The following is a 72,089-nucleotide window of genomic DNA, read 5'->3' on the forward strand; positions in this document are numbered from 1 at the left end:
GTTTTTTCGTATTTCATTGGTTTCATGACATGCAATCGATGATTCCTCGTTGTTTTGGTAGTTACAGTGTAGTGTTCGGCTGACATTTATCAGCCGGACTTGTTTTTTATTTTTTTGCACAGTCGAAGAACAGTTCGGCTGAAAAATATGTTGTGTCTTGGAAATCGAATCAGCCGAACCTACATTATTCGGCTCATTTGGATAAATTTCGAATATGCCGAACTTTACTCTGTGTATGGCTAATAGCTTCCTATAAATTGTCCATTTATAGGTGATTTATCACATTGTTTAATAGAATCATATTTATTTATTTTGTAAAATTAATTAAGGTGACTTATGACATTGTTTTAGCACCCATCCGGGTAAATTCAAAGAGAAGCTTAAAAGGAGAACAATGGAAGTGACTCCTTCTAATTCTAAAACTCCCAAACCTCGAGGTGGTGCCACCAAGAACTTGCATGCAAGGAAAAGGGGAACTGACACGACTTCCGATTTTTCTGTAGAACAAGAGGATGACAATGATGAAGAGGAACAAGAATAAGAAGAAGAAGAACTTGAGAAAGGAAAGAAGAAAGTTGTTACATCAAGGGAGACAGGTAAGCACATTCCTCATACGGATAATGTGATACGTGCTCGCAAGGATGGTCTGCCCCATGGTCTCCCATAAGACGGTGAAAGAGTGTTGATTGGCTACATGGAGTCATGGACGAAGAGAATTTACGAGACTCCGTATCGCAGGGATACAGTCCGCGTACGTAGACACCAGAGTGCCGCATATTGGGATATTTTCAAAGAGGCTTCTGAGGTTGTGGCTTTAGTACAAGGCTCTGGTTTATGGCCTGCTATTTTCTATGCACAAGAGGAATTTGATGCAGTTACAAACTCAGCCTTTTGTGAGAGATTTTTTCCGGAGACTTACACATTTCATTTTCCCTTTGGCGAGATGTCAATTACTCCTGATGATGCACATAAGATTAGTGGTCTTAGAATGAAGGGGAAAAATGTGAAATTTGTGGTTTATGAAATGACTTGGGATGAGTTGTATGTACTGGCTGAGGAAACTCAGGTTGGCCAAACACAAGACAGAATTTGAGTTTTCCTGCCCTGCTAAAGAGGTGAAGTTTGTGGATTCTAGCACAAAGAAGTTGAAGAAAATCAAGTTCACCGCTTTGAAAAAGAATTTTGGAGACACAAATGAGAAAATTTCAAAGGGAGAGTTGGTTATGGATGAGGTCACATCTAGGCGCACTGCTACCGCATATTTGTTGTATACTTTAGGAAGTGTTATATTTCCTGATAACAGTGGGAACAAGGTTAATGCTCAATATCTTCAATTGTTAAGGGATTTGAAAAGCTGCCACAAGTACTCTTGGGGAACCGTGGCCCTTTCTTTCCTATTCGAGTAACTTGGAACTGCCTCTAGGTTAACAAGTACAAATGTTGGAGGTTATTTCACCATGTTTCATATAAGTTTACACACTGTAGTTCATTTTCATGACTAAAGTCGGCTCAATATTAGCTTTTATTTTATGCCGAACCTAATTTTAATAAGTTCGGCTATTACGATTTTAATTGTTTAAGCCCGAACCTAATAATGTGACATTGTATTTGATCAACTTATTTAGTTCGGCGTTAAACTGTGTTTTCCATATCAGCCGAACTTTCTTTTGTTTCCCAAAGTTGACATCCTCAATGATCCAATTCTACTGATTCTAATAAAAAATTTTTGGTTTTTTTCTTCATATTGTTGATGTAGGTATGGATATATGACCACTTCTCGGGAAAATGTATACATTCCCTACCTCGGGCAAATGGATTTTCAAGGAAAATAAGAAGTGGAATGAAAAGGAAATTTTGATAGCTTTGAGAGAAAAGTTTGACTCTTTGATTGTTGATAAGTTGTATTTCAACCATACAAAAAGGATGAAGAAGATGATGAAGTTGTTGAAGATGAAGATATGCCATTGGGGATGTACTACGGGCCTTTGTTTTATCCCGAAGGCTTTACATTGTTTGATCCCCGTCGAGTACTCCGTCAATATGGATTTATCCAAACGATTCCGGTGCTAGAGGAATCAAAGTTCAAGTTGTTGCCCAAGGGTTCTAAGGGAACTCAGAGTTCGGAAAGTTCATGGAATACCGAATATGATCCCGATCCTACCACTGATTGTTGGGATAAATTGGAAGAGAAGAAATTAAGTTGGGTTAACTTAGAAGAGTTGCATGACGATCCTTGTGAAGTTGACCTGGCTTATATAGATTGGTATAACCAAATTTCACATCTCTTAATCATTAATAGGGAAAGTCAAGCTTTGGTAGATGCTAAGAGGGGAAAGCAAAACAAAAGGAAGTGTATCCGAAGATGAGGAATAACTTAAAGGGCATTGTTGAAGATGTTGCAAAGGCTTACCGAACTATGGTATATTGAGTGCATAGTTTTAAAGTTTTTATCAATATTTATGTATATTGTAGATTATTTTTTGTAACTAAATTTTATTAGGTGGCCGGGGGTAAAGACGTGTTGAAGATGATGAAGAAGAAACTTGATTGCAATGCAGAGATGGAGGTTGAAGAACAAGAATATCTTTACAACCATTGGGATGGAGTAATCAACAAAGGTGAAGGTGCGAGCGGAAGTGGTGGAAAAAGAGGTGGTGGAAGTAGCAAACGCGGTCGTGGTCAATGAATACATATGTTCAAATTGAAGTACACTAGGTTTTTATTGTTTGGTTTTTAAGTAATGCTTGAATTTAGCACAATGTTATTACTTGAAGAAAACAGTTTTGTGCTTTTGATACAATGTTACGATGTTTAAGTAAAATGTTATGCTTTTATGTTTAAGTGAAATGCTATGCTTTGAGTACAATGGTGATATATAAGATACAATATAAGGTTCGGCTTATAAATTCGAAACACGTACTCGCCGAACCTACTTGCTGATATTCCTTAATACTCCAAGTAAAAAGGTCGGCTTATAAGTGTTTAATCCCTCAAGTAATTTTCTTGAAAAAGAGGCCAAAAGTCTAAAGGACATAATGGAGGTATTAGGCAACCGGGTCTAAGCTTAAGACCAATATAATGGCAGTCTTGAACAAATGCAATAACAAGTCTTTTATCTTTTACACTCTCATGGCAAGGTTTTATTGGAAGTGCGTAGGTGAAACAACTTCCATCCCTCGCAAAAGAATGAACAACGCAATTAAAGGTCTCCGCGATTAAAAACCCACATATCGGCATTTGCATCCAATGGTCACAAGTGATGACGGCATCCACATGTAAATGTTGTTCAAAACTAATGAATTCTCGTGCGACCCCGTGGTCTCTTCCACCTCGTATCATTGACTTGTAGAAATCCTTGTTTCGGCATAGTGTTTGTAACATTCTTTGACGAATATAATTTACTTCGTCCCCTTGGACAACCGGATGGTTCCCATCTTTAAAAAGTCCTAGTTGTTCCGCGGCGACATGGAAACCACAATTGCCATCCCCTTCGACGTCTTCCATGGATATAATATATTCGTGAATAGCTCCGGGTAGGTTGTGTAAGTAGTTTTTGTAAATCATATTACTAGGTCGCAAATACTTACCCAAACTATCTCTTTTAGGACCTTTCATTTTTCCTTCTGCATATATGGTTTTCTTCTCCTTTTGCTTGGGCACCAGAGTACTCGTTGTTGTTTCCATTTGTTGAGATGGAAACATCTTACCCTTAAGCTTGACGTCTCTTTGCAATGGGGGAGGACATAGAGGACCGTTATTCTTAACTTCTTTGTTACTTGTTTCACCTTTATCCTTGCTCGGTCGACCACATTTCTTTGATAGTTTCACTTCATCCATGTTGTCTAACTTCTCTATTTCCTTTTTCTCTTCTTCGTACTCTGCATCATGGTACTCGACCCCGGATGGATCCCTTGTGGTAGGACCACTTGTTTTGGAAAGAGCATACTCTTTTGCTCTTTGCACTTTTCGGGTTTCTTTCGAGGGTGGCCTACCTTTTTGTGACCCCTTTTCCGGTTCTTTTATACCTTGTTGGGTGTGAGGATAGAGGATTGGCATCATGTTGTGCCATAAGATTTTTTTTTGAGCTTGGAACATCCCACGCTACATTTCAGCCAACTTTTTCCCATAAGGTGTGTCCCAAATCTCTACATCATCGTCCTCGTCGGGCATAGGATCACAACTCAATTGTTTCCAATGAGGATCAATATCCTCAAAAGGTACAATACAATCCTTGTACCGAAGTAGATCATGCCGACACGGAAGTGTCATGCTTTCCCTCATTTTACAAACACACTCTTCTTGGGAGTTAGCATCCATTTTGTCCATCAAATCCACTTCCTTCATTAGAAGTTCAAGGAACAATGAGAGACCCTATGGGTCAGTCCCCCAAGCCACTTATCATCCGGGTAATCATCATACTTCATCATTAGACTCTTTTCGAATAACGTTTTAGTTCTTATAACATCACTCATGAAATAGTCTTCCATTGCGTCAAACACCGTGACGAACGTGTCCACGCACCCAAATAGATTCCTCTTCAAACGATAGTAAGACGACTCTACCATACTTGTAGCTTGGTTGTCGAAGTGCTTCGGGTGGTTTTTAAATGAACTAACAAATCTATGTTTGTTGGTATCCAAGAATTTCTTGCGTAAATATATAATGATTTCTGGGTATTTGACGCCCGAATTCGCAATGAGTTTTGCAACATTTTCTTCATACACTTCTTCAGCGATTGACCATTTTAAAGCATCCCAATCGTTGGAGAAACATGCCCACATCCTTTCATTAGCCTCATATGCTTTCTTGAATTGTTTCTTCTTCACTTCTGGTTCTCCATCCGGTAATTTAGCAATCACCTCTAGCTATTTCAACTTGAGCGGTTGAATTATCGGTTGGCATTTTTTCCTAACTTTATTCCATACATGAAAGGTACAAAGAAAGTTTTGCGCGTTCGGAAATACCTTCCTTATAGCAAACATCAATGATGCCTCTTGGTCGGTTAGCATGACCTTTGGAAGAGCATCCTCCCGGAAGATTAACTTCACTTGTTCAAATGCCCAAACATAGCGTTCTTTCAACTCATCTTTCAAAAAACAAAAATCAACGGTGAAAGGTGACTTGGTTGACGTATGACCAACAACGTTCATCAAGGGCATCTCATACTTATTGGTGTTGTAAGTGCAATCCAATATGATAACTTGTGGGAAGCATAACGCCAACTTTACGCATTCCGCATGGGCAATAAAAAGGTGCGTCACATGGCCGAATTCATCCAATTTCTTTTGGAAAGCTGTTCTTCTTTTGCGCCAACCACAATAATTGTTGCATCACCAACCTACCTTGCAAATCCTTTCTTCTCAAAGTACTTCTCGCGTTATAGATTTGTTGCAACATAGTCTTGTTATTCTTATCATCCGCCTTCAACTTGCTAAGAATTTTAGATGGTGGCATACCTGCTCGTGTCATTTTATCTACCTTCGCATATTTATGAGCTTTGAGTCTTCTGGCTCTAAATGTACATGAAGATCCTTTGGACGTGGGTGGTTATGACGGCAATCCATATCTTTATTCAATGTAAAAACTCTTTCATTTATGTTCCAATTGAAGAAGATCTTGAAGGGACAATTTATCTTCCTTGTTTTAGTCTTATATTTTTTCCCGATTTTCCGAATGTACACCTCACCTTTTTTTTCTTGATTACTTTGTTCCCGCCTCTCTCACAAATCATCTCAACCATCTCCTTTCGGCTTTGTCTACGTGTAACTAGGATGAAATTTATTTTCAATCCATGTTCCTCAGCCCATTGAACAACTTCATCTCGAGTTTTCCACGTCTACATATCCACAAGTACAAAAGTTAAGTTTTATTAGTGATTTTGAATACAACATACTTGAAAATTAATAAAAACATAAATTAGATTACCTACCAAGTCAGTTTGGAAGTGATAATTAATATCTTCATGAATGACATCAACAGCCGGTGGTTGATCCTCCATAGTTTCCATTTTAGGAACAATCTACAACAATATCACTTAGGTTTTGGGTTAGGTTCGGCTCATTCGTTTTTGACTTTTAAAGACGAACTACTTGTCATATATGGATTCGGATTATTGGGCACTAATATTATAAGCCGAACCATCAGACTGGATCACATGTGAGCCGAACATTACACTGTAACTCACAATTTTTTTTGTATATGGTTCGGCTTATATTAGCACATCCTATTCAAGCCGAACCGTGGAAATTATTTGGCGCGAAAATAATTGAATTACAGTTCAGCTTATAAATATTTCAATCGCACAAACCGAACTGTTCTTATTTACCAAGGTTCGACATACAAATTATCTGCCGAACCTAACTCTGTTGCGCCGAACTACATACAAAAATCAAAGCTTTTGGTGAAATCAAGCTACAAAACGGACCTTAAACAACGTCTACAACCATACCTATGTATTATTAGTATTGGGTTCCTCATCCATATACTCATCTTCGGGATTTGGCTCCAAAAAGTCATCATCTTGAGCTTGAGAAAAAACTTGAGTTTGAGATTGAGTTTGGGCAAAATCAATTTCATAATCCAACAAATAAGCCATCTCCGGATCTCCATCGTAATTAATATATATTTTCTTCGGTTTACGTGATGAAGATTCACCTTCCTCACTCGAATTTGGATCACACATCTATTAACAATCACAAATATCTCAAAAAAAATAATGTTTTTTTCTCTACTCCTCCTCCTCCTCTTCTTCTTCTTCTTTTTCTAAAATAACTCACTATCTCTCTTTAAAAAGAAAATTATTATCCTAAATTAACACTAACCTAACTACAATCATTAACAACTAATTAATAGAATTAACACTAATTTAACACTAATCATTCAAGGGTATTTTCGCATTTATGAAAATAGGTTGGATAAGGAATACCCTAAAAACACTATTTCCAACCCTGTTTTTGTCTTATTCAAGAGGCCCCAAAATTTTCAGGGTTCAAAGAATGATAAATATCTAGGAACTAATTCTAAAATGAGGGTTCAAGAGGCCCTAATTTTAAAATTCTTAAAGTTAGGAAAATTTCCAAAAATGATAAATATCAAGGAACTCCTTTGTTTTTTGATAGAAATAAAATCAATAACTTTGAACCTTTATTAAATAAATACTATGATGCACTGCAAGGTTGGATTAGAAAGATGTTTAATCATGCTGGTCGTACAGTCCTTATTAAAAATGTACTTAGTGCTTATCCTAACCACCAAATGCAGTGTCTTTATTTTCCTAAAAAAACTCTTGATAACTTAGACAAAGTCCAAAGGGACTTCTGGTGGCAAAAAAAGAATAAAAAGAAGTGTTATTACCCTAAAGCTTGGCTTAGCATTACTAAGGACATTCGTCCAGGGGGGGCTGGGAATTAGAATACCCCATAAACATAATCTTGCTTTGATTACATTAGAATACCCCATAAACATAATCTTTCTTTGATTACCAAACTGGCTTGGAGATTAATACATAATCAAGAGCAATTGTGGGTTAAAATATTAAAGCATAAATACTTTAGAAAGCATAATAATCCTTTAAGAAAAACTAGGAAATATAAAAGTTCTTGGATTTGGTCAAGTATTAGGAAAGGTTTAGAAATCATTAAATCTAATAGTGTTTGGCAAGTTAATAATGGAATAGACATTAACATATGGACTGACCTTTGGTTGCCAAATCAAACTGCTCCTCTTATCCCTATTGCTACTGATAATAATATGCCTAAAACTGTCGTTGAGCTGATTAGTAGATAAGTAACTTGGAACATGAATATGATATCTAAGTATATTCATCCTTCTTTTCATAATGTTGTTTATGCTATTACTATTAACCTCAATATGCAAGATAGGATTAGATGGAATTCAACTAAGGCTGGAGAACTAACTACTAAGTCGGCTTATAACTTTCTTACTAATCTGAATATTGATAAGAATGAAGCTAAATTTTGGAAAAAAATCTGGAATTTAAATATTACGCCCAAAGTTAATCTGTTATGTTGGAAAGTTGTTTTTGGTGCACTTGCTCTGGGTTGTAAAATGTTTAAATATATTAAAGATGCTAAGCCTTTTTGTTTGTTGTGTGATTCTAATGCTGCTGAAGATGAATTACATTTTTCTGTGTATTGTTCTTTTTCAAAAAAAAATCTGGGATGCTTTTGGTTTGAATGAAATTTATAAACTTCAGGGGAATTATGATATTTTGAAATGGTTTAAATATTTGATTAACAATAACTTCTTTAAAGATAAACTTGATAAAGTCTCTTATATCATTTGGTCTATTTGAAAGTTCAGGAATAGTGTGAACTTTGATAATGTTGTGCCGGTGCCTCAGAAGTTAATTGATTCTATTAAAACATCCTACCAGAACAATGTTCTTACTAGGGACAACCCTACTAGAATGAATTTTGTTTATGTCAGAAATCTGAGCAATGATGTTCATATGGAGAAAAGACATGATTATGACTGGTTCATTTACTTTGATGCATATTTCTTAGAAGCTGACTTTTCAATGGGATATGCAATTTCAATTTTGGACAAAATAGGAAACAGAAGGCAGTGTCGAGCTGGCAGAGATGGGCTTCCTGCCTATTAGATGCTGAAGCAAAAGAAGAAGTGGAAGCTCTCAGGTGGATGAAGGATTTAAATATCAATAATTGCTGCTTGATCAATGACTGTCAAACCTTAATGAAGATAATGAATGAAGAAGTTAACCCTGAAGACCAACCATGGAGGGCTCAAACAAGCATCAATAGATGCAAATTTCCCCTTAATACATGTAATTTGGTTTCCTTTCTGTATAAATTTAGGAAGTTTTTAGATTTCGAAGATAGGCTTGCTAAGGAAGTAAGATCTAGGAAGATCTCTTTTTTCTCCACTGAAAATATGAACACTTATGAAAGATCTATATTCCTAGAAAGGACTAATCTGCGATTAGATCTCATCTTATGTAATGTATACATCCTTTATAAATAAATAAAAAGTCTTCTTATCATAAAAAAAAGGGTTCAAAGGAAAAAAAAAAAAAAAAAAAACTATGGTGCTAGACCAGCCTGGGCTTGATCCGGCCTGGCCTGCATAAATATGCTAAAGCCTGCACTGATCCGTAATTAAAAGAGGTCCATATTGGCCTCAAATTTTCGGACTCTCAGCCTATCACGGTCAGGCCTTTGTTAGCCTGGGCATGTATAAGCCAACCAGGCAAGGCCTGTCACAGCATGTACAGTAGTCTGTTAGGGTATTTTCATGCTACACGTTAACTTATTGAGAGGAGTGCAACAGTAAACTTTTCAGCACCAAGTATCAAATCGTGCCACCAACTGATTTTTAAAAGCAAGGCTACTCTTGGCTGAAACTTTTCTTCCCTGGTGATACTCCTCCGTTATATATTGTTATGTTTAGTGGGATACCTTGTTTCAGTGGCAACCTCCCTGATTTTCTTGCTTGTACTTTCGGCTGGTTGTTCTAGTTTTCTTGACCAGTTGATCACTGTACTATTGTTGTATATGTTTACATATTGTATACAACTTTTTTAATAACACAACTCCTATTTGTACACAATCTCAGTCCCATCCGTTTCGACTTCTTTGGCTAGGTTATTCATGAGACTCGTTGGTAGGTTAGCACGGTAACCTGTTCAATTAATGTGGTAGTACGTTGTTGGAGCTTAGTTTGTTAAGCTTCCAACTAGTTAATGTAATTATCTTTATCTAATAATAAAAAAATTATAAGAAAAATAAAAAATAATTTGAGTCGAGCTAGCGTTACAGGTCGATTACCTTTCCACCCAGTAAATTCATTCGCACAATACTTCTCCTTTCATTGAAGGGTTGATTTCAAAAAGCACTATTTTCTCTGTTCGTACCCTCATAAAATGGCGCACAAATGTCCCTTAACTATGGCACGTACCAGGCGCACAAATGTCCCATAACTAATTAGTTTATTAAAGAAACCAAACATCCATGGATAATTAAAGAAGCCCAACTGTACTTATTAAGGAAGTCCAGTGGTTTACTAAAGAACGATTTTTTGGGATCATGGTTTTATTTTGGGTAAAGATATTAGAAGTAATTCTAGGTCACCCCATATCTAGTTATTTATTTAATACCTAATCTACCCTCTTAATTAATTTTAGGTTATGATTAGTGAATGATTTAGTTAAAAACAATTAGTGAGATTAAATTAAAAGATGGGTTTATTATTAGTTGAGTAGAATTACTGAGAGAGTAGAGTTAGAGAAGATGAAGGAGAAAAACATGGAAAATAATTTTTTTTTCCAATTCACTAAGTTTGAGTATTCAAATGATGAAAACTCATCTGATTCTTCATCTCCATCCTCTCCTAGAATATTTGTTAATCTTCAAAATGATCCGGATTTGAACTGGATTTTGAACAGTTCGGTTACTTTATATGAAGAACAAGTAACCGAACTCATCTGAAGCTGTAGTTCGGTTACTTTATATGAAGAACAAGTAACCGAACTCATCTGAAGATGTAGTTCGGTTGCCCCGTGAGATGAACAAGTAACCGAACTCATCTGAAAGTGTAGTTCGGTTACTTGTTCCAAACACGCAGGTTACCGAACTCTCTAATAATTTCTAGGAGTTACAGCGTTATTTTCGGTTGGTTCTCAACTAACCAAACTTTGGTGTACAAAGTTCGGTTGGTTCGCAAACTGCATGCACTTTTGATCTAACCGAACTTTACGTAATATAAGAGTATATAAATTTACAGAGTTCGGTTCTTTCGCAAACTTGAACCTAACAGCTAACCAACCGAACTCTGAGTTTGGTTTCTGCGATAAAATTGTGAAGTTACCGAACTTAACAAACAAAAGAAAATGTGAAGTTCCAGCGTCTATTGTCTAAGTTCGGTTACTTTGTAGTTTTAAAAATTTTTGCGAACAAACCGAACTCTATTGGCTAAGTTCGATTATTTTGGAACTCAACACAGTGGCCACAACAACACATTTCGGTTAGACTGGATTTGTTTTTTTTTTCGGGTTCTAAGGGTGGAGTTCGGTTACTTTGTAATTTTTTTTTTTTTTTGCGAAACAACCGAACAGAGAGTTCGGTGACTTAGTTTTAAATCCAATAGAACCGAACTGTTCTTCGTGTTCTTCATTTTCAAGAAGTTCGGTTAGTAAACTAGGATTTTTTGGAAAATCGGCCTAACCGAACATGGCTTTGTAACTCCTATTAAAACCCTATTTTGATGATTTATATTCGATTGAAGCAATCAAAATCAAATTAAAGCGAAGGTTTATGGAAAATACCTCCGGAGTGGTCCCATGGCAGAATCAGGTTGCGGCTGGCGTCTTTTATACTCGATAAAATTATTATGTAACCGAACTTAATTGTGATTGCATTGATGTTGTTACATTTCTTAAATAGGCGGTGGTGGTGGTGGTGAGAGGAAGTGGTGGTGGTAATCGGTGGTTGGTGGTGGTGATAATCGGAGGTGGTGGTAATCGGCGGCGGTGGGCGGCGGTGGTGGTGGTGGTGGTGGTAATCGGTGGTTGGTGGTGGTGATAATCGGCAGTGGTGGGCGGTGGTGGTGGGAGGAGGTGGTGGTTATATATATAGGTGGTTATTAGGTTGGTTTTAAATTAAATTAGGTTAAGGGTAGGTTAGTCATTTCAACGTTTTAGGACACCCCTTATCACTATAGGGAAGGTGGCCTAATAAAATCATGGTCCCCTAAAAAAACCATGATCCCTAAAAAATCATTCTTACTAAAGAAATAAATTATGGCTTATTGAGGAAGCCCAACTAGACTTATTTAGGAAGCTCGGTGTTTCATTATTTATTGAGGAAGCGCAACTGGACTTATTAAGGGAGACAGGTAGTTTATAAAATAAACGAATTCTTGCTTATTGAGGAAGCCTAACCGGATTTATTAAGGAAGCCCGGTGGCTTATTAAGAAAACCAATTTCTGGCTTGTTGAGGAAGCCCAACCGGACTTATTAAGGAAGCCCGGTGGCTTATTAAAAAAAGAACACATTTTGGCCCATTCTTTTTTGGAGGGGCCCATCATTTTATTTTTGATAAGTTATTCGAAGTAATTTAAGGACACCCCTTGTCCATATATTTAATTTAATACCAAAACTACCCTATTGATTATTTTTGTGTAACGATTAGTTAATGTAATTAATCATTGATGAAGATTAAATTAATAGATGATATATATTTTTTTTTTAAAAATAGAATTATTAAATGACTAAAGCAGTAGAAGAAGAAGAAAGAAAATATTTTGAGATGGGTGAAGGTTAATGTTATCCCGCACGGCAATGTGGCATAGGTTTATAAGCTAGCACGTTTTTCATCCGTTAGATCATAGATTATATCTGTCAAGATATATACGCGGCTGTTAGAAAAGGAAGTAATTGCAAAATAGTCCCTATAATGAAATGAAAATTTTATTTATTTTCACTTTGCTTTCTCTTTGGACTGTTCTTCCCTTACGGGCTCTTTTCTACCAATTATTCACCATTGTCACAAGATCTACACCCTCTATCGTTCTACTTAATAATTATTACCTACACCATTTATCACCTTCACCTGTCATCAACTCCACTCTAACTAAAAATAGAATGATCTCTAAGAGATTTTTTTACATTAAAACAGAAATCCTTGGTTTTGATCTCAACACATTCATCTCACATAAGCCTTTAACGTATATTTACATTTCATGCGAAGCTTGACTTTATTGCAGTAATTCATAATTCCATTCATACATAAATCCCAAAAGAAAATATTCTTGTATTGGATTATTGAGAAATCAACCTCCGTAAGTCTTATTTCTTCCATTCACCCGATAACACCAAGACTCGGTAAATTATCAACACCAATTAATAGATCATGGTCAATTACTTAAAACTACGTTTATGATCGATTTTACAAATCATCACGATTACTTTCCATGCAAACAAAGAAAACCATAGTTTCTCATGTTTTTCAGTAACAAAGAACCTTTTTTTTTTTGAAGCATGTATTTTATTAAATTAAACTGAGATTACACGTGGGAATGTTATGTCCTTAGAGTCTGCTATTACAATAGAACTTATAGGTATGGAAATTACATTATCTCACACTGTTGTTGCGAGCTTTCCTATAGAGTAATCATCTGCCGCTCGATTTGCCAGACCGTTCGCTGCTTGATTTCCTTCTCTGTAGACGGGTCTAATGGTATATTGCTGAATTTGGGTAAACCTATACTTGATTTCTGCGATCTGGTTAGAAATATACCATGGAGCTTCAGCGTCCGTGGTTAGAAATCTCGTTAAGTTCTCTGAGTCTGTTTCAAATTGAACTTTTGGCCATCCCCGTTCCATTGCCGTTCTTGATGCGATGAGCATGGCCCAAGTTTTCGCTGCAAGTGCAGTGGTGATACCCAGTGGTTGTGAGATTGCTAAGATTGTAGCGGCCTCCTCGTTTCGACATACAACACCGGCTCCCACTATTCCAGGATATCCCTTGCCGCTCCGTCCGTGTTAATTTTGATCCAATCTAAGTGGGGTTTGAGCCATCCCACAAAGATGGTTTTTGTTGATAGTGTCGTTTGCGCTGAGTTCGGATAAGGTTGCATCCCATGCAATACTGGAGGTAGGTGGTTTTGAGCCCAGATATATTCCTGTTGGAGTTTAATGGCCATCTGCGTTATATTCGTCGAATTTGGCAGTTGCTGGCGATAGACTACGTCGTTCCTAGCTATCCATAAGGACCAAAGAAGGAAGCAAAAGGATGTGGTGACTGGGGCATGAGATTTTGTTTTGAGGAGTAGGGAGACTGTCGTCTGATGGGGTAATGAGGTGGGTATATTATGAGTAGGGTTTTGGTTGTTAGTGAGATGAGCTAGTAGGAGGTTCCAAGAATCAATGGCTGTTTGACAATGAAGCAGAATGTGACTGGAAGTTTCAGGGCTAGAACTGCATTGAGGACATAGGTTGGAGTTGGTGAGTTGGATGCGGTTGAGAATGTTTAGGGTTGGTAAACCCTCATTAATTTCTTTCCACAAGAAAAGCTGTATTTTTGGGGGACACGGAAGTGTCCAAAGGAAGGTAGTTGGTGGAAGAGGGTTCTGATGGGTTTGTGCAGAGTCGTTGATGAGGCGGTTATATCCTGATGCCGTCGTATATTTTCCGTTTTTGGTAAAAGGCCAAATGATATTGTCGGGTTGGTTGTTCTGTGGGATGGGAATGCTGACGATTCGTTGAACTATGGGTTGGGGAAGTAGATTCAGCCTATCATGATTCCAGTTCCTTGTTGACGGGTCGATGATGTCAGCAACCGATTGAATGGGATAGCACAACACTGGGTTAATGTTGTTATTGAATTGTGGAATCCGGTTTGATTGAATAGGGGTGTTTACTCCGTCCCCAATTTGATGGAAGAGATGATTTTTAAAGGTTGGTATGAGCGATGCCAATTGTCTCCATTGTGGACTGGAGATGACGGGAGAGGAGGGATTTTTTCGAAAATGGGTGTATGTTTGAGGTATTTTGCATTATATAATGTGGCTAGAACAGAGGTAGGCTTTTCGTAAATGTTCCATATTCGTTTCATGAGAAGTTCTTTGTTGTGCTCCTTGCTGCTTTTGATGCCTAGCCCTCCCTGAACTTTGGGTTTATATAGCTTGTCCCTTCCTAGTGGGTGGAGCTTCTTGATGGAAGAGTCATGACCCCAGAAGAAATTTGTTGTAATACGATCTATTTTTTTGTGGATGTGTGAAGGAAGGGCTTGTGTCTGCATGAGGTGATTGACTGTAGGAGTAAGGGACGATTTTATGAGTGCGAATCTGCCAGCTTGGTTTAGGCACTTAGTATCTCCCATGTTTAAATTGTACTCCTAGGTAGGTGTGTGTGTGTGTGTGTGGGGGGGGGGGGGGGGGGGGGGGGGGGGGGTTTGATGTTGTTGACATATTGAAGGCTTGTTTTAGTTCATCTAGTTGGTGTGTTCTAGCTTCGGATGATGGATGATTGTGGATTTCTATGTGTTGATGTGTTGACCCGCCGAATTTCCATAAGCTTGTAGCAGATGTTTGGTGCCTTCCGGAGTTGCTTTATATGTTATTAATAAGTCATCTGCGTACATGTTTAAATTGTACTCCTAGGTAGGTGTGTGTGTGTGTGTGTGTGTGTGTGTGTGTGTGTGGGGGGGGGGGGGGGGGGGTTTGATGTTGTTGACATATTGAAGGCTTGTTTTAGTTCATCTAGTTGGTGGTGTTCTAGCTTCGGATGATGGATGATTGTGGATTTCTATGTGTTGATGTGTTGACCCGCCGAATTTCCATAAGCTTGTAGCAGATGTTTGGTGCCTTCCGGAGTTGCTTTATATGTTATTAATAAGTCATCTGCGTACATGAGATGTAGTATTGGCGGGGCCTTCTGGGAAATGCGGAGCCCTTCTATCTTTTCCTGGTTTTCAAGGATTCCCAAATTTGTGGATAGTATTTCCGCGCATATAATAAATATATAGGATGAGAGAGGATCTCCTTGCCTTATCCCCCTAGTTGGAGTGATGTACCCATGAGGAGTGTCGTTGATATTGATTGAGTAGGTTACTGTTGATACGCATAGCATAATATAATCTACGAAGGTAGATGCGAAGCCTAACCTGGCGAAAGCTTGTTTAATGAAACCCCAGTCCAATGAGTCGTAAGATTTTTGAATATCTAGTTTAAGAGATATTTTAGGATCCCTAGTGCGGTTTGAGGTTATGATGTAATGAAAAAGTTCGGCAGCGATGGCTATGTTGTCGTGAATGGATCTTTGTGGCACAAAGGCACTCTGATATGGACTTATCAAAAATGGGAGTATAGGTCTTATGCGATTCACCAGTATCTTTGAAATGATTTTATACGTGACATTACATAACCCTATTGTCCTAAATTGGGATGGTTTTGAGGGGTGATCAATCTTTGGGATTAACGTGAGATTAGTATGATTCATGAGAGGGTGAATACTAAGGGAAGTAAAGAAACTTCGAACCATCTCAATAAGCTGCGGTTGGGTTGTTTCCCAAAAAACTTTAAAAAACTTACTGGTATCTATCCGGTCCTGGGGCACGTTCCGATCCTATTGAGAAAAGCGCCTCTTTGATATCCTCGGGAGTCACTTCAGTTGTTAGCATATTACATTGTTGAGAGGTTAACCTTGGTGATACTGCTTCAAATAGGCTTTCGTCAATTACTGTATTGGGTGCAGTATACTGATCTGTGAAGTGCTCAATCATGAGATCGATAATTTCTGCCTTATCTGTAATCCAGTTGTTTTGATGATCCTGGAGTTGTTGTATGTTGTTACAGCTTCTATGAATTGTAGCCTTGGTATGAAAGAAATTTGTGTTGCGGTCTCTAGATTGAAGCCATTGGATTCTGGATCTCTGTTGCCAGTAAGTTGCATGACAATCAAGTAGATTTAGGTGTTCAATTCGAAGTTGCTTTTCTTGTTGAATCCAATTTTCCAGTTCAATACCAGTTTGCGTCGCAAATTGATGTTGGGCTGCTTTGATTTTCGCGGTCGATTTTTTAATCAATGTGGGAAGGTGACCGAAGTTGATCTTGTTCCATTCTGTTAAGGCTTCGCTGGTTGATATGAGTTTGAGCTGGAGGTTTAAGGGTGGATCCGAGTCATTTAGATTATCCCATACCGATTTAACTACTTGATGAAGCTGAGGATGAGATAGCCATAAGTGCTCAAATTTGTAATTCTTGTTTCCTTGCCAATATAAAGCTTTTGTCTGAAGTAGAATAGGAGCATGATCTGACGCTATTCGCGGAAGATGAGTGACTCCAGCGTGAGGGTTGGCAGTTCTCCAGTATTGTTTGCTATTTCTCGATCGAGTCTTTCCTGGATGTTGTCCTGGCCTTGTTGATTGTTCGTCCATATGAATGTATCCCCTCTGAAACCAAGATCAATGTATCCCGTATGATCCATTAAGTTGAGAAAAGGTTGCATTTGTGCATAAGTGACTGGCCTGCCTCCTTTTTTCTCTGATTGGTCCATCACTTCATAGAAGTCTCACAAGAGTATCCAAGGTGTCGAAGAGTTGGGAAAAATTGTTGGGAAGTCTTCCCAAAAGATTTTCCTTGGGTCTGGGTGTGGAGGGCCATACATACCTGTGAAAAGCCAAGGATGGGATGGAGCTGGAGGTGTGATGAGCACATGGATGTAGTTTTTGGACTTCAAGATGATTTGGACATTAACCTCGCTTTTCCATAATAGACACAAGCCCTCCCTTCTACCTAATTTAGGAACGGAGCAATGGTTTTGAAATTGTAGTGTTTGCGCGATGCGCAGCATTTGAATATCATTGGCTAATGTTTCCGAAAGGAACAAAATAGTTGGTTCATACATCAAGATAAGTCCGCGAAGGTGTTGAATTGTTGTTGGTTGGTTTAAACCCTGACAATTCCAAGCGAGAATAGTCATATTTGTGGGTTGAAATTGGATGGGAAATGGAGAATGAAGTTGGGTATTACTTGGTGTACATGAGAAGGTTTAAATGGTCGGTGAAAATTTTATTTTAGAATAGTTAGTTAAATTACGCTGGATATTATGGCTAGACTTTAGAAAAGTTAATATGGATAAAATTGAAAACAACTTTCTAATTTATAATTGGACTTTTGAAGAGATTAAAACAAATCACCGAATATGAACTATCAAAACTAAAGATCAGAATAGTGTGGATAGGAAAATTGGAATGCTGGAGTGTTTTACCTGCACCGAAAGCGAGACCTGGAGTAGTCGAGAATATGGGTATAAGAGGCATGTAAAAATCTGATGGATTAGACCAAAATAGAAATACCTCCCGACGAAGACGATTTTGAAACCAACCGCCTAGAAAAAAAGATAACTTTGTTCGAATATAAAAAGTATAAATTTAATTCCCTCAAGCACCGATAAAAAACTGAAAACCATTTTCTCTAGGAGGGTTTACCTTCGACAGAAGGAGTCCAAAAATTGAAAGAACCCGATAAAACTAGCCAAAATACGAGGTGGGTCTAAACCAAGGAGAAAACCAAGAAAAACCTTTCAAACTAATAGGCCCAAAAATCTTCTTTAAAACTTTTGTAAAAAAAAAAAGAGAGAGAATCTGCAGAAAACAAATATCGGAAAAGTGGTCAGAAGTTTAAATATGACCATACGAAATGTTGCTTATCACCGTTTATTTTGTAAGGGGCAACCTGAAATAAACCCAATTTTTGACTGCAGCTGTACCCACTACTTTATCCGGAAAGGTGAAGGATAATTACATCTATAATCTTAGCTGTCAAAAGTATAATCTTAGACGTTGAAATCCGCTAGCTTAGGACGTTGCTATGCGCTGTCGTGCGGGACATCACGACCCATGGGTGAATATGGAGAAAAAATATCTTTTGGGTACCGAGGTATGCTTGTAACTTAGTTAATGTTGTTATAAATGGCCTAAAATATCTTCAAAATGAAAACTGTAAAGAAAAATTTTCAACCAGGTCAACATGGTTCGGTTATATTAGATGAAGAACATGTAACCGAACTTTCTACAAATGCAGTTCGGTTTATAAATCCAAAATACACAGGTAACTGAACCAGAGCTTTAATGGAGTTTTTGTTTTTTCGGCTGGCTGATGAAAAATCAAATGTAACCGAACTACTATGCTTGAGTTTCCATAGTTTTGTTCGGTTCAGTCGACTCGACCACGTTGTAACCTAATTTTAAACAACAGAGTTCAGAGGGTTCGCAAAATCTGTACAAACCATTCATTCGGCCGAACCCTTAGTTTTTCCATGCACTAAACATCTATAGGTTTGTCATGATCGCAACGTTTTTAAAACATTGTCGAACTCTTCGTTCGGTTAGCATAAAAAATTGCGACTTAACCGAACTCATTATTTAGGTTTTCAGAGTAAAGTTTGGTTAGAATTTATTTTTTTGCGATTTAACTGAACTCAACATTTGGCTATACAAAGAAGAGTTCGGTTTTGAATTTTTTTTTGCGACTCAACCGAACCTAGGCGTTCGGTTAGAAACAGAAAAACATTTTTAGCCGAAGTGTCCTCCGTGTTCTTCATCTTTTTAAAGTTCGGTTGTAAAATTAGGGTTTTTTTTTTCAAATTATCCTAATCGAACTTACTACTGTAACCTCCATATTCAACCTATTTTGATGACTACTGCTCAAAACTTCAATCAAGAACGAATTAGAAGTAATGGGTTTGTGGGAAAATACTTATAGACGGGTTTGTTCACAAAAGATTGATCGACGATGAAAATTTAATGAATCAACGACGATGAAATTTGATAATTTTAATTAGGTTGAAGGGTAAAGTAGTCATCTCCACCTTTTAGGACACCCCTTATAACTATAGGGAAGGTGGCCTAATAAAATCATGGTCCGCCCAAAAAATACAGTTGTGCCCAAAAACTCGTTCTAAAAAAACCAGCTTTGGCTTATTATGGAAGCCCAGTTGAGATTATTGTGGAGGCCAAATGGTTTATTATGGAAACTAGTTTATGATAAATACAAATCTCAAAAGAGATAAACATGGATATTATGCGATAGCTATAAATCTTGAGAAGATAGACATGTATCTTTCAATATATATATAGATCTATGAAGATAGATCACACAGATCATATCTACTAACATAAATACAAATCTTGACAAGATAGACATGAATCTTTCAAGATGTGCACAAATTTATGAAGAGAACCATTGATCTTTCATAATATATACAAATATTGGGGAGCTAAGTACAAATGTAGGTAGTTTTTTTTTTAGATAACTACAAATTCTATGAGATAAAGATAAATCTAGGTGGTTATTTGAGCTACAAATCATGACATGTAGATTTGTTTTCTGCCTATAAATAGTGGTTAAATCCAATTCAAATGGTTTTGTTATAAACGTGTAATGATGTTAAGAATATCAAGGGTAAATCTCGTTTATTATTGGGAATTTGGGATGCCCTTGTGTTTATCCCTATAAATAGAGGCTCTAATGTTTGTCTAATATGCACATGAATATAAATTTCTGTCCTTCTTCCCCTCTACTTTGTGTCTCCCCTCTACCCTCTTCTTCTCTTTACTTTGTGTCTCCTTCTTTATTTACAAGACGTTATCATGAAGTGGCTTTAATCACTGAGTGCTAATTAAAGATTTTTTTTTCTTCTTTAAACCCTATTTTTTTTTAGTTTTATTCGTAATCCTCATACTATTATTGTTTGTCTTAATAGGCAAAATAAGATTATATATATGAGGTACAATTCATAATTAGTTTTTTTTTTCTTAAATTTTCTTTTAAGGAATATATACACTTGTAGGCCCTGTTTTGGACCCTCGTTTTCAAATCTATGCCTCTTTTTTTTATTTCTTACAAATTTAAGCCTATCAAACGGAGTCCATCCAAATATGTTACCTCAGTCAATTTTTCGTGTTGACTATCTCGCCAAAATCTCGTATAGAGATATCTCTTGAAGGTGTTAAGATTACTAAACTGCCCTTTCTGGAGAGTATCAATACCATAGTAAATCTCGTCCACGTGTGCCGATATGAAAGCCTAATCTAAAATAGATGAAATCTCGAAGATAATTGAACGGTTGCGATGCACATCCATAGCAATTAACGTCACACGTGTCTGTCTCAGAACCAGTAATCTGAGATATCCAGATCTCAGAGAAATTGGATGGTCTAGATGCTTAGATGGTTAGATGATAACCCATCTAATAGCAGAAAAGAGAGATCGATTTTCATTTTCTTCTTCCTTCTTCTCTCTGGTTCACCTAAATCAATTTTTTGATTGATTGTTAACGTAGAGTTTGAGATGATTTCAGAGAAAGATAGTGGTAGTTGTAGAAAACGTGGGGGATGTTGAAGACGAGCTGCAAAAGGGGTTTTGATTTTGGTTGCGAGCTGATAAATGGATGACTTGCAGTTGATTTGAGAGATGGTGAAGAAATACAAGCAGTTGATGGTGGATTTGAGTTGGGTTTTAGTCGAATTTGCAATCTGACTCTAGTTGGAGATGTTACAAAGAAATTAGGGTCATGTGGTTATCTGCATTTAAGATGAAATTGATGAGGAATTGAAATGATTTTTGGTGATGGGTTTGCTAATTGAGAGTTCGTATAAGAAATTCAAGGGTTGATTTGATGAGAAAATGGAGTTGTCGACAATGAATGAGAAAATCATCAAATCAACTTGAGTTACATCTGAGCTTGAGTTGCTGCCAGAAAATCAATGAACGAGACTGTTCTCTGTTGCTCTTGTTGGGTGAATTTAGCAAGGGGCAACAGAAGTAACTCAAGATTTTAGTGTTTGCTGTGACTAATTTGGTTGGATTTGAAGCTGTAAAGATCAGTTGAACGGATGAAGAACTGAAGTTGTTACTAACAATTCTCATGGGAATTTTGGAAGGGGTTTACTGCAGTGTTAGTGTGTTTGAATGATTATATGGTTGTGGTTTGTGATGAATGTGAAATTGCAGGTTGAAGGCGGCTCATACAACATCAAAAAGGGGATATCTTTTCATTACCAGATTTATTCACACCATGTGTTCGTTTAAGAGCTTGACCGACTAATGATTGAACCAAGCTTTGTGGTTCTTTTCCATGGATATTGGTGGATTGTTCTGCAGGGTTTGAACTTGATTTGTATGTATGGCAGATGGGTTTGAGGCGAATTTTGAAGCTCAAAAGGGAAGTCTGTAGATGTGGGTTACTACCAGGTTTAATGGTCGTGTATGGAGAGAATGGTTTTAGTGATGATGCTCAAAGGTAAGTATGTAGAATTTCGCTTGAACTGATGAAGATTTTGTTCCGTATCTTGCAAGAAGGAATCTATATAGTGTTATGAATGATGGGTAATGATGTGGTGACATTTTGAAGTGATTTGAGGTATTTTCATTTGAATGATGTGAATTTTGTAGGTGTGCACATAGTGCTTGATAATTTGTTGGATAAAATTGATTTTGGCTGCTTTTATCCTTTTAATGGTACTCTTTATGTTTAAAATCTGAGTTTTGTTAGAATTTGTGTTTCATTTGTTGAGGAAGACAGGAAGTAATGAAACAGGTTTGATGAAATAAGATTACTTTTTGTATGTAAAACAAAGCACTTCTATTCATGGAGTGCCACGTATGAAGTGCCATGTGGCTAAACCGATGACTTGTACAGTGTCGACGAGGCATTCAGATTCCACGTGTACAGAGTCAACCCGTCTAGTTGGGTTACAATTACCATTCAAAGGACTAATAAGTCTTTTTAGGTACACTTAACGGTGCTAACTTTCCGTCCACTGTTTTTGTTCAAATAACGCCTAGTTTTGTAAGAAAAAAAAGAGGCTTAGTTTTGTAAACCATAAAAAAAACAGGCCTAGATTTTCTGGCTAAATTGGGGCCTAAGCCACTTAATTGGGGCCTATAGCTACGTGACAAAGTAGGGTCATTAAGAAGTAATCCATAGAAACCCCTTACCAACTATTTTTTAATGGCTAATTTACTCTTAATTAATTAGTGTTAATTCGGGGATTAGTGGTAAAATATCGTGTTAGATCTGAAATTAAAGTGTGTTAATGAATCCCTTGAACTTGAAAAAATTTTAAAATTTGATTTTTTTTTTTGAAGAACACCAACTCAGAATCGGTTTATGTTCTTAGTGGTATCAATTGATTATCAAGAATCGGTTTATATAGGCATGAACATAAACCGATTGTGAGTAAATTTTTTCATTTTTATCTGTGATTATTTGTTGTTAAACATCAAATAAAATTAAAATTCATTCTATATCCGAGTTAAGAATGAGTATGACTTCATACTCAGTTTCAAATTGCTTAAGAAGTTGTACTCGTTTTCAATTCGAGTATAAAGTTATACTCGTTTTCAATTCGAGTATAAAGTTTCAAATTGGGTAAAAGCATATAGTTTTCATTTTCATTTTTAATCGAAATGAAATCGAGTAATGAAATCGAGTATGATTTCATACTCATTTTGTGATCGAGCATTAACTGGAAAAAAATGGGTTAACCAGAATCGGTTTACACGATACATATGTAAAAACCCGATTCCTGACATTGCACAACAGGAATCAGTTTATTCGAATGCTCATGTAATCCGATTCTAACAAAAAAAAAGATACAGAAAAATTGAGAACAACAATCGGTTTACTCGACACACATACAAAATCTGATTCTAACATTATACATCAACAATCGGTTTTTATAAGTGCTAATGTAATCCGATTCTGGTTCAAATTTCTCGAACCAGAAAACATATCAAGGACAATCGTTCTTTCTGGGCATGAACATAAACCGTTTTTATTTGCAATCGGATCACATATACATTAACGTTAACCGATTCTGATAAATCAGGAAAAATTTGATTTCAAAATTTTCAATTTTTGAGCAATTTTTGAGCAATTTTATGTTACTAAAACCTAGTTTATAGGATTGGGTTGAGAAGAAAAGAAGAAGAATCAGTTGAAGTGGAGATGGAAATGAATTTGATTTTGATTTTAGTTTTTAATTTTGTGATTTTAGTTTTATGATTTTGATTTTGATTTTAGTTTTATGATTTTGATTTTAGTTTTTAATTTTATGATTAGGATTTGATGCGGACAAATTAGTAGTATTAATATTTGATAGAGGATAAAATGGTAGTTTCATCAAACTTAGACATTCCTTATCATTCTTTATGGGGTGGATGAAAAAATCCATAGGCCCCAGTTAAATGGCATAGGCTTAAGGGTGCACACGGTACGGTTCGGCTCGGTTCTTGCCGAGGCCGAGTACCTGTACCTCCCTAACCTCGGTTCCAAAATTTTGGACCGGTACCTGTACCTTGTACATCGGTTCCGGTACCATTAGGTACACGTCGGTACCAGATACGGTTCCGGTACTAATCTCGGTTCCAGACCAAAAAAATCATCGTAGTATCAATTGAGAAAGAGGCGATGAGACTTGATATGTGAATTGGATGAGTACTTGAACAGATTCTTTCTGAGGAATACTTGGTCTAAAATTGAAGATATGCTTCGTATTCTAATCAATATGGAAGCGAATATTTCCGATCAAAACAAAATATGAAAATAATTTTGAAAACATAATTAGTATCCTAAATGATCAAAAATTCCATCAGCTAAAAAGAGGAAGCAGCAGAAGTAGTAATAATGGAGTTGTAGTTAGAGATGTGGGTAGAGAAGTTCATGATCTGAAAGCTGGAGTACCAAATAAGCCCGCAACAAAATGGACATCCTCCCCTGATCCTCCAAGTGTGAGTTCTGTGAAAGCCAATGAGAAAATAAAGAAGAAAATGGGGAACCCTAGCAAAGTTTTTTTATATACCCCACTCTAGATCTAATAGCTATTAGTAGTCTACTACCCCTAAATCCAATGGTTATAATACATTCGGTACATTCGGTCCGGGACGGTACGGGATTAAGGAAGGACCGTGTACCTGTACCTGCTTAGCCCCGGTTCCTATTTTTTGGACCGGTACCTGTACCCCCTTTCTCGGTTCGGTACCAAAACAGGTACGGTTCCACCGGTTCCGGGACGGTCCGTCGGTCCGGCTCGGTTCCTGTGCACCCTTACATAGGCTCCAGTTTAGTCGGGCTAAATTTGTAAAAAGCCTTTTTTTTTAATTTATCAAGTGATCGGGAATCATGAGTAGTACATAACCAGTTAATGTATTTTACTCATGATAATCATATTGATTTTTTATTATTTTTTCGGGATGAAAGTTCAATCTGATCAGTACTTATGCTTTCATAGATTTGTCTAATCCGAGAGTTATTGGGTACAAAATTAGAATACCGAAGAACTTTATGCCGTAATTAAACAGTGTGATCCTAGAACTGATTAATTGTTTTCCGGAAATGCTATTCCACACTCTCAATAGCACTCTACTCACAGCACGGGCTGACGTGGTCAGTGGTTGTGGAAGCCCACGTGATACCTAAAGCTTAAAATTAAACGTGTGCACTTTCTCACCCTTCGGTCTTCATTCTCTGCAACAACTAAAAATAATTCATCTCTCTTCATTTGTCTTCATTTTTGATCTCCACTTGAAAATTGAAATTCGGGACTAGAGTGCTATTGAGAGCCTAGTTAGTAATTCGGGATTCGAGAAACCTACGGAACGTGCATACGTACGAGTATTATATGAATCCGTGAAAGTTAAATTCGTTCAAAAGTTCGGTCAACGGTTCGTGATACGGAAATAATTCGGAACCGCATACGTACGTGTATAATTCGCTTTTGGGATATACTAATACGGCGCTCAAAATTCGGCTATATTAAATTATATGAAAAGAGTTCTGGCGTGTAGGGTGGCATAGAAAATATGATTAAATTAACTAATATAGGAAGTTTTGTTAGATGTTACAGCCTGGTTTAATGGTTGGAGTCTAGTATATGACCTGCTGTGCGAGGGTTCGACACTCCTCACGCTCATATTTTTGCAAAACTTTCACAAAAGAGGGAAATCATGGATAGGCTTGGCCCAACTCGATTAATATCATTACGAGGTCCCGAAATGTATACACAAGAATGATTTTTTTAGGGACCATGGTTTTTTTGAGGGGACCATGGTTTTATTAGGCCACCTTCCTTATAATTATAAGGGGTGTCCTAAAAGGTGGAGATGACTAGTTTACCCTTTTACCTAATTAAAATTATAACTAACTTACAACTTCTTCTTCCTCTATTCTACAATTTTTCTTCTTCTCTTCTTCATCAATATATGATCATCTAAACCTGATCGTATACAAATCTAATCAAAATCATCAAATTTTCATCGTCGTCGATTAATCAATCTTTTATAAACAAACCTATCCATAAATATTTTCCCACAAACCCATTACTTCTAATTCGTTTTTGATTGAAATTTTGAGCCCTAGTCATCAAAATATGTTGAATTTGGAGGTTACAGTTCAGTTAGGATAATTTTGAAAAAAACCCTTAGTCTTACAACCGAACTTTTAAAAATGAAGAACACGAAGAACACTTCGGCTAAGAAATTTTTTTTTTGCCTAACCGAACACCTGAGTTCGGTTGAGTCGCAAAAATAATTTCAAAACATAACTCTTCTCTATATAGGCAAATGTTGAGTTCGGTTTAATCGCAAAAAAAAATCCTAACTGAACTTTACTCAGAAAACCTATATAATGAGTTCGGTTAACTCGCAAAAATAATTTCAAAACCGAACTCTTCTCTGTATAGCCAAATGTTGAGTTCGGTTTAATCGCAATTTTTTTTTGCGAACTTACCGAACTCTGTTGTTTAAAGTTCGGTTACAACGTGGTCGAGTCGACTGAACCGAACAAACTCTGTAAACTCAAGCATAGTAGTTTGGTTACATTTGATTTTTCATCAGCTAGCCGAACAAACAAAAACTCCATTAAAGCTCTAGTTCGGTTGCCTGTCATTTTGGATTTATTAACCGAACTGCATTTACAGAAAGTTCGGTTACATGTTCTTCATATAATCTAACCGAACTTTGTTGACCTGGTTGAAATTTTTTTGTTACAATTTTGATTTTGAAGATATTTTAGGCCATTTATAACAACATTCACCAAGTTACAAGCATACTTCGGTACCCAGAGGATGTTTTTTCTCCATATTCACCCATCTCAAAATGATTTTTTTCTCCATCTTCTTCTTCTTCTATCACTTTAGTCACTCAATAATTCTACTTTTAAAAAAAACAATCTATCAATTTAACCTTAATCAATGATTAATCACACTAACTAATCATTATACAAAAATAATCAGGAGGATAATTTTAATATTAATATAAATATTTGGATAAGGGGTGACCTAGAATTACTTCTAATATCTTACCCAAAATAAAACAATGGTCCTCCAAAAAAAAGGCTAGTCCCAAAAAACCGTTCATACACAAAGAGGGAAATCATGGATGGGCTTGGCCCAACTCGATTAATATCATTACCCGGTCCCGAAATGTATACAGTGACGTGTCCGTATTAATCCAGCGGATGACTCGCGAATCCGAAAAAGACGCGGACTATTCTGGAAGTCCAGAATACACGCATATCATGTTCGGTGTTCGGCTAATTCGTGAATCGTAGGCGATTTTACGTGGTTCTGAATACTTCGCGAATGATTCACGTATTATTGAGCGAATTACTAACTAGGATTGAGAGTGCGGAATAGCATTCCCGTTTGTTTTCACGTTAGTTACACAAGTTATTAGTATATGGACTTCCGAGTCTCCGGTTCACGACTGAGATTCTTTTTTCTTTCTTTTAGGTTTTGTCCTACACGACATAAAGTGAGATTCAAAGTTCTTTTTCTTTTTTCTTTCAGGCCTTAGATATTAGTTATTCGATTAAACCCGAGTCTAAATTATCTCTTGAGCCTCTTTATGGGCTAAACGTTATTAAGTGGTCGAAATAGTGGGGTCCCTAATTCACAGCACACCACTTTCTTTAATTGATGATTGGACTAGATAACTTATGCTATGTGGAGAAAAGAATCGTCTCCGCAAGGTATGAGGCCGCTTATTCTTTATTTTTATTTTTTCCTTCTCTTATGGGATTGCCTGTATATCTGTTTCTAAGACGTATTGTGACGAAACAAATACCCAATATCCCAAAACCATCACAAACGGAATGTGTCGTTGACTAAAATCAAGTTGACGTTGTAGCTGGACTTTAGTTGACTTAGACAACAGCGCTTGAAGTCAAAGTGGCGTTGTGTAAAGACTTCGGTTGACTTAGACAACGATAATACTATGAATATTGTTTTTATGGTAGATCTTTTTGGTTTTTTTGGGCTCTCGTTACCCACGCCGGCTACGATGTGGACGGGCCACGTACTAAAAGTATGTGGCCCCTTTTCACAAGTTGACAACACGTTTCATTTAAAGAGACGGAAAACCGCCGAACTGTTGTGGTAAAGTAAAATGTAACTACTTATTATTTCTTTTCCTAGATACCCTTGATAACCTAACTTCTGCTTTTGCCCGAGAAAGCTCAATCATTTCCTTCCCTCTTTCCAAAGTGCACCTCATATTTCTATATGATCTTACCAGCTTTTTAGAATAGAACCCGTCTTTTTTATGTAAGCTGTAATATCATTGTAGGCACACACCCTTACTTATAGTCAGTAATCCTTACACAATTCTTGTACACGCGGGGTTTTTTCTTCTGGTCTATATACATGCATGAATCTTGATACTTCTCAACTAGTATTCGTTGGTGATTGGTCCTTTGAACAAGAATCTCGTGAGGAATTCAACATGGAGAGATATAGAGCTCACACACCATTGATTAGCACCGCATACTGCTGTGAAGATTTTCAATTAACATAATCTTATACAATTCCGTCACACTCTCTTTCACATGGCAACCTATGCTACCTTTAATAAGTTAGTTTCATTTTAAATCATTAGATACGATACTTAAGAAAAACACTTAGCATCAATTAATGTTCATGTAGTGTCGATGGTAGGAAACCCTTTGGACAGTAAAAGCAAAGGAAGCACCTCAATGATATAAAGGCCACACACAAAAAAAATTAAGTGTAAATATAAAAAGTGATTGAAACGAAACGGTAGATTAGTTAGTGCTTAAATTATCTACAATATAAGCAAAATTGTAGGTGTGATATGCATGTGTCGAAAAGAGTATCAACGCTACCAAAATAGCAGTACTTAAGTAACTTAAAGGTGATGAATTTAAAGAAGAACGATAGGAGTCGGGTTGACATACAGTACGTTCACACACACTAACAAGGCCTAGTGTCGAGGATGTATACCTTGACTATAAAGCTGTAAAGTATAAGTTAATCAAAAACTTCTTTTCTACAATGATGACTAAATCAAACTCAAGTGTTCGTACAGGATACTAGAGTACATTTCCTCGAAAAAAAATAATCTTAAAACGATCCATAATAAGAAGTTAGTTATAGATTTAATGTAAAAAAAATACTTTGGAGAAAATCTAGGAGTTAATAAACAGAAATACTAAACCGGTAAAATTGATGAACCAGGGGTACTTCGGTGAGTGAAACATAGGTAGTTAAAGTTTAAAGAACCAAAACCGTTTGTTAAAAGTAAGACGTGTCAAGTCAACTAGTGAAAAGGGGCCACATACTTTTAGAGCCTCTCGTATGGAATGTATGTGGGGGAAAAAGTCTTCATCCACGTAGGATACACATTCATGTTCCCTGAAATCTTTCTCCCGCCCTTATTTCTTCCATTAATGTAGAGATGAGGTGGCATGTTTTCCTATAGACATCTTCTAACTCAAACTCTTGTTTCAATAATTCTATTCAACTCACTATTCTAACCCACCATCAAACCCACCGCATACGTGGCATGCCATTTGTACTTTTCATTTTTTTCTCTTTCATGCTAACGTGTTTATTCGTGTCTTTTACTCCCTCTTTGCTACGAACACCAGATAAAAAAAAATCAGAATAACATAGGCTTTTTATTTTATATCTTTCTCTATTATAATGAGTTCGATTTTTGATTGAATAGATGGAAGAAATCAGAAGCCAGAATTTCTCCCATTGTTCGGCCAATTGCATTCTGATAAAGAAGATCAAGACAAAAAATCTTCCATTTATCATCCAAAATTTCAATCATCAGATCCATGAAACCAAGGTATTTAGTCTTGATCAGATGAGTGTTGCATCTAAATTCAAGAGTAAAAGTTTTAATTTTAAAATCCGTGAATTTGCTATTTCTTAATTGATAAAGGTTCTTACCATTGAATTTGATAAAAGATTATATTGTTTATGGTCTTGAAAATTGAATGGAATGAGCTGCTGGAATCGGTGAAGGAAACGAATTGCACTCTCTGTAAATTCCCTGTTCATTTAATACAGTAAGTGAATTGGAGTCTTTTATGTGAGAAACAACTACAATACCATGAAATTGTGCAATGGATTCTAATAAATTAGGTTTCACAGTAGCCTGCTAATTTGAGTTGGAATTGTAATTAGTGGAAAGCATAACCTGTTCAAACTTTGTGTCATAAAGAGAGTAAATTGACAACCTATGCTACAGTTAATATTCTTCAAATGAATTCAAATCCTTAGTTTAACTATGCCACTGAAATCCAAGTTATATCAGAACCTAAAAGCATATTTTAGTACTCGAGTACAGTAAACATATTGGAGGTGAAAGTGGTGGTGTTTGATTTTAGTAGAGAGAGTGATGGACCATAGGGTGATTAAAACTCTTTATCCTGTGCCATTTTTACATACTGATGTAAAGCACTATTATTTCACTAGCCTTTACTACCACTGTAACACATACGCATTGCAAAGAATCTGCGAAGATTGTCATACGGCGACGAAAAATAATTTCATTTGTATATATATAACCGTGAAATAGTTGTTATATCTGGTTTCAGTGCAGCGATAAGTTGGGGCTAAGTCTTGAGCTTGGTTCATTTGCTGCCAGTGTTATGATTTCAACAACTGATCTTGCACATCATACACTTGAACAAGTAAGATCAACTTGTTTTCTTACTCAGCTTATAAGCCTCTTTTCTTCCGTCATGTGAGAGTTGCTCTTGTACTCTTTATTATCTTTTCTTGTTATTATTTAGTTGTTGTTCTTGTTCATTTGAGTGTTGTATCTTGCAAATAGTTTTCTTTAATTTTATTTTTTGATCTAACATCTAGATTGTTTCTGAACATCTCCAGTGTTAACAATTTCGATCTTCACTTTTCTACAAAAAGATTGACAGAGACAATTGAGGGGAACTCCAAAATATGTAGAATGCCAGAATTTGAATTATATCTTGTGGATGCAGACATAAAAAAATAACATGTAAGTAATACTATTTCAGATTAAGTAGGTGGAATTACAAGTCAACAAATTAGATTTTTTCTGATGGAGATGCTGTTCCCGGAGGCCTGAGATAGAGGCGACAATAAAATCCGCACAAAATGATCATTAACAAAATGAGTACAAAGATGAGATAGCTACAAGTCACGGTGTTCTAAAATATTCTTTGCAAGGAAGGATGGTGAAAAACTTCTTCCAAGTTATAGATTTGAAAGGTCTTGTTTGTATGTTGCGTGGAAATGTGCATTATTTTGACAATGTAAATTACAAAGTTTTTTTTTTGATAAGTCAAATGTAAACTACAAAGACCCACTGTTGTAAGACATCATATGTATGAAATGTTATGTTTAAGAATTCCTTCTAATTTTCCACTATTGTTTTAACATAACCAAAGAAAACAGAACCTAAAAATACCTTATGCTTCGAAAAAAAGAAGAAAATGCACCTTGTTAAGAGTGATAACATCCAACTACAAGTAAACTAACGCATTCAGGGGTCACACTGCGCATCTTTATTGAAAATATGATTCATAAAATTGTTAAAAATAGAACTTCCGTATAGAACTAATGTTGCCTTCGGAAAAATCCTCCACTGCCTGGTATCCTGGTACGTTGGTGCACAACTCTCCAAATATGGACTTCTCCATGGACGAGGTACTCCAAATGCAGTCGAGAAACTTTCAAAATGTCCAGGGAGTCCTCCTGGTGCAGGTGCAATATTCCCAGAATGAACATAAGGTGTTTCATATACGCTGCTAATGTTTCCATAAGATAAAATTTGTGGTGCCGGGGAACTGCATCGTGGCATTTCCTATGTTTCCTACTCTTTGGAGTTCAGATAAGTGCTGTAAACATAAATTTTTTTAAAAGTATGTCAGGTTTCACCAAATTTAACCAACACAACATAACTAGGGAGAAACAATAGGTATGCAACGGTACCAACTCAACAAAATTCCATATAATATTGCCAGGAAGTAAATATAGTCATTTTAGCTATCCAACAACTCTAACCAAAGTCATGTTTTAGGTACTCTGACAAGCTATTATGGCACAAAATCTACTTCCAGGAATTATACAGTACTAAACCATCAGTTTAGCGAACCAAATACTTTTTCAGTAGGTTTCAAAGAAAGAGATTTTTTAAGTCTTACCAATAAATGGCTGTACTCTCCTCTATTAAGATTATTGATTTCAGCTCCTCCCAATGACTGAAATGCACCCGCCGTGTTTTGTTGAGTTGGGATTTCTTTAGTGGTCTCACAAATAAACATCGAAGCATAAAATAACTTAAGACAAACAGATTGAATACTTTCACGAAATTAAAGCATAGATAGTCAAAAGGAATCAAAAACTCACAGTGATGTTTTCTTTCTTACTACTCCTTTTTCTTTTCTTCGATGGCTGAATATTACTTACCAAGCTTTGTTGACTCGGTATTTGTTCATTGGTCTAAAACATAAATGCACATCAAATTTCAATAACATCAGACTAATAAATTAGACACCTTCAGGACACTAAAACATAAATAGTATGAAAACGGATAAGTAACTTACATTGACGTTTTCTTTTCTCGCTTTTCTTTTGTATTGCTTAGGCTTCAAACGGTTAGTACAAGGCCTACCTTTTGTATTTGCTTGAGGAGGATTACTTACTTTTATAGCTTCATTCTCTTGACCAGAGTTGTTTATTTCTTCTTCAATACCAGATCCTTTTTCCACTGTTTCTATCAATTTTTCATGTATCCATTTCTTGATATTACTGCACTTATCACTATCCTTTGAAGCTACATCTGCAAGTTCTGCAAAATAATCACAAAACTCCTTGTAACGTTTTTCTGCTGGAGTCAAATACCAACTATCAGAATTTATTGGCACCTTTGTGTGTAACAAGCTCACATCTTTTCTCCATATTCTTAATATGTAATTGTCTGGCATTAGTAAAACATCATTACGAAGTAACACACATATCGCATGCGTGCAAAGTATTCCACGAAATTCAAATCTATGACAACTACAATCGACTTTGCATTCATTTTTCTGAAACCATACCTTAAAGATAATCTTTTTCATCGACCAATCAATATCAGGATCAAGTTCGGGTTCAAATTCAGATTCTTCAATTGGTGCAGTATGTCCCATATCTAGTGAAGTAATGTCTTCATTTGATGCAACCAATTCATCATCATCATCATCAACTTCTTCTTTATCCTCTGGTGGTTTTTGGTAGTGAATTTCTTCTTGTATGTCATAAGTTTGAACCATGACTCCATCTTTGATTTCATCTTGACTACCAATTATCTCGCAATACATTTTCCGTATCAACTGATTACGAAATTCTTTAAACTTCGCATGAGTGTATAATCTTTGAATTTGTTTCTCCATATTATACGAAGTTGAGGTTGGAATAATTGTTGAAAACGATCTAGCATCTTCTTTAAGCTCCTTTTCCATTTTGTATCCCAGTGCATTATCAAATATTTCAACGAATTGCTTCAAAGACGTTCTTGAATGAACATACCCGTCAAAAAATGCATTCATACTCTCGAATCGTTGTGTAGTCGACATCCCATCCCAAAAAGTGGTCTTCACAAAACAAGGAACCCATCGATGTTTCTCCTCATATAATTTATTCAACCATTTATTATGTTTCAAGCTCTCATACTTTTGCAACATCTCACTCCAGTGTTGTTCAAATTCAGCTGGACATTGTGTATCATAAACAACTTTTTTCATCCTACATTTAATCCTTAAATAATTTTCATACCTCCTCAACTTTTCAGGTATTTTTTTCATGATGTGCCATAAACACCAACGATGTTTGGTATCCTTGAAAACTTTCTCAACTGCCCATTTCATCGCACTACATTGGTCTGTAATTATACTTTGTGGAGCGATTCCATTCATACAATCGAGAAATGATCTGAATAACCAAGCAAAATTTTCTTTTTCCTCATTAGAAAGCAAGCCACAACCAAATAAAATTGACTTCCCATGATGATTAACCCCGACAAATGGAGCAAAATGCATTGCATACTTGTTTGTCAAGTATGTTGTGTCAAAGGTGACAACTTCACCAAATTCTTTGTAGGCTTCTCTACATCTATTATCAGCCCAAAAAACATTCTTCAAACCGCCCATTTTGTCAATGCCCATTCTGTAGAAGAAATTTGGATCCCTATTTTGCATGTCTGTAAAGTGATCCAGAAGTGTTGTAGCATCTCCTTCACCAAGTTCTATTTTTTTCTCTAGCAACCATATTCCTCAATGTTTTTTTATCATAGGGAGGCTTTCGTATCCACCACCTTCAACCGCTAATGCACCATAGGTATTACATATCCTGATTCCTGCTTTGTCGTTCACCAAAACTTTCTTCTTTGTAGCCGTGTCGATCCTTTTGTGGCCTTTTAAATGTCGAGATTTCGATGGACTATTTAAATGGTTATGTTCAAGAGCAACACCGCTTATCATCCATTTTTCATCTTCACATAATCTCGCTGAAATTTTTGCTTTATAATTAGTTCTCTGTGTTGGAGGAAGATTTAATGGAGAGTCCGACACTGAATGATTCTTCCCCTCTTTCGTACAAGAATAAGTTACAAAATTTAATACTCCATGATGATCCCTCTTGCATGTTCGTTTCTTACAAGAAAATCCCGCCTTGAATGCATAACTACGGTAGAACTCAAATAAGTCATCAGCATTGTTAAATTTCATACCAACTTTTGGCAAGAAAATCTGATCACCTTGGTCATTGTCATCATCCAGTGCAGTATTGCTCTGTTCAAGTTCCTCGCTAGCCGATTGAGATTCACCCATGGTTACATATAAAAGTACACATGCATACAATTGGGTTAGATTTATGAACAAAACGATGCTCGGTTATTCTCAAGCAAAAGATGTGTGATTAACAAGTGAAACATAATTTCATTAGGTTTAAATTAAATAAGGAGTTTATCACCTTTTCTTAATCAAATAAGAAATTTATAAACCCTAATAAAAAAATAAATCATGATGCAAGATTAACATATAGATTACCTAGTGGTATTTTTGTTCTTCTTCAATGGTAGTTCGTAGTTTTTTTGATGATTTCAAGTTCTTCTATAGATTTCTTCTTTGGCGCCGGTAATGGTAGTGAGAATTTTTAAGATCCGATTTTAGTGTTTTACCAAATTTAGAAAACGAAAATAAAAACGACAAATATGAACACATCAGCAAGAATAGTGGGTTGAATAGAATTATTGCTCTTGTTTACCAAGAGGATTTATATCGATCCTAATCAGTATTTTTATGCTAAAAATATATTTAATTTGTTGAAAGGAATTTAATTAAAAAAATTAAATATATACTAACAAATATTTTTCCTTTCTTCTTCGTTAAGTGAAACCCCCCTTTTCTATTTTTCTTTATTTTCCTTCTCGTTTTTCATGATGCGAATCAATGGGGAACTGTATTTACGTTTTATTATCAATACCTCTTCTCTTATATATTGAATCTCCATCGATGATTAATAAATTAAATTTTATCAGTTAATGTTCTCCCTTTTATAGTTATGTTGTTGTTAATAATGATCCAGAGAATCATGATATTACTCTATTGGTGTTAGGGAGAACGGATAGTATCTGTTTACTTTTTTTGATTCCGAACTGGTTGAATACTCCGTCTAAGACCACATTTGTAAAGCTCTAAAATGTACCAGGAGGTAAGCTATTGACTGCTGCAACTTTAAGGTTTTTATTTTTATGAGCTTAAGGTATTACGACAGAAATGGACTGGTGGAAGGGAGATTTAGAATAACGGACGTACTGTATGGAGTTTCCCTCCACAAAATGAGTTTTTGTTTTTTTATCGAATAAAATCTTTGTTATTCTCTTGAGAAAAATATGATTACACCTAGGTAAAGAGAAGGTCAAAATACAAATGGGTTGGAGAAAGATTTTTTCTATTCCCTGTATTTAGAGCATCTCCAATGGTATATGGGTATATATCCTATGTGGATACCTAAAAATTAGGCACTTAGTTAACATTATGTATAAATAGAATCATGTTTTAATCAGCATCTCCAGTGGTAGTTGTATCTGTATCTATTTTGATACACTTGTCATTTAGTTATAGGTTACTTAATCTAAAATGTGGGCCAGAACAATTTTAAACATGAATTTTTTATGACGTGGGTATGGATGGGAGTATCTAAATTTAGATATCCTCATCCAAACTCAAACTGCCAACTCATATTAATTTTTGACTATCCAACTACCATTGGAGAGAGTTTTTTATATTGGAGTAAGGGTGCACACGTTACGGTTCGGCTCGGTTCTTTTCGAGATCGAGTACCTGTAACTCCCTATTCTCGGTTCCAATTTTTTGGACAGGTACTGTACCCTGTATCTCGGTTCCGGTACCATTCGGGACCAGTGCGTTACCAGGGACGGTTCCGGTACTAGTCTCGGTCCTCAATGTCAATTAAGAAAATTTGAGAATTGGATTTATTCACACAAGTTTGAAATCAGAATAAACAACATTCAAGCAAGACCAATAAAATAACATCAAAAGTTATAAACACTTAGCAGGAAAACATTCCAGATTTTCCACTAACTAAGATGATAATGATAATGTTCTATTTGTAGAGTTCTGGGTACTACATGACTGGCTTCATTTCCGGAAAATGGTAAGATCAATTAGACATGGGAGAGTACAGGAATATAATGGATTCACAAGCTTTGTTGCTGAAAGTAACCACCCACTGTACCAAATACAGAACAATCAAATAAAACCATTCAAAGGAGCCACCCACTGTATCGAATGTGCTAAGCTGTCGATTTGAGAAAACTGAAGGAGAAGGAGGGGCCTTTTATGAGTATTACAATTCATGTTCACTAAATCTAAATCAAACAGAGGAACTGTGTTCCTTGAGAGAGAGAGAGGGAGAGGCGCTGCAAAGAAGAAGGAAGAAAAAGAAAACGAAATACTCTGACCTAATTTTTCTATATATACCACCACAGATTAAACCCCTAAATCCAATGGTCTTTATTATTCGGTATAAACGGGACGGTATGGTACGGGACATGCATAGGACCGTGTACCTGTACCCTTAGAGGTTGGTTCTCAATTTTTGGACCGGTATCTTTATCCCCTTCCTCGATTCGGGACAAAAACAGGTACGGTTACACCGGTTTCGGGACGGTCCATCAGTCCGGCTCGGTTCCTATGCACCCTTATATTGGAGTATCTAAAATCTTACGTGGCACCAATTTTTTTTGAGACCCAAACTCCATTGGACATGCTCTTAAAAAAAATAGTTGGAATATAAGTTAAAGGATGTCTTTCAATAGTGCCACGTATGAAGCTGGCAACGTGACCAATGGAGAAGCTCTTAGTATGTGGCCCGTCCACATCGAGCCTAGCCTATCTTAAATCTATTTCTGCCTCTTGTCATTCCTCTCTTCAAACTCTTCTCATCGGAAATTTTACTCCAAAGAAAAAACCATTTTCTTTCTTCATCTCTCCAATCTATCTGCTTAATCAAAAACAGATCTTTATCAATCAAAATCATTTTTTTCTTCATCTCTCAAATCCATCTGCTATTTCACATAAATGAACATATCTTCATGAACCAAAACAATTAACAGATCTCCAATACATCTACTTCATGTATTGGATGATTCTTGTTCTTCTTTGGTATTATCTAGATCCGCAAATTTCTCAGAGAGAAAAAGGTATAATCTCTCTCTTTTTGATTCATACTGCTTAATGAGATTTACGGTTTTATTGTGTTTTTTTTGAGAAATTTTAATGAAATAGTCTGTACTTTGATTAATTTTGGGGGTTCTGGGTTTTGTTAACAGATTTGTGCCGATAATGGAAGGTGCTTCTTACACCGGTAAAATATATTTTTGCTAGGCTTTTAACGCTGATTTTTGTAATGTGGGTTTCGTAGTGAATTCTAATGAGTTTTTGTGTTCCCGTCAACCATAGGGCTTCGTTTTGTACTTCAATCAACTACTGGATGAGTCATCTTCATCTGAATTTACTTAGTAAGAGACACTACTGTTTCAATTTTTGTACTTTACAGAGGGTGTTTGTTGAATTTGATTTTATTTGAGTGCTTTTATTTGAATATTGCTTATGGGTTTTGGTTATTATCATGTTTTAGGGTCTGGTTTTTTTGTTATTTGACTTGATTCTTTCTTATTCCTTAGATTTCCTCCATTACTACTTTGATGGTTTTTGTTAAAAGAAAGGAAAAAAGTATTGCTCTACTGTTGTTTGATAAAATGTTTCAATGAACTAATTGTCATGTGCCTTAAATTTGATCAGTTGATTATGTTTATTCGAGGTTGAGTAATGGGTCATCGTATTGATGGTTCTGGTTCCTATCTTCTATTTTTTATGTTAATGAATTTATTTGAGGTCATTTGGTGTTGCTCTTGTGTTAGTGGAGTAATTGGAAGTCATCCAGAATTTTTGTCAATCAAAATTGGGTGTTTTTAATGATTCTGATGTTGGGTTTTGGATTTGTAATTCTTGTCAAACAAAATTCTATGAGTTGTGTGGTAGTTATAATTCTGATATTGGGTTTGATTTGTTAGTTTTAGTCTTGTATTGATAAGTTTTGTTATGTATAAATAATATTTGGTGCATAGGATGTATATGATGAAAGAAAATGAGAAACCACTGGTGGTGGTAAATCAATGTTTTCAAGAAAGCGCTGTGGTGGAGGTTGTATGGGCTGAACTGGTGGCGGTAAATGGGAGAGGGAATCCGAATAGCTCGAGAGAGTGCTGGTGGTGATGGTAACTATCTTCCTGCGTGATAAACACTTTTCTTCTTGCAATACTAGTGCATTGGTCTTTAAGGATGTGGAATCCTCTTAGTAACCTGAACGTAGCAAACGAATTGTAATTTAAGAGCTCTCTGTATCCTTAGAAAGGGTACTTGGAATTCCTATCCAACATAATCATGAGTCTGGTGTCGTAGCAGGGCCTACAGAGAACCTATTCCGATCGCCCAATTGATGTCTGTGAAACTGATGGAAACTGATGTTTGTGAAACTACATCACATGACTTGCTTCTTTTGATCATTTGTTCTATGTTGTGTCTAATAAGTCTGATATTGTATTTTAAATTTAAAATACTAACCATGTGTTCGACATGTGTGCAGGCATTGTGACTCGGCTCCCACTTGCTTACAACTACATCAGATTGATGAAGGAAAAAAGCATGGGTAATTACGTCACCTTCAGATGTTGTGAGAGCTCTTATTGTTGCTCGGATTGTGTATGCATGCTACTTTCTATTTGGATATCCGAAGCACTGTAGAAGTGTATGTCTTTGTATATAGAAAATTGCGTTATCCATTTCCCAAAACATTTTTCCATGACTTAACTAAGTATCTTTCTCCTTGCAGAAAAATGCAGACTTCCAGGGCTCTACTGATTTAGCCTCTAAAGGACAGATTCATTCATCATTTCACAATGCAAAATTCAAGGATGTAGTTGTTGACTCTCGTAATATAAATATGAAGGTTCAGTGTCCTTGTGGAAGCTCATTGTAAAGAGTGTCAATGATTCAGGTAATGCTATTTATGCATTTCATTTAGTGACTATTGCTGACCTTTTATTGTTTAGATCTTAGATTCTATTCAAGGTTGTTGTCCCTCTTTTATACTACCTGGATGCCTCATCCATGTATATTCAGTGTTACATCTTTGTCGTCAATATACATCCATTTTTGTTCTTTATCCTTTCATATCAGTATTGTCAGACTTTAACCAATAAATTGTAAGCAAAAGATTAACTAATTAATAAGTACTTGTTTCATGTCTAATGCAGGTTGCACGGGAGGTGTAGGTCGAGGTAATGTTTGAGAAACGTAGTTAGTGGTGGCTGTAAAGGCAGGGATGGGTATTCTGATGGCAGCTTTGCTACTGTCGGTATTGCGAAATGCTGATTTTCCTTGTGAACTTGGTAGTGGAAGTGGCAATGATAGCTTTAATGGATCTGCTGTTTTGGTAAGTTTCTCTTTGCGAACTTCTGAGTTTGATGCTTATGTTGATTCCTTACTTGAGTTCTAACTCCATTTACCATGCTTGTTATCAATTTTCTTGACCTGATACAATTCTTTTGAATGCATACTTTGACTAAAATGGTCCTCCATGGGATTATAACTTTTCTTTATCCTTGTTTTTCAATTATCATTATTATTTTTTTGATAATGCATACACTGAAGTAATCTTTGTTTGTATTTAAGTAAGACAAACAGAAAGAATTGTAATTTCCCGAATTGCAAATGTTGAGTTCAATTAGTGTTATAGAAAAACTAGGGCTTAACCCGTGCCGTAACGGCACCGGCCTTGATCTATGTTGAGTTGTAACAACTAAAGAATCATATGGGCCCTAATTTCAATTTTTTGTATGATCATTTTGTTTCCAGTCTCGTTTAGATAACTCAGCATTTTTAATCATCTATATAGTGATCTTCTCAAGTTTCATTTGCGTGGTAAACTTGTTGAACCTTCCACTCCGCAGCATATTACCAATTGCTGTGTGAATTATGTATTCCTACAATATTATGACATATAAGATTAATAATATCTATTTTTGATTTCCGACTGGAAAAACCTTCATGTTTTTCATCGATTAGGATTAAGTCTAAAATTATTTTTGATCTTTTGAGTATATGAGATATCATAGTGCTACACAACCACACTATATTACTTTGGGTGTCGGTAACATTTCCTTCCATCTGTCAATCTGACCTGAACACTTCAAAATTTAATGTTAAAAAAAATAAATATGAGAAAAAATTTCTTAACTCACTGGCATTGTTTTATTTAGGTTCATTACTTAGAATGAGCTAGCAAAGGACAGAGCACGCATTATGCGCCTAAAGATATCGTTACCAATTTTACAGTACTCATATAGATGTCCTACTACTCCAACAACCTGGAGTGCTTGATAAAGATAAGGATTATGATTTTGCACACCATAAGACCTTTAAAAAAATATTGTTCAAGTGAAAATACATCCAACTTAATACATTATTAGAAAAGGAAAAAATGCACATAAAAGAAATGGCGGAACATGGAAGAGTATAATACCATCCAAAACTTGTGACTGCCTATATATGACATTCCATTGGCAGCCATCCAGCTGCTGAGAAACTGACGTTTTCCCAGTGAATAAACCTTGTTAATGGTACTAAACAATAGACGAAGAAGATCCACTTTTGTAGAAACTTTCTCACGAATAAGTTCGTAGTTTGATCATATTGAAATTTGAGCAGTTATATGAAACCATTGTGTCTAATCATGCAATTCTAGATCTAATGCAAACAACCACGACCTACAGTATATTCAACATTGTTTTGAAACAAGAAAAAAAACTTAAAAAATATGAAATAAAGCGAATAGTTAACCTTACTTTACAGATGGAGAAAGAAAGTGAGAATTAGAAATGTTTGCAAAGTAACTCCAGCATCTTGTCATCAATGACCAATTTCTATTGACAAACATTGCACTTTGTGTTATTATGCAGTCTCTTCAAAAATTCCTCTACCGCAGTTATTATTAGATAACCAAAGTCATGTCAAGAGTTCAATTTGATTTTAAGACATCAAATCTCCTTAATTAATATAATGTAAATACATTAGTTCTTCCATATTACCTTTCAGGTTTCAAATGTTTGTTCTTTGCTAAAGAAACTTGTATCTGAATACTCATGAAGCATCCTTTCTTAAACGCACTCGGCTCGTTCCTCTGACCACATCAAACGTGCAACCATTAACGTTGATGCTTCCTCCAAGCATCATTTGCATGAGCTTGCATTCAATATCTTCCATCAACCGCAAGAACATTAACTGACTCATTTCCTGAATATTCATAGACATTTTATTTCTACCAAAACAGAGTTAATCGAAAAAGACAATTCAAATTGCTACCTGTGCTATCTGCAGCGGCTTCTCAAGCTTAGCAGAGGGCGCGAGTTTCAGATTTCTAGATAAAAAACTCCAAAGTTCTTTTGCAGAGCTCCAAGATATTATCCTTCAGCGTCGTCAAAAGAGGATTCTCAAGTCGTTAAATTTATGAAAATGCAAAAATGCATTTCATAAAAATTTATAACTAACCTGTACCTCTGCTTATTTCATCTCGTCTTTGATTTCTTCCGTGTCTTTCTATGTTCCGTGCGGACTATATTTGCATCATGGACTTACATTTTATAAGTTACACGACGTGTTTAAGGATCGGTCGTTTTTCATATTCAGCTTTGTTTGCTCCTGCTGCAATAAAAATGATAAGAAAATCTTGCGTCATTAACCATGGAGATTAAAATTCAAAATTCACAAATTAGCCAATGGATTTTAAACTTATCCAAAAGAGCAGGTTGAACACAGCCACAAATTACACCAATACTAAACAATAGGAAAACAATAATTCCTTCACAGTTTTTGTAATTCTCATAGGTTTCGATAGTTGAAACCTTTATTTTGAAATCATATATACTTCCTCGGTTACTTTTTAGTAGGCCAGTTTTTTCTTTTTGAGAAAATTAAGGAAATTAAGAGAACTAATTATTGAAAGTTGTCATCTAGACACTTGTCAATAAAAAAAGTGAAGTGAAATGGTCCCATGACACTTGTCAGCCAAATAAATAAGTGAAATGGTCCACATAACACTTGTCATCAAAAGAAGTTAAAAAAAAAATGGTCCCGGAAAATTAAAATAACATTTGACTTTTCCGATTAGAAAACTGACCTATTTTTTTGAAATATTTATTTATAGAAACTGACCTATTAAAAAGTGTAATAAAAATACCAATAAATCAGGAGTAACATCCACTAAATGTTTTCCAACTTTTCCATATAGTGATATAGACCCATTAATTCTTGCTACACAAAATTAAGGAAACAATAAGAGAAATAGACAAAATCCAATGAATCAATTATACATAACACCTAACGTAATTGAGGAGAATATGGAAGAAGAAACGGTGCAAGCAGTTTCGGTCGGTGAAGACTAAAACCTTAATAAGAGAAAAAAAAAACAACAAACTTTTAATCAGAAAGCATAAACTTTTCATAAACAAAATTTAAATCGTAAACCTTAATCTTCAATGAACACTTGTCTTCTCTTTAGTGAACTATCATTCCCTAAAATAAAATAAAAATTATATTCCACTGCAATCTCGTTTCATCTATTTTGATACTCCCTCCGTCCCACTAATAAGTATTGGCGAGGCCTAACGATTCATTGGAATTGGAACACAAAGTTGATTGTTTGAGCAGTAGAAGAAAAAGATGATGAATTGATTGGAAATCGTTCAGTTGACATGAAATGTTTCGCCTCCCTAATTCTACATTTAACAGTGAATCTATTGATATTTTCCACATTTAACACAAAGAAAACTGAAAGCGTAACAGACGACCTAATGAGAGTTTGAGTTGGGCGTTTCATTTCGTTTCGTGTTTTAACTGATTGATCCTCTGCGATCGATTTATCTTTTTGAGATGAAATCCTGACCACCACTAACACATGCAAACTTAGCCAAACTGTGTTATGTATTCTTAATAGTGGAAATTAGACAATAATACATAGAGTACTTTCTGATCCACCCCATTCCATATGTCAACCATTTTAGTTGAAATTTGCGCACATGATTAGTGCAATGACGTTACTCCTGACACCATTTACAAGCCATCGAACACCTATTAAGGTATCTTTTGAGCCAATTCATAAAATTTCATTCAACAGCCCATTTATCTACTTTAGCCAAAAATTTACTAGTAAACCAACACAAAGTTATCTAAGAGTATCAAGTTCATGTCCACGTTTCGGTGCAAACACAGTTCGATCATCTAAGAGTCCAACTGCATATTTATGTTTGAAATTTATAATTTAAATTGTTCAATATGTTCTTTTTTTTGTTTGTGTGTTTATCCTTTTGTTGCAGCCTTCACAATCAGTGCTTGCGGAAATTTTGCTTTTCTTGGGACGGAGATAGAGTCGGTGAATTGAGCGCGCTTTACTCTCCACTCCTTGGTGAGAGTGTTCTGTATGTTACTTTATATGTATGCTTAAGTTGGAATTTTTCTAGTAGCCTAGGTTATCTTTTTACTAGTTAGGTTCAATCTTTGTGATGTTGAATTTGTCTAGTAGCCTAGGCTATCTTTTTACTAGTTAGGTTCAATCTTTGTGATGTTGAAATTAGATAAGGAGATGGTGAGAGCTTTTGATTGTCATGAAGTTATTTATTATTCAAATACCATCATAATTTTTGGGAGTTCATTTTGGTTAATTGATGTTGAAACTATTTTTGATGCAGGTGCCCAGTTCGGAAGTGTGGGCTTGTTTGATCATCATTTTGCTGGTTTGCACTTGTCATTAAGAAACCTTCAACTTATTAGGACTTGTATCACTTACCTTTAAGAAAAATCTTGAACTTATTAGGTCCTGTATTGGTGTCAATTCAATATTAAATTGGTGTCAATTTAGTATTAAAATCTTGTTGTTTCATTTATAAACTGAATTTACGAATCAAATGAATGTTCAACGAAATGGTAATTTGAGTTTATAAATCCAAGTTTAATTTCAGTGTAATTTGAGTTTTGAATCAGCATTATTTCAGCCCAGTCAGAGTAGCTGCAATCAGTCAGTTATGTCTGATATTTTTTTAATAAAAAGAATTAAATCTACGACGCAGTCCAGGTGTCGTGCTCAGCGGCACCCGGAAAGAATCGTTATTTAGGGGCAATCCGAAAATGTTGTTCCAGAAAAAGACACTAAATCTACGGCACTTTCAGCGGAAATGTGAAAGACGGCATTATCTGACTATCTTAAATCGGTTGTTTTCCACTAGTGAATTGAGTGTACCAAAAACATGATTCACGTTCTCAAAGTTATTAATGCATGTGGGCACTGGTACTATCAATTTTGAAAAAGTGGGGTTACAATAACGTCACCCAATATTTCGCTTAGCAATCTGTGTGGACTAACACCAATATACTTTCAAGAGAATCAACTATACAGTCCGACTCGATCTTAAGAAAAATTATATCAAAGAGTTATATATCAATTTCCCGATTCAATCAGCAATCAATCAAATAGGAATTCGTGAGCCTGATTGAATACAAGAGAAATAACTTGAACGATACCAAAGACCAATGTTTAAGGATCAACCAATTTCAATCAACAACCAAAGGTTGGATTTACCAATTGATCGATTCATCGCATAACCTGTGATATTTCAATTATATAACAAAATATAATGCGGAAAAGAAATAACACAGACACCAGAAGTTTTGTTACGAGGAAACCGCAAATGCAGAAAAACCCCAGGACCTAGTCCATATTTGAAAACCACACTGTATTAAGCCGCTACAGTCACTAGCCTACTACAAGTTAACTTCGGGAATGTAGTTGAAACCTAATCAATCTCACACTGATTCAAGGTACAGTCGCGTTCCTTACGTCTCTGATCCCAGCAGGATACTGCGCACTTGATTCCCTTAGTTGATCTCACCCACAACTAAGAGTTGCTACGACCCAAAGTCGAAGACTTGAGAAACAAATTTGTATCACACATAAAAGTCTATTGAATAGATAAATCTGTCTCCCACAGATATACCTACGAGTTTTTGTTCCGTCTTTTGATAAATCTAGGTGAACAGGAACCAATTGATAACCCGTACTTATATTCTCGAAGAACAACCTAGTATAATCAATCACCTCACAATAATCTTAATCGATTAACGAAAAAAAAATTGTGAAATCACAAACGATAAGACGAAGGTGTTTGTGACTACTTTTCTATCTTTCCTATCAGAGATATAAATCTCAAGCCAATCTTACGATTGTACTCAATTCAGGGGCGGAGCCAGCCCATTGCAAGGGGGTGCGCTTGCACCCCCTGTCCAGCTGGCTCCAAAGCCCAATTTAAGCCCTGTAAGAATTTTTTTTATATAAACAAGCCCGTTTTTGCATTTTTGCACCCCCTAAAATTTTTGGTTGCACCCCCTTCCCATGATTCTTGGCTCTGCCCCTGACTCAATTACAATAGAAAACATCAAGATTAGATCACGCAACTACTAAAAAAATAGTTGGGTCAGGCTTTACAATCCCAATGAAGTCTTCAAGTCGTTAACCTACAAGGTTTCGTGAAAAAGCTAAGGTTAAAGGAGAATCGACTCTAGATTATACAACTAGTATCACACAGGAGGTGTGGGGATTAGGTTTCCCAGTTGCTAGAGTTCTCTTTTATATAGTCTCCAAATCAGGGTTTGCAATCTAAGTTACCTTGGTAACAAAGCATTTAATATTCACCGTTAGATGAAAACCTCATTAGATTCAAGCTAATATCTTTCAACTGTTAGATTGAACTTAGCTTGTTATACACAAATGAAATGTACATTCATTTAGGTTTGAGTAACCGCACCTAAACGTGTATACTTAGTCGGTTCAACAATGGTTAATCAATGGTTAGCCATATGAGAACTTTCATATTAACCTTATTCATCTTCACCATAACTAGTTCAAATGACTCAAATGAACTAGTTAGAGAGTTGTTCAATTGCTTAGATATCATAGAAGTATACAAGACACAATCGAATAAAAATCGATTTTGATTCACTCGAATCAATTCATGAACATCATAGCCACTGTTTGCCAAGATTGCATTTCTTATTATATAAATGTTTTAGTTCATGAACAAACATATTTTAGAAAGTAACCAACATAAGTATGCAAATGGGTACGCATACCAAAGTAGCCGGACCGAGTTTTGCTACGCCAGTACACGTACGGGTACGCATACCAATTCACACTTCCAAACTCTATCAGAAATTCACGGACGTGAAACTTCCGCCAGTATGCGTACGGGTACGCATACTTGCCCGAGTTTCCAACAATCGTCGTACGCGTACGGGTACACATACTTTAGGTTTCCGGTTTTGGACTTTTACACAAATGTTAGAACACACTATATTTATATCCAAACATAGTTACTTTCCAACCTCTCATTTCAATCATTGAAACTTTCTTAGAGGATGTTAAAATAGTTGTTATCCACAAACTATTTTCATCAAAGCGATTTTCAAGTTATTGAAATAATCAACATGACTTTCGTGACTAGTAAAGATGAACTTGGACAAAGCGAATGTTTACCAACACATATTTCTAGAAATTGATAAGCGAGATAAACTCGGATCGAAATAGAAAATATGTATAATTGAAGTCTATATAGCAATACGACTTTCGTGTCTCAAAACAGGAGATATAATAGATAGACTTTTGAGTGATAGATAAGTTCAAGTCTCCACATACCTTTTGTTGATGAAGTTCCACAAGTTCCCTTGAGTAGTTCTTCGTATTCATTCGATGAACGCCGTGGAGTCTAAAACTCAACCACACTTACTATCCTAATCCGAGACTTAACTATAAGTAGACTAGAAATCAAGACTTATAGTTTAGGCAACTAACTTGACAATCAAGCTTGAGATAGCAACGCTTGCGAGTTAGACCGAGCAATGCTCAAACAAATTCTCTGATTTTTTTTTTCCAAGATATGCATACACTTGAGAACTGTGTAGGATCGTAATTAATTAATATATTGCGAATTTTTATTTAAAGTAGCTACTGAAATAAATGACGGTGGTTTTGAACCCCTCTGCAGAGAAATATCGACATTTGTGATTGGTTGGCATATAATCCACATTAGGTTGGATTAAATTCTCGATTGATGCGGTTTTGGATCCCAGACTTAACACCTTAAAATTGCCAATCCTATTAACTACAGGTTGGTGTAGTCATATTGCGTCTTCATATAAGAAATATTTTCGCTGTAAAAACGATTTGAGGGTTTTTTCCTCTCAATCCCTAGGATTGGTTTCTTTAATAATTGTTCTCTTTATATGATTCATTTGGCGTGGTAGTCTTTGAATGACTCGTATGTATCCAGAGAACATATTCGTACTTGTAATCCTTGTAGGATTCAAATTATATTCTGGTCGCCACCTGGCTCGATTATGTTAGGTTGAACAATCCTCTATGTGTTTTTAGAAATTCGATATAAAAGCAAGAATCCAGATTAATTAGTTGATATTATCAACTTTATGGGTCTCTTGAAGAGTCTTTAAAAACACTGAAATCCACGCTTTAGCAGCATAAATTTTAATTTTTTCTTCTTTCTTTCTTAAATCCGCGGTTAATTAGAATTATGCTAGCTTAAACTCGTCTTTGAGATGGACTAGAGTTATAATTTTGATGCTTATTTTCTGTAAAAACTCATATAGTTGGGTTAACATCCGTTTTGTACCATGTGGTTTTCCTGACAAGGTTTTAATGAGGCAACATATGCATGTCAATCTCAGTTCTAGGTTTACTCACAATTGTACTCTTTCCCTTCGATCAGGTTTTCCTTTGGGTTTTTTTGACAAGGTTTTAACGAGGCAATTAGCTTAGACACAATGTCATCAGAGGAGTGTTATAAACATGTAATTATGTTAAGAATATCCAGAGTAAATCTCGTTTACTATTGGGATGCCCTTATGTCTAGCCCTATAAATAGAAACTCTAATATTTGTCTAATATATATAATGAATAGAATTTCTACCCGAGTCTCCTTCTTTGTTCACAAGAGGATTCATACTAACATGTATCATCCTTGTTTCATGGGTGCACAAATTTGGATTTAATTACTCGTTACTTTAGTTTCCACGATATTTAAGGACTAATGGACCATAAATGTAAAAATTAGGGGTGAGCATTTGGCCGCAATCCACGTATTTAACCGGGACCAATCATATTTTTGCGGATGGATGTCCGGGCCATTCGTTAATGGGTTGGACGCGGATGAAATTTTTGAAATCCGATGGATGACGGATTGGGTCCGGATGCAACCTTGAAAATCTGTTGGGCATCCATATCCGTTAATTTAATGACATTTATATAGTTTTAGAAAATACTTTAGATAAATTAAGAATTTCTAATGTGTTTGTTTGGGAGTTGTCCATGTCACTTATATATATATATATATATATATATATATATATTTGTATACTATATAGGATATGTAGGCTCTGTAAGAAGTCACTTATGTTGGCTTTATTTCTTTATTATAAATTTTAACTAAAACAAATCCATTGGATTATCCGTATCGAATCCGTCCATCCGTTCATCCATTGAATGTGATTCGTTGGATGTTGGATTGGATGCGGATGCCAAATTAGAAATCCGTAGTGTATTAGATTGGATACGGATGAAGTAAAAACCGGTCCTTACCGCCACATGCTCACCCTGTCAAATGCCCCATTGTATTGGGCCAAATATATTAAATCTGGTTAGTCGGCTTGGCTCCGGGCCGAGCGGCATTTCTTTACAAATGTCTTATTTTGTCACTCAGATACCAGAGTACCCAGTAAGGCAGTAAGTGTTGTTCACTTCTGCCATCTTTATGAGTTAGAGCACCGGTAGAGAGGGACAGATACAGAGTTGAGCACCGAGAGTATAATTTGGAATATAACTAAGTGCTCAACTGATACTGGAAGATTGGTAAAATCATCGTGTGCACGATGAAATTTACTCCCTTGTTTAAGCATGTTGCAGAAAATATCTACAGAATTGATTTTGGTATGCCTTTGAATCGCACTTTAGACCACGATCTTCATTAATTACATTAATGCAGATTACAATAATGCTTCTCCAGCTCATTGATAACTTGACTACTAGGCGACTTCTCTAGCACGTGAAAAATGTGTTATGTATAAAACAGGACTATCGATATACCAAATTACCAATTATGGAGTTCAGCGTGATTTGCTTGCCAGATATGAATCTCACGATTCTCATCGTTAACCCTACTCTGCTAGTGACTAATTTCTCCTACAGTACTGGTAAATGAAGTTGTTTCTCCATGGGAATCATCTGTCCAAATCGAGAGAATCCTTCAATTCTGTTTGAAATTAATCGGTGATAAATATATCTCATTGCACCTTCCTAACAAAGTAGTAATCGTGGGAAGTTGTGGAGGGTAATGGTGGGATTAATAACCCTAATGCGTCTACTTCTCTCTGCCACGACTACAGATGATCCGATTTGTAGCTTTGAATGCTTCATTAAATGTAGAGTCAGATCACGCGTTGCCCTCGATGATACATCTTGGGCAGCTGGTGCAATCGATTGAAGCGCCATCAAGGCTATATAAAAGCGTATAAGAAGTAATCTGATTGGCATATAAAAGCCATTACATAAAAATAAAATAAATAGATGTTTCCTCAAAGAAACACGAGATCTGAAAAAATCAGACCACATCATTTTATTATATAGCCATGAATAATCCAACGTACATTTTAATATTTGATATTATCCAGATATATTTTAGACCGTGAATGCTGTGAATTACTTGATTTTACATCTCCAAATCAGTGATTGAGATTCCCCAACGAAATTTCACTCAACAAATGATTATTTAAATCCCGTTCACAATACTTTCTCCCAAGAAAAAAAGGAAAAAAAAAAAAACTCATGTTAACTCTTTTTCTCAAGGGTGTGCAGATCGTGATTCTGTTTTTTTATTTATTTAAATGCCAGCGCAATAGCAAAAGATAACCCAAAGTAAACATGCCAATATACAGGGCGATGAGAAATCGTCTATAAAGGACATAGACAACATCAAGTGAAATTCAAGTTATTTGCAAGTGTTCTATCAAACAGCTGCTTCATACGACAGCAATGATGATGAAACCAACTGTTTTGGTGATGTTTTTTATGTTCTGTTTAATGGGGATAGGAGATGCAGGGAGGTACGAACTTATAAACCAGATAGATGTTCCATTATCAGCAAGTTATATATGGGATGTTTACAGTTCTTCAGATCTCCCTAAGCTCATCGTTAAGTTACTTCCCAAAGTGTTCGACCGGATCGATTACATAAGCGGAAATGGTAGTGTCGGCACCATCGTTAGCGTTGTTTTAACCCCTGGTATATTCTGACCAAATCCTTTATTTCTTTCATATGTACTGTTGTTTTTTATTTTCGTTTTTTTTTTAGTACGTGGTGCGTAATGCATAAACAAGCATATCCACTGCTTGAGATTGCATTCAAAAATTTGGTAGATTTGAATCTTTATCTAACTACTAGCAGTTGAATGTTCTCAGGGTCAACGCCACAAATGTACAAAGAGATCTACCGGACAATAGATCACGTTCGTCTTGTAAAGGAGGTACAACAAATTTCAGGAGGGTACCTAGCTATGGGTGTGACATATTACATGGATAAGGTCGAAGTCATTCCTACCGATCCCTACTCATGTATCATCAGATCCACAACGGAATATGAAGTTCCGTATCATCTTGCTTATAAAGTCAACTCACTAATTATTAAGGGTCTTGTTCCGGTGGCTAAAGCCATTGCAAAGTATGTTCTGGAATTTGGAGATATTCATAGAGGTGTGCAGTCAGAGGACGGAGTAGTTGCAGCAGATGACGGACGTTGCTCCGATATTGGGCGCAACATGTTGATAAGAGGGGGTCATGCGGTTGATGCAGCAGTTGCAACATGCTTATGTTTGGGCGTTGTCTATCCAATGTCAAGTGGAATAGGAGGTGGTGCCTTCATGGTGGTTCTAAATTCATCAAATTCAAAAGCCCAAGCTTTTAATTCAAGAGAGACGGCACCTAAACTTGCATCTAAGGTTCAATCTTAGTCCCTCACTTCCATTTTAGTACTTATCTATATATTCAGCGATTCCTTATCAGCTTGTACTGTTAAACAACATAAACAGGATATGTATGAAAAGAACATAACATGGAAGTCCAAAGGTGCGAGTTCAATGGGTGTTCCGGGTGAAATAGCTGGGCTTCATGTAGCATGGTCGATATATGGGAAATTGAACTGGAGTGATCTTTTTCAACCTGCCATTAAACTTGCAAGAGATGGTTTTGTAGTCTCTCATTTCCTCGGGCTGGGCATTAATAAGAGCAGAGAAATGATCGAGTCCGATTCTAATGGATTACGTAGAGTGTTCATGCCTAACGGGCGGTTGTTGCAAGCGGGAGATACTAGCTATAACAGAAAACTTGCGGACACTTTAGAGACACTAGCAAAGGAAGGACCTTCGGCATTTTATAACGGGGACCTAGGAAAGAATTTTGTTAAGGATGTGCAGGCTGCTCAAGGAATTGTAACAGAGGAGGATTTGAGGAACTACGTAGTTAATATAACTGATGTTGTGACAACTAATGTCATGGGTTTCACCATACTTGGGATGCCTGTTCCTTCAACTGGTATTCTTGGGATTTCTATGGTATGTAAAATACTGTTTCTTTGTTTTTCTGGCTGAGCGATTGAGTTTTCGGGTAGCTAATTTGGGTTATTGCTGATACCTGCAGGTTCTAAACATTTTAAGTGACTACGGGCCAAAATTAGAATTTATCAAGACTCCATTGGGTCTTCATCGATTAATTGAAGCACTAAAGCATATGTTGGCGTATCGAATGAACCTCGGTGATCCATACTTTGTCGACATAAAAAAATACCAAGACAATATGCTTTGTCCATCCTTTGCAGCAAAAATTCGAGAAAAAATAAAAGATGATACCACCTTACCCACCAATGACTATTTACCCCAGTAAGAAACATTTACTTAAACACTATTACATAAGCAGCATTGGCTAACTTTGTGATATAACTAATTATAAATAATTCTTGTGTGGTGATTTGATAATCAGATGGGAACAACTAGATGATCATGGAACCACTCATTTTAGCATCGTTGATAAACACAGAAATGTGGTATCAATGACGGCAACCATTAATCATTATTTCGGAGCTGGCGTACTCTCCCCTTCAACAGGTATCATTCTTAATAATCAGATGGATGATTTCTCTGCTCCCAACGATAAATTCGATAAAGAAGGCAAACGTAAATTTCCTCCGGCACCATCGAATTATATCGAAGGAAACAAGAGACCCTTATCTTCTATGAGCCCTCTAATTATTCTCAAGGTAAACTAAAATTTTCTTTCTTGTGATTCCAAATTAGCTTATTTTTCAAAGCCATGCGACCTTATTCAGAACTTTTTTTTTTTGTTTTTTATATAGGAGGATCAACTAGTCGGAGTTCTCGGAGCTAGCGGTGGGATTAACATAATCCCCGCAGTTATTCAAGTGTTGTTGAACCACTTTATCAATAAGATGGATCCTTTGTCCGCTGTTAAACAACCGAGGGTTTACCATAAGGTATAAAGTGTCAACATAAATTATTGAAAATTATAAATGAAATTATTGGGATAATCTTCTCATTTCTTAAAAAGTTGCGTCTCCTTTTATGTACAGGTAGTACCAAATGAGGTGTTGTATGAGAACTGGACAGTGGTTACTGGTGAACACATACAACTTTCACAAGATAACATCTCAATTTTGAGAGGGAAAAAACATAATTTGACACAAACGGCAGTCGGAGCAATTTGTCAATTTGTTGTGCAAAAGGAAGGAATACTTACTGCAGTTAGTGATCCAAGAAAAGGTGGAAGGCCTGCTGCGGTTGTACCTGAATCTAGTCATCCGTATTTTATGTAAAGGCAATTGGTCAATATTTTGATTGTTATGCTAGTTTGAGGTCGTAGTAGTGTTTCAATAAATTTCCGATTTGATTAGGATTATGGTCTGTCGGGTGATCTCCGTAGATTTTAATGGCCAAACTACCCTTTCCTTCAAGGTTATACAGATGCTGATATAGCAAATTCTATTCACAAAATTGGTTAAAAAGATCAAAATCAACAATTCCTGGATGAAAAGGACATTTAGATTTTGATACTGTTTAAATGGACAAAAATTGTAAAAATAGCAAGGATGTAAACAGTTTCATTCTACCCATTTTCATATATTTTTTTCATTTTTAATTTACATCAGGATGCATCCAGTTTCATCCTTCCTATTTTTTAAGTTTAAGTCTGGATGAATCCAGTTTCATCCTTGCTATTTTTTTAGTGTCCATTTCACCCATAATAATTTTTACTCGTCCATTTGAACCATGTTTTAAAAATATTTGGACAAATGACCCATTTTCCGTATTCTATTAGATAAACAAGGCCTAAGCATTATTCACATTGGTTCGGTTTTAGCCCCATCTGCATCCAGTCAAGTTCATGACGGATTTATAATTTCATATCCACAACCAATAGATTTACATTTGATGGAGGCGCCCGTGATTTGATTGGTTCGATTTTTAATTTGGTATATGTATTCGCATTGGTTCAGTGAATTCATGGGATGCAGATTCTTTTTATAATTAACACTAGAACTTCATCCTTGTCATGACAGCACGGCCTCCATAATAAGTTAAAAGATTATATCAATTTTATGTCTTGTCATTTTTGTTTTAGTTTTATATAAATTAATAATGGTTCTCTATGTTTTTTAATTATTATTATTTTTTCTGGAGAATCGTTAGGTTGATCAAAATATATGTCCCAAAGAAACCACCGAATGAAGCACGTAGTGCGGCCAGCTTGTACAATCGTTTGCTTACACTCTTCGATTTTTTTTGGGTTATTTTTCGTGACAAATTGCGATCAGTTTGTACTAGGGGTGTGCAACGGACGGACGCATGCGAATTATGGATCACCCGTGTCCAATCTGTTAAAGTTGCGGATTTGGAAAATCCAACCGTGTCCGATTCAATCACTCACGGATTTGACATCCGCGGATTAACGGGTAATACGAACAAGATGGGATTAACCGCGGATTTAGTAAAAAAGATATACGTATAACAGCTATAGTGCTCTTGCTTTAAACGTACAGCAAATACGATTACAAATTTCAGCATCTATACCACGTCGACTCAGTATTCATCAGATCTATTGAAAAACTGATTACAATTACAACCATTTCATATATTTAGGAACGTTTGATTTCCTCAGTATCATTAGTGTTGAAATAATCAATCAATCAAAAAATACGAAAACAAACCATGGAGAAAGAAAATTGGATATGACAAGTCACTAATCTAAAGAATAAAATAAGAAAAACTACCACGTGAAGCCTTATGCATGTCATACTGATACAGTGGAAGAATAATACTTAGGTTACCTGTTTGCCTCAAGCCGTTTCTGTAAATCTAGGATTTTCTGAAACAAAGCCAGTGGAGAGGAAATTAAAAGAAGGTGAAGAGTATTTTCTGCTTACGATATTTACTAAATTACTATCAAGTGTTTAACTTTACATCATCCGGTCATTGACATCACACATGGGCTTGTTGTAACAAGGATGCCAAATTAGAATTGATGTGTTTAGAAATATCCATTCTCGACAAACTTCCTCAAGCCAGACTAAAATTCATCAACATAGATTATAAAGCAGCAGCTGATTCAATAGCTAAAGAAGCAAGAATACAAAGTTTACAATTCGTTTAGAAGCATATGCAACAACAAATTCGGAAAGAAAGTATCCTTTCTAATGTGTTTAAAAAAATGAAATTGTAGATCTTTTGTATTATATTGCTTAATTAATATAATCTCTCTTTTTATCTATTTTTTTTTAGAATTGATGACTATATGCTGGAGACTAAAAACAAACAAAAGATCAGTATAAGATGTTGTACGTTTTATAAGAAGCGCACATCAGCTACGGTGCGGATGGATCCGCGAATTTCTAAGTCTAACCGCAATCAAATCGCGCTAAAAGTGTGGATATGAGAATCCTACCCGTGTTCGGACCATAAATCTTGCGGATTGGATTTAACCATAATCGGATGGATATGGATGAAATCCGCGGTTCCTGACTTTTTGCTCACTCCTAATTTGTACAACTTTCTTTTTGTTTTTGAACCAACTTATTTTCACATTAAAATGTTAGTCTGTGGTGAGTAAGCCCAAACACGAAATGTCTTTATCTGGGCCCAATAGTGTATTTCTTTAATAGTCCACTCTTCAAAAGAACGATTTTTTGCGCACCACTGTTTTTTGGGGGCCATGGTTTTATTTTGGGTAAAGACATTAGAAATAAATCTAGATCACCCCATATCTAGATTTTATATTAATATCTAAACTACCTTCATAATTAATTTTAGGTTATGATTAGTGAAATGATTTAGTTAAAAATAGTTAGTGAGATTAAATTAAAAGATGGATTTTTTATTAGATGAGTAGAATTATTGAGAGAGTAAAGTTAGAGAAGATGAAGGATAAAAACATGGAAAATAAAAGTTTTTTCCAACTCACCCCCTTTGAGTATTCAAGTGATGAAAACTCATCTGATTCTTCATCTCCATCCTCTCCTAGAGTATTTGTTAATCTTCACAATGATCCGGATATGATTTATTTATTAGATGGTGATTCTATTCTTTCCCAAACTCAATCTCAAGATGAATATGATGGATTTTATCAACCACAACCGGAGGAAGAGTATTTGGGTGTCCAGGTATGCTCCAAACTTAGATAATGTATGTTGAATTGGTCAAAACTTTCCTAAAAATGTAAATTTTTCAACTGGATTTGGGACAGTTCGGTTATCTAATGTGAAGAACATGTAACCGAACTCTTCTGAAGGTGTAGTTCGGTTCCATCGTGTGAAGAACAGGTAACCGAACTCATTTGAAAGTGCAGTTCGGTTACTTGGTCCGAACACGCAGGTTACCGAACTCACCGTTAATGGAAGTTTCTAGGATTACCAGCGTTTTGTTTCGTTGGTTCGTAACAAATTAACAAACCGAACTTTACTTAAAAATTAGATCTAACTTAGTGTACAAAGTTCGGTTGGTTTTTAACTTAGTGTACAAAGTTCGGTTGTTTCGCAAACTGCATGTTTACGAACTACCTAACCGACATAATATAAGAGTATACTAAATGTACAAAGTTCGATTGTTTCACAAACTCGAAACAACAGCATTAGCAACCGAACTTAACAAACAAAAAACAATTTGAAGTTCCAGTGTTCTATTCGGTTACCTAGATAAAATAGGAAGTAACCGAACTTTTTATTTGTTATTTGTTCGGTTACTTGCGAACTTTTCTTTATAAACCGAACCTTGAGTTCGGTTATTGTGATAAAATTTACAAGTAACCGAACTCTAATGTAATTCCAATTGATGTTGTTACATTTCTTGTAGATGGAATGCCAACCTATACCAATGTATGATCAACCTTTTCCGGTTGATATGTTGGTCGAAGATACATCTCATCACTATGCTAATGAGTTGGTATTTGACTTACCTATTTATGCGAAGAATTGGGCTAGAGAACATGCTAAGAGAGTCAAGTGCGTCTTAGTTTTGAATGGAAAAGAAAACCAAACTCGTTTTGAAATGGTTTCTGAGAGAAATGGAGATCCCGATGTTCGTCACAAGAGGAAGGGTTATGAGTATAAAGGAAATACGACGAGGAAGAACACAACATGCTCAAAGAAAATTAAATGCCCGTTCAAGCTAGTATTTACAAGAGCAAATTAACGAAGAAATGGTTTCTAGCTATGGATAAGGTGGTAGGTCGTCATAACCACCCTCGTCCGGAAGATCTTGAAGGACATGCAATGGACGCAAGGCTAACTCCTTAAGAAATGGAAAAAATTGCTAAGTATAGGAAAATGAGTATTCCACCTACCGCTATGCTTCGCTTATTAAAGGAAGATAACCCGAATAACGTATCATCTTTGTCCACCATTTACAATGCAATTGAGACAATTAAAAGGAATGAATGGAAGGATAGACAAGTAATGCAACAATTATTTTTTTGGGCTCAAGAGAAAGGCTACGTGGTTCAAAAGAAGGTTGGTCCGGAATAAGAAATAACTCATCTCTTCATTGCTCATCCTAAGAATGTTCAATTGGCTCAATCCTTCCATCTAGAGTAAATTTAGGAGTAATAGCTGCCATTTTTAGAAGATTTTGAGACAAAATGTTAACTATGAGACACATATTTATACCACTTAGGTGTATAACGGCTATAAAAATAGCCGTTACTTGAAATTTTTTTCATTCAAATTTCAAAATAGATAGTTCGGTTACAAAAGAAATGCATCGACAAAACCGAACTCCTCAGTTCGGTTACCTGAGAACTTTATACATATAACCGAACATAGTTGTCCTTAGGTTCGGTTAGTTTTGTAAATCCAAGATAACCGAACTCAGCAACCAAAAAACATTCAAAAGTTACAGAGTATTATTCGGTTACCTGCCAAAAAATTGCAGCTAACCGAACTAACTACACTGAGGATGGTTTATGAACCCAAAAGTTCAGTTACTTGCATTTTTTTCCAGGTAACCGAATTTCAATGTTCGGTTACCTTCAAAAAAAATGCAAGTAAGCGAATACAACTCTGTAACTTATGATTTTTTTTGTAGCTGAGTTCGGTTAGATTACAAAATTTGCGAATAAACCGAACTTATGGACCATCAAGTTCGGTTGTTTACGATGTTTAATCTACTAACCGAACTACCTAATTGTTTCTTAAAAATTTGAATTTAATGAAACATATATGAGTCAAATAGCCGAACTAATCCCTTAAAACACAAATTATGAAATTCATTTACTAATCCACATAACTAAATGTTGGAAACAAACATTAGAAAACAAACTACCAAATCCGCAATAAAAAAGTCTTCCAAACATAAGGAAACAAACTACCAAATTCGCAATAAAAAAGTCTTCCAAACATAAGGAAACAAACTACCAAATCCGCAATAAAAAAGTATTCTAAACATAAGGAAACAAAGAACTAATTGTTGCAATCATTCATTTACCACGACCACTACGAGAAACTTTTCTACTCTTGCGTTTATGAGCTTTAGCTAGTCCTTTGTCACTAGGAGTGTCATCTCCACTGCTTTGTTCAACCATCCGACTTGAACCTTCCCCTTCTCGGCGACTCCTCTTCAACGGTATGCTCTGGATTGGATCAACCTGGCTTGGATCGACAAGGTTGGGATTAAAAACATTAGTCCATTGGTTGTAGAGGTCTGTTTGTTGTCGAGTGTCCATCGGCTCTCTACCCCGGATTTTTTCCATCATTTTATTCAACAATTTAGCACTTGCCTTCACCTTTTTTCAATCAAAAGCATAAGTAACTTTAATTTTTCAATACTTTATTTATAACATTTTGAAAAACAGTAATAAGAGTAAATATCTTACCGCCGCATTCCACAAGATCAAGGCCTCATCACCACAGCTAGGGGTATGCTTCATAATTTTTTGAGCCTCTTTCTCCACTACCTTCGTTTTCGCTTTCTCAACACGGGCTTGTTGGACATGGTTTATTACACGAGGATGAGAAAAATTTTCATACCATTCCATATATCCCTCATTAGCAGCATTTTGCTCATCAAACGTTTCTTGACACTCTTCAGTTGGAATAAGATAATTCTCAAAGTTATTCCAGTGATCCACTGATGAAGTATGATTGTATTTTGGAACAAAATTCTTTTCGGTGTTGTTAGTTCCCCGCTTCGTCACCTTGAAATTGAAGTTTTCCTCTTGCGGGACACTTTGGACACAAGAAAGTTGTCTCAATACTCTTCGAGGATTCTACATTGTGAAAAAGCGGGGGTCTAACAACACCACCCAATATTTCGCTTAGCAATCTGTATGGACTAATTCCGAAATAATTTGCTAGAGAATCAACTAGACAGTCATACTCGATCTAGATAAAAGTATCTCAAAGAGTTAATATCTCTCTCTTTATTTGATTTTTACTCAAGCTAAAAACAATAGCGAGTCTTTATCAAATACAAGGAATACTTGGACGGTACCAAATGCCAATGTCCAAGGATCAATCAATATCAATCAACAACCAAAGGTTGGATTTCCAATTGATGATCACAACCTGTATTATTTCAAATATATAAAATATAATGCGGAAAATAAATAACACAGACACCAGAAATTTTGTTAACGAGGAAACCGCAAATGCAGAAAAACCCCGGGACCTAGTCCAGATTGAATACGCACTATATTAAGCCGCTACAGACACTAGCCTACTGCAAACTAACTTCGGACTGGACTATAGTTGAACCCCAATCAGTCTCCCACCGATTCAAGTTACATTTGTACTCCTACGCCTCTGATGCCAGCAGGATACTGCGCACTTGATTCCCTTAGCTGATCTCACCCACAACCAAGAGTTGCTGCAACCCAAAATCGCAGACTTGATAATTAACAAATTTGACTCACACATAAAAGTCTATCAAAGGATAAATCTGTCACCCACAGAAAAATCCTAGTTTTGTTCCGTATTTTGATAAATCAAGGTGAACATGAACCAATTGATAATCCGGTCTTATATTCCCTAAGAACATCCTAGATTAATCAATCACCTCTCTACAAACCTTCCTGACTACACAAGCGGATTGTGGAGGAATCACAAACAGCGAGACGAAGATATTTGTGACTTATTTATCTTGCCTATCGGAGAACTCTCAAGATCTCAAGTCAATCAATCGATTGTACTCGTACGATAGAAGATGCAAAATCAGATCACACAACTACGATAAAGTAGTATCGGTCTGGCTTCACAATCCAAATGAAGTCTTTAAGTAGTTAACCCGATTTTAGAGAAGAAAATCAAAGGTTAATGGAGATCACCTCTAGCGGGCGCACTAGTAGCACACAGACGTGTGGGGATTAGTTTTGCACAATGCTAGATGTCTCCTTTATATAGCCTTCAAATCAGGGTTTTTCCTTATTTACAAAGCAATCCATGTTCACCGTTAGATGAAAACCTGATTTAGATTCAAGCTAATATTTCTCAACCGTTAGATTGAAAAACCTAGCTTGTTACACACATTTTGTTAAACGTTTACTGGGTTCGTGAAAACCATGCCCAAACGTGTACTTGTATGTTGGTTCAACATAGTAACCCCAAAAGGTCAACCATATGAGTATTTCATATTAACCTTGTTCTTCTCCACCATAACTAGTTCAATTAACTCAAATGAACTAGTTAAAGAGTTGTTCAATTGCTATGAGATCTTATGTAACTACACAAGACACAATTGAAACAAAGATGATTCGATTTGATTGAATCGGCTCATGAACTTTATAGACACGGTTTGCATAAAGCGTTCCTTAGTAATTTAAGTTTCATGTTCAGAGTACATCTTTAGATCATAACCTCTTAAGTTCACAAACAAGTTCGCGGACTTAAGTTAATCGGTTGAGTTTTCCAAACTCAGCAGAAATTCTCGGAAAGAGAATTTCCATCAGTTCGCGGACTTAGCATACAAATGAGTTTTGGAAAATCCAGCAAAAATTCTCGGTCGAGAACTTCCGTCAGTTCGGCGGACTGAGTCTGCGGACTGTAATCGCGGACTTGGCAAGCCAATTCCGCAATCCTCCCGATTTCTCTTGATCAACAAAGTTCGAAAACTTCGGTTCAATGAATATATGGTTATGTAATCTAACCTCTAATTTCGATCATTGAGACATTCTCAGAGGACGCTATGTAGCCGTTATTCACAGACTGATTCACGTCAGAGCAATTCTCAAAGTGATTGAAACTTTTCATGACTTTCATCACTAGGTGAAGATAAACTTGATCAAAGCGAAACGCTTTACCAACACATGATTTCGAGATATAGATAGGCGAGATAAACTCGGCTCGAAATATCAAATGTGTATGATCTAGCCTATATAGCATACGACTTTTGTCTCATAAGAAGTAGGAGATAGAAGAGATAGACTTTTGAGTGATAGATAAGTTCAAGTCTCCACATACCTTTTTGTTGATGAAGTTCCACGGTTCCTTGTATAGATCTTCGTCATTGTACGATGAATCGCCATGAAGTCCTTGAGCTCAACTACACTTTTCTATCCTAGTCGGGACTTAGCTATGTAGGATAAAAATCAAGACTTATAGTTTTGATCACTAACATTGACAAACATGCTTGAGATAGCAACGCATGCGAGGTTGACCGAGCTATGCTCTAACAATCTCCCCCTTTGTCAATTTTAGTGACAAAACTATTAATACATATGGAATAAAAAAAAAGATAAACTTTAGTGGCTCCTATTCCATAGTCTAATCTTCAACATTCCTTGAAATCTTCGTCCTTCCAAGTACTCCAATGATCCCAAAGGTTGTAACTTTAGCACCATCGTTGTTGAAGATCCGTAGCTATAACAATGAGAGAAATCGAGATTCTCGATCATTATTATGAGTGTCATAGTATTATTATATAACATCAAAGTTCAATTGTATCACGACTTCAACAATAATACTATGGTGATATGTATCACTCCCCCTTAGTCAATACTCCATCTCGATCATGGAAACCACTCTCCCTTACACAATGATCCGAATTAAAATCATATGTATTTGTAGTGTGAACTACAATATTTCTCCCCCTTTTTGTCAATAAAATTGGCAAAGGTACAAGAATGGAATCATAATGAAATTTCCACAAGAGACATTTCATGACCAAAAGAAAAATACATACCAACTTAATTTAGATGCAATCTAATAGCCGAAGCTAACAACATTCATTAAGGAGTTTTAAGATACAAGACAACCCCTATAAAATTCCACAACCGTACTCCCCGCAAGATATTACCATTAAGCACAAGTTCAAAAGAACTCTCCCCCATTTGATGTCATTCCCGAGAGAACAACAAGAGCGACCTTAATTTCGAAAGAAAAGAAAGATTTTTTTAATTTGGACAACAAAAACCATGAGAATGATTTTCTATATCCAAAACTCAACCAAATTAACCACAAGTAAACCCATGATTTATTCAATTGGAATACGCAACTAAATCAAACCACAAAAGTGATCAATTTAATTGAAGGTGCTCAACATAAGTAAACTCACGGAGCTACGACTAAGTCAATCATATGGAGATGACTAACTTAACCGTTCAAATTCTCAACATAAGGAAAACCTTACGGAATATACGACTACATTAACCAATAGAACATGATAGTGTAGCCTTTCATATACTCAACACAAGAACTTGTGGAATATATGAAAAAACTAGATTAATTACAAGAGAACCTATAATTAATCTAATTGGAATAAAAATAACCAAACTAATCACCGAAGTAATCAATTTAATTATTTTGGGCTCAACATAAAAGAACTTATGGAACCCCGACTAAGTTCATCATAGAATATGACAACCTTAACCGTACATGTACTCAACATAAGAAAGAAAACTTATGGAGTACTAACTAAATAACCAAACTGGTTGATTAATTTAGTTCCTAATGCTCGACACATATCATCTCATGGAACAACCAACAAAGCCAAGGTAAATCGACTTAGTTGTAAGGTGCTCAACATAAGACACACAATGGAGCCTTCACGGTAAAAAATAATAAAATGGATCAGTGAAGATCAATACCGTGGATAACATACAAGGATCTATTCTATTTTCCATCATAACGACATAATAGACTTTATCCTTGTCGAACAAAAGATTTTATCCTATTTTCCATTAAATACATGACTGCATAGGCATAACTTTTGTATATGTCAAAAGTCCATTCGTTGTATCATCAATATGAATATCGATTCATGAACGAATTTACTTCTGACCGCAATATGGGACCTTCAAGTTCACGGACGCAAACAATACATGTCCCATAAAAATATTGCAATATCACAAACCATTAAAATACTACAATAAACATCATCCTCCAAATATTTTTAGAATTAAAAACCAATAAACCTAAAAAATAACATAAGAAGATGAAAACAAAAATAGCTATGTGTAGTCACAATCATCGATATTCAAAGCACTAGTTATTCTTCCAACTAATCCAAAAAGAAGACATCCTAGGCATATAAACCAAAACAAAGACGATCAAACTAAATCTTGTCTGCAACCAGGGATTGAACATGAACGAGTTCTTCAGTTTCCCTCCTTAGTTCGCCTTTTAGGTAATCAAGGTTCCGTGTTTCGACACCAAGCTGTTCGCGTACGACCTTAAAGTCTTCAAGAAGATTTCCTACCAGTTGTGAAGAAATCTGAACTGCAAGTTTGTCTTCATTTTTCATGATCAAGAGCATGAAAGCACGAGATATTAATAGGACAAAGCTCAACATCATCAAACTTGTTGCTTCCCTCCATTGTGTACTGAAAAGACTTTAGAAATTTTTTTTGCACTTCTGGAACACATTATATATATATATATATATAAGATATTCCATCAAACCCTAGGGAACAATACGTTCGTTTGGGTTGGTGCGAGAACTAGAGACAAGGCCCTATGTTAGTCCAAGGAAGCTCAAGAAGTAAAAAGAAAAAGGTGTTTAGGGTCAAACGGAATAAAGTAACACCAAATGCAGTACAATCCTGACAGCTTTCCCAAGATGAAAATCCTGAGAATCATGAGCATCCATTTTTAACAAATCATCATCAAAAAGAGATGCAATCATGAACATGTCAGGGCGTAATAAGATGAGCATGTTGCTCATCATTATTCACTTCTTCCTTTTCCTTTTTATCAGTATTTAGAAAACTACCTGGTTTAATTGAAGAAGCATTATGAAGAGAAGATTTAGAAGTACCTTGGTTAACAGCATTCCATGTTTTCTTGATATTCCGTCTCATTTTGTTTATGTGAATCTTCAGATCAGAGACTCGATTGTTGACATGTAAGAAGTCTGAATTGGAAGTCTTGGATTCACAGTGCTTTTTGAGAGAATTAGAGGAACCTGACCTTTTCTTCCTTCTGCTCCTTTTTCTCTTTTCAGACTGATTTAACAGATCCATTAAGATTTTTCCATTCTTTTTTCTTCCTTTATAGAAATCCTTCTAAGGAACATGGCAAGGATCAACTTTATCACACTTCATCCGTTGATAGCGAAAGTCCTTAATTCTGCCAATCTGTGATACAGGTTTAACAACTTCTTTAGATATCCATGTAAGAAAGTTACGAAGTTTTTCATTCCTTTTCCGAAGACGACACCTTTTCTCAGAGTGTCCTTTGTTCCCGCAGAAATAGCAGTGAAAGGATTTATTTTCAGTGGTTCTCTTACTAGCTAACTTTGTCGGAGTAGAATTCTTGTTCTTGCAAGCTGACACAGGTCTTTCACATGAAAAATTATTAGCGGCTCTAACAAAGTTAATCTTACCTGTGCTTGGAACGCCTATACCTTTATATCCCAGACCACATGTATCACGATGTTCTTTACATGCTCCAAGCATATATGATAGCTTTGTAGAGCTAGTGTTGAATCTCTTCAGGTTTTCCTCCAGGGATTTTACCTTCTCAAGAGCAGCTGCAAATTCAGTTTTCAAGGATTTTTCTTTGGTAAGAAACTGATGTTCTTTGTCCTTGAAACATTTACGCTGAGATTCATATCTTGCTTCAGTTTCGTCAAGCCTTTCTTTTAACACACCGAGGTTACAAAGAATATTATCGCATTCAGATTTTTTTGAGCGAACCTCTTCTTCGTGATCTTTAACGGTAGATTGTAATAGTTTGTACCCACCATCATAACCCTTGAAGATTTTTCTCAATTTTTTGTTTTCTTGACAGAGAGGACCCATGAATTTTCTCATGGAAGTGGTGGCTTTGTTTCTTTTAATTCACGATTAAACAACATGATGTATTGAGAAACTTCCTCATCAACGCTCTGTTCTTCTTCTGAATCACTATCATCTGAAATATCGTCGAACTGTTTATCAAGAGATTTTTTCGAGTTGAATGCAGATTCGACATAAGGAGACGAGGAGGAGTTTTTCTCAAAGGTTTCAGATCTTTGAAGCTTATCTGAATAACCCTGAACAGATGTTGCGTTATCAGAGATAATACTCTTGCCCATAGAGTCAGATCGTTGCAAACACAGACTGATGAGGTCTTAAACGTGTTTGCCTGCTCTGATACCAATTGAGAAAACGGGGGTCTAACAACACCACCCAATATTTCGCTCAGCAATCTGTATGGACTAACTCCGAAATACTTTGCTAGAGAATCAACTAGACAGTCAGACTCAATCTAGATAAAAGTATCTCAAGGAGTTAATATCTCTCTCTTGATTTGATTTTTACTCAAGCTAAAAACAATAGAGAGTCTTTATCAAATACAAGGAATACTTGGACGGTACCAAAGACCAATGTCCAAGGATCAATCAATATCAATCAACAACCAAAGGTTGGATTTCCAATTGATGATCACGAACGCACAACATGTATTATTTCAATTATATAAAATATAATGCGGAAAAGAAATAACACAGACACCAGAAATTTTGTTAACAAGGAAACCGCAAATGCAAAAAAACTCCGAGACCTAGTCCAGATTGAATACACACTGTATTAAGACGCTACAGACACTAGCCTACTGCAAACTAACTTCGGACTGGACTATAGTTGAACCCCAATCAGTCTCCCACCGATTCAAGGTACATTTGTACTCCTACGCCTCTGATCCCAGCAGGATACTGCGCACTTGATTCCTTTAGCTGATCTCACCCACAACCAAGAGTTGCTGCAACCCAAAATCGCAGACTTGATAATAAACAAATCTGTCTCACACATAAAAGTCTATCAAAGGATAAATCTGTCTCCCCCAGAAAAACCCTAGTTTTCTTCCGTCTTTTGATAAATCAAGGTGAACAGGTGTAGTTGCAGGAAATCCTACACTACACCCCTCACATGATTTCATTATTCATCAACTCATTTTTAGTTTTATACTCTTAATTTTATTGATCAACCTTTGAATATTCTTACAAGAAAAGATAAAGAAATCAAGAATGATCTCTGCTCTAAATTTTCTCTCTCTTATTTACTTGTTTCTTACTCAAAAAAGATCTCCCCCTCTCTTTACAACTTGAACGACTATTTATAAGGAAATACATAGTGGATGACAGCTAATCTGTCCTTTATTTTCGGGTATGGTATGCGACATTCTCGCAACCTTACAAATGTTAACTTCGCAAGATCTTTAATTTTCGCAGGACTATCATATCTTTCTCGTGATCTTAGCTGACGTCATTTATTTTATTCTTCCTGAAATTGTTCTGCGACGCTGTTGTATTGTGTTGTTGATAATTTCGCTGAAATATTATTGTTGCGAAATTCTGATCCTACATCTTGCCTCTTCTCATATTGCCTTTTCAGGATTTTTTCACAAATATGACAAGCCTTAATATTCTTGCGAATAGAAAGCCCCATGACATTTGCGTCTTGAGACACTTATTAGCTCCCTAATGGAGGGTGCTGCCCTTATCTGCCCCTGGTTTCCCCTTCAAGGAGGCGTACTTCTACCATACAAGGTTAGCTCCTCTCATCCAGTCTTAACAACAACCAGTTGTTTTCACAGGCTCTTATCCCTTTTACCTATAGGGATTATGGTTATGAGACTGCACCCTAAGTAGGATTTTCTTCAGGCCTAGTGCAGTATAAGCCAAGACTTGTCAAGAATGGAAAAGTACGCTTCAAACGTCTATGGCACACTTGACTCAACCGTGTACCTCGGCGCCTTGATCAGATCTGCACTCCTTGGGAGAGTCCTTATTACCTTAGTCTCCCAACCTAAGTCATATGCTTAAGCTGAGAATCCAAGGTGCCTCTCCCGAATGGGCTTCATTGACCCCAAATCTCCATGACTCAGGTTCCGGTATCGGTGTAGCCTTTCCCTGAGCCATGCAACAGGTACCCCCTTATATGACGTACTTTAGGACATACATTCGCCTCTTTCTCTTTTGTCATTTATCTCTGATTATTTTCTGTAAAATTCATTATCTCTGCGAGAGTCTCGCAAATCATCATATTGTATCTGAATTTCGCAATCTCAATTTTGCCATTCAATCAAATGTATTTTTGAGAATTTTGCTTATTGCGAGAGTATCACAACAACCTTATCATTCATACATTTCTTGTTTTTATTACCTTTGTCATCCTCTACTTCTTTATTATTTTCTGCTACTGCTTCCTTAGTAGTGGTATGTTCATCATTTTTATTCTGAACTAGCATTAATTTCGCAACATCTCTTCTTCTTTCCTTTCGATTACATCCACCATCAACCTCTCACTTCTTTGTGTATCTTTGAGTTTGTGTCGCCAGTTTTCCTTCTTGTTTGCTCTTCCTTCGCAAGATTCTATCTCAGTTTCGTAACACCTCTTTCCTTCAACCCAATCCCCCTTTATGATTTCTACACCACTAGGGTGAGGGAATTTTATGCACTGGTGGAAAGTTGAAGCTACACCTAGAATCCCATGTAGCCAAGGTCTACCAATTAACGCATTGTAGGGTGATTCTACATCAACGACACAGAATAAGATTTCTGAAGATATTCTCTTCAATGGAATTCGCATAGTAACCTCCCCTTTAGGCTTGTCAGCAGTACCAATAAAACCATATATCTTATATGTTGATGGTATAAGATCACCATCTCTTCCACCCATGGTTTTATAAGTATGATAAAATAAGATGTTCACAGAGCTTCCAGTATCGATTAGAATTCTACTGGTTGCCCATGAATCCTCAGCTTCGTCATCCTCATCTTCTTTCGATTTTGGATTAATTTCTAATTTTACTACCAATGGATTGTCATGCACCTCTTCTCCTTCGGGAATTTCTTCTGCGGTAAAAAAAATGATCTTCTTCTGCCATTCCTCTAGTGGCGAGATTTTCGCAATATTCTTAATTTCTCTTCCATCATTATCTCTTAGGAACACTCTACTCAAAACATTATCATGAAAATCTTCAATTTTCTTATGTGAATGTACGATAGAGTGACAGAATAGAATTTTTTTTTGCACCAACTTCTATGAAAAATGTTTCTTTCTTTTTCATCTTATTCACTTTGTGATGCTCTGGTAGTGGTGGAAGTGGTTGAGATTGCGGATGTCCTACCAGAAAGTCGTTTAGTTTTCCTTGATCTATCATTCTCAAAATAATTCTTTTTACATTTCTGAAATCATTTGTTGTATGTCCATGAAAATGATGATAAGAACAAAACTCATGGCTTCTGTGATTTGGAGGTGGTTCCGTTCCCATGTTCCAAGGTGTTGGTATATTTTCCATCAAGATTATAGCTTCCCATATCTTCTCCACACTTGCATTTAAAGGTGGAATCTTGATTTCTTCCCATACTACCTTGTGACCTCCTTGGCCTCTATTATAGTTTTTTCTTTGACCTCCATAAGTTTCTTGCGGTTGATAGAGTCTTTGAATCTTGTTATTTAAACCACGATTGTAGAAATTTCTCTCTCTTTCATACTCTTCTTGATCTCGGCTTCCCATAGCCACCATTTTATGTTGATTGTTACTTGTCACCTTCTCTTGTTGTACTTGCGAAGTATTGGCCACTGTATTCATTAGCTTGGGTAATAAGCTTGCATTCGCTGTTTGTGAGCTGGTGTTCGCAAGTGGATATGATTCCATTTCATTTTTCTTTTCCTATAGAGCAATGTATTCTTCTTGAAGTTCTCGCAATTCAGTCATTGTGATCGTATTCTTGACTTTGAAAATTTGGACATACAATAGGTTTGTTGCAAACATAACATTGATAAATGATAATATAAGATATCTCTCATCTACACGGACAGCCACTTCGCTACACATAGTTCTCCATCTTTTAGTCAGGTGTTTCAAACTTTCACCAATCCTTTGTTTTAATCCAAACACATCTTCTATACCAGGTCGCGAGGAATTATTACTTATATATGCCCCCAAGAATGTAGTCTGTAAATGATTGAAGGAAGTTATTGTGTTCTTTGGTAGACCTTCAAACCATTTTAACGCCTCTCCTGTTAAGCTGGATGCAAAATATTTGCACAATACGACATCATGATTTTCCCATTGTAACATGCACCTCACATAGGCTTTAATATGTTGATTTGCACAAGTTGTTCCATCGAAAATGCTGGTTAATGCGGGCAAATTGCATTTCGGTGGTATTCCTCCTAATTGTACTTCCCTTGTAAAATGAGTTTTCGCAGCTTCTTCTATTGCTTCATCCAATTGTCTTCTGCCTACTTCTCCTCTATTATTTAGAATTCCTCTCATTTCTTCTAATTCTTTCAAGATTTGTTTGTTTACACCTGAATCTTGATCTATTGGTCTTTTTAATTTCGCCTCTTTTCTTCTGCGTTCATGTCTTTCTTCTCTCGCGAAATTTTGCATTTCTTTTTCATTATCCTCATCTCGTCTTCTTCTGCGATTCTCTTCCTCATCTCTATCTTGAATTCGCAAATGATGATGCCTTTCATTTTCCTCTCCATAACTTTGTTCATTTCTTATCAATTCAATTCGCTGTCTTTCAGCCATTCTCTTTACTCTATCATACTCCTCATTGAGATTATCGTTATTCCGGTTTTGTGTATGCCTTCTTTCTCGATTGTCATGATTGTTCTGGCGAATCGTCTCCTGAAGCTCTTGTTCTTCCATTTCCGCTCTCAATCTTTCACGTTCGCAGATTAAACGAGCTTGTTCAGCATAATGTCTTTCAATTGCTTCTTCAATTGTCTGTTGATTTCTTTGAGTTTCTCTCTCATGTAAAATTCTTCTTCCCTCCTCTCGATTTCCTTCGCCATCTTGGTCATTTCGTCCCTAATGTTGTCCGTTCTCTTGATTTCCACCATTTTTCCCATCATCAAAAGTTTCATTTTGTGAAACGTAACGATCATCAGCTCTTTCTCTATTTTCGCGGTATTCTTCATTAGGATTTGATATTTCTTCTTGAATATTGTTTCCAGCGTTGATTGTGGGTGATTTTCGCCTCTTTTCTCTTCTAGTCGATCTTGAATATGATTTTGTAATAATTCTCGATCTTCTGTTCTATAGTCTTATATTCTCTATCCTCAATTCGTGATTTTGCCTTGTTAAATTTGCACGTTCTTCTGCCTCAGCTCTTTTTTCTTTATGTATTCTTCGTCTCAACGTTTCTAACGCTCCAATTTCCTCATCTCCATGAATTATTCCTTCATCTGCTTCTTGATTTCTCTCTTCCTGTCTATAATTTCTGTTTTGTTGCTCTTCTTCTACTTCTTCTGCCGAATTTGATTGCCAAGTGTGTATGCTCACCCTATCATAATCTGTATTCCTCCCTTGAGCTAGTATTTGTTGAAATGGTGGTTAAATTTGATTTTCTCTATTATTTCTTATTCTAGTAGATTCTCCCATTTCACTTCTTTCTCTTCCAGCAATTCTCTTGCTTCTTCTAACAGTAGTCGGTTGTTCGGATGTATTTCTTCTTCTAGCCATTTCTTCAATGTTAACAATATTGCAAGAAATTATGGAAAATTCTTAATCAATCACTCTAAATTTTCACAAATCTCAATATCAATTTTCAGCTTTTTCTAGAATAATCTTCAATACCTCCCTGTTTCTAGCGCCATTATGTAGTTGCAGGAAATCCTACACTACACCCCTCACATGATTTCATTATTCGTCAACTCATTTTTAGGTTTATACTCTTAATTTTATTGATCAACCTTTGAATATTCTTACAAGAAAAGATAAAGAAATCAAGAATGATCTATGCTCTAAAATTTTCTCTCTCATATTTACTTGTTTCTTACTCAAAAAAGATCTCCCCCTCTCTTTACAACTTGAACGACTATTTATAAGGATATACATAGTGGATCACAGCTAATCTGTCCTTTATTTTCGGGTATGGTCTGCGACATTATCGCAACCTTACAAATGTTAACTTCGCAAGATCTCTAATTTTCGTAGGAGTATCATATCTTTCTCGTGATCTTAGCTGACGTCATTTATTTTATTCTTCCTGAAATTATTCTGCGACGCTGTTGTATTGTGTTTTTTATAATTTCGCTGAAATATTATTGTTGCGAGATTCTGATCCTACAACATGAACCAATTAATAATACGGTCTTATATTCTCGAAGAACATCCTAGATTAATCAATCACCTATCTACAATCCTTCATGACTACACAAGCGGATTGTCGAGGAATCACAAACAGTGAGACGAAGATGTTTGTGACTTCTTTATCTTGCCTATCGGAGAACTCTCACGATCTCAAGTCAATCAATCGATTGTACTCATACGATTGAAGTTGCAAGATCAGATCACACAACTACGATAAAGTAGTATCGGTCTGGCTTCACAATCCCAATGAAGTCTTTAAGTCGTTAACCAGATTTTATAGAAGAAAATCAAAGGTTAATGGAGATCGACTCTAGCGGGCGCACTAGTAGCATACAGACGTGTGGGGATTAGTTTTTCACAATGCTAGATGTCTCCTTTATATAGCCTTCAAATCAGGGTTTTTCCTTAGTTACAAAGCAATCCTTATTCACCGTTAGATGAAAACCTGATTTAGATTCAAGCTAATATTTCTCAACCGTTAGATCGAAAACTTAGCTTG

At 36.1% G+C, this 72,089-nt stretch overlaps 2 protein-coding genes and 1 long non-coding RNA gene across 4 annotated transcripts; 2 read left to right on the forward strand and 1 right to left on the reverse strand.

Moving 5' to 3' along the window:
* Positions 1-31,184: 31,184 nt before the first annotated feature.
* Positions 31,185-34,013, reverse strand: LOC113274071 (protein FAR1-RELATED SEQUENCE 5-like). Its single transcript, XM_026523589.1, has 4 exons — positions 32,382-34,013; positions 32,185-32,277; positions 31,980-32,074; positions 31,185-31,673 (listed from the first exon to the last, which is right to left on the reverse strand). The coding sequence occupies exons 1-4, from the start codon at positions 34,011-34,013 to the stop codon at positions 31,649-31,651; spliced, it is 1,845 nt and encodes a 614-aa protein (XP_026379374.1). The 3' UTR covers positions 31,185-31,648.
* A 3,254-nt stretch (positions 34,014-37,267) lies between these two features.
* LOC113321181 lies at positions 37,268-40,291 on the forward strand. Of its 2 annotated transcripts, none has more exons than XR_003346536.1 (7): positions 37,268-37,540; positions 37,670-37,704; positions 37,800-37,858; positions 38,468-38,617; positions 38,986-39,147; positions 39,232-39,396; positions 39,656-40,291. It is a non-coding gene; the product is annotated as an uncharacterized LOC113321181 (long non-coding RNA). The 2 variants fall into 2 exon arrangements; XR_003346534.1 differs by having other exon boundaries at positions 38,986-39,048.
* A 10,331-nt stretch (positions 40,292-50,622) lies between these two features.
* Positions 50,623-53,628, forward strand: LOC113339244 (glutathione hydrolase 3-like). Its single transcript, XM_026584549.1, has 7 exons — positions 50,623-50,794; positions 50,971-51,506; positions 51,597-52,118; positions 52,204-52,442; positions 52,543-52,819; positions 52,916-53,053; positions 53,150-53,628. The coding sequence occupies exons 2-7, from the start codon at positions 50,985-50,987 to the stop codon at positions 53,390-53,392; spliced, it is 1,941 nt and encodes a 646-aa protein (XP_026440334.1). The 5' UTR covers positions 50,623-50,794; positions 50,971-50,984; the 3' UTR covers positions 53,393-53,628.
* Positions 53,629-72,089: the final 18,461 nt, after the last annotated feature.

This window comes from Papaver somniferum, chromosome 1, assembly GCF_003573695.1.
Source record: "Papaver somniferum cultivar HN1 chromosome 1, ASM357369v1, whole genome shotgun sequence".
In the NCBI taxonomy this organism is placed as follows: domain Eukaryota; kingdom Viridiplantae; phylum Streptophyta; class Magnoliopsida; order Ranunculales; family Papaveraceae; genus Papaver; species Papaver somniferum.

Bases quoted from the DNA above. Each gene is read 5' to 3' on its own strand.
- LOC113274071 (XM_026523589.1), bottom strand. From the start codon at position 34,013: ATGCAAAATAGGGATCCAAATTTCTTCTACAGAATGGGCATTGACAAA. The intron at 32,278-32,381 runs GTAAGTTACTTA...TTTATGTTTTAG, and splicing joins CGAGAAAAGAAAACGTCAAT to ACCAATGAACAAATACCGAG. The intron at 31,674-31,979 runs GTAAGACTTAAA...TTATGTTTACAG, and splicing joins GAGAGTACAGCCATTTATTG to CACTTATCTGAACTCCAAAG.
- LOC113339244 (XM_026584549.1), top strand. From the start codon at position 50,985: ATGTACAAAGAGATCTACCGGACAATAGATCACGTTCGTCTTGTAAAG. The intron at 52,119-52,203 runs GTATGTAAAATA...TGATACCTGCAG, and splicing joins GTATTCTTGGGATTTCTATG to GTTCTAAACATTTTAAGTGA. The intron at 52,820-52,915 runs GTAAACTAAAAT...TTTTTTATATAG, and splicing joins GCCCTCTAATTATTCTCAAG to GAGGATCAACTAGTCGGAGT.